This window comes from Eschrichtius robustus, chromosome 14 (genome assembly GCF_028021215.1).
Source record: "Eschrichtius robustus isolate mEscRob2 chromosome 14, mEscRob2.pri, whole genome shotgun sequence".
Taxonomy (NCBI): Eukaryota; Metazoa; Chordata; class Mammalia; order Artiodactyla; family Eschrichtiidae; genus Eschrichtius; species Eschrichtius robustus.
The window spans coordinates 7,955,598-8,019,439 of NC_090837.1; the positions used below are offsets into that span (position 1 = coordinate 7,955,598).

The 63,842-nt window shown below is 51.0% G+C and overlaps 2 protein-coding genes and 1 pseudogene across 4 annotated transcripts in view; all 3 read right to left on the bottom strand.

Annotated features, from left to right (window-relative positions):
* Nucleotides 1–17,362, bottom strand: part of MLXIP (MLX interacting protein) — a 61,454-nt gene extending 44,092 nt beyond the window's left edge. For both annotated transcript variants that reach the window (XM_068562768.1, XM_068562767.1), the window contains exon 1: nt 16,869–17,362. In XM_068562768.1, the coding sequence (XP_068418869.1) occupies nt 16,869–17,281 (413 nt within the window). In that variant the 5' untranslated portion in view covers nt 17,282–17,362. The remainder of the gene's footprint in view (nt 1–16,868) is intronic.
* A 13,458-nt stretch (nt 17,363–30,820) lies between these two features.
* Nucleotides 30,821–60,543, bottom strand: BCL7A (BAF chromatin remodeling complex subunit BCL7A). Of its 2 annotated transcripts, none has more exons than XM_068563567.1 (7): nt 60,431–60,543; nt 59,902–59,997; nt 52,883–52,964; nt 49,061–49,157; nt 44,215–44,382; nt 36,909–37,030; nt 30,821–33,746 (listed from the first exon to the last, which is right to left on the bottom strand). In XM_068563567.1, the coding sequence occupies exons 1-7, from the start codon at nt 60,490–60,492 to the stop codon at nt 33,675–33,677; spliced, it is 699 nt and encodes a 232-aa protein (XP_068419668.1). In that variant the 5' UTR covers nt 60,493–60,543; the 3' UTR covers nt 30,821–33,674. The 2 variants fall into 2 exon arrangements, with proteins under 2 accessions (XP_068419668.1, XP_068419667.1); XM_068563566.1 differs by having other exon boundaries at nt 36,846–37,030.
* On the bottom strand, nt 45,929–46,131 carry LOC137777088 (U2 spliceosomal RNA; annotated as a pseudogene).
* Nucleotides 60,544–63,842: the final 3,299 nt, after the last annotated feature.

The window sequence follows — 63,842 nt, forward strand, 5'->3', positions numbered from 1 at the left end:
GGTTGAGGCCATGAGCAGGCAGCCTGATTCCTAAAAGCTCCACTCCTCCAAGAGGCCACGATGGCTGCGGCCCAGCTGGGGTCCAGGAGTGGCCTGGGATGCCCGCTGACCAGGAGGAAGGCTGTCTGCTCTGGATGGTTAACTGATCTGCTGCTGAGCAGGGAGGGCAAAGGAGAGCAGTTTCTCCGCTCTGGATCGGGCAGTCCTCCTTCCACCTCCCCCCAGGAACGCCGCTGTGGTGGAAGAATAACAGCCGTTTCAGAGCACTGAAGCGATGGAGCCATTCAAACCGAACCAACTGGTACTTTAATCCAAACAATGATGGTTTTGTCAGAAGACTGCAACAGCCCACCAAATCCTGCCCTCCTCTCCTCACTTCTACCCCTGACTTTGAGACACCATGCTAAAAAGAGGGAAAAAAGTTACACACATAAACCAACATCGGCCAACGCACGTGACTCAACACAGGCAGGCCAGCTGCCATTCAGTGATGACACAACACCGGAGCTGACCGTTGTACAGCCGTGGAGCTCCTACTCCAGGGACATATTTGAGTCTCACATACTGATACATCTCCAGCAATCCCAGACAACAAAGAACACAGGGCTGAAAGGTCAAGTTGTTCTACGGTGCTGCTGGGTCACTGTTCCAGTCGATCCGGGCGGGCAGCACACCCAAGACCTCAGCTGGAGCTACTGAGCCGAGGCGGCTGCTCCCAGCTTCATGGGAGCCTGAAAGCTGTTACCCTCTAGGACAGGAAGCAGAAAAAATTTTCTCTGCAGGGAAGAACTGAGGGATGAGAGGCACCAGAAGTTTACAATATTTCTCATACCACACCCCGCCCTGCTCACTTCATCCATACTTTACCAATCAGTGGCAATCACCTCAAACACTACCACAGACACACCCATCACTCCAAGGAGCCAGCAATCGGCATAAAAACAGAGATAAGCAAACAAAGTTATCTGGCAAAAAGCAGCTGGCCACATACAGGCTGAGCCAGCTCAACGGCAATCAGTAGGTCCTCCGGTAGGCTGGTCTACCGGAGAAGCATCTGGAGGAGGCCGTGCCCACCACAGGTAAGTTTCCCCAGCACCACCTGCCTGTTGGCTCTCAGGTACTGTGCAAGGACATCACCAAGGACAAGCCAGGGGCGGAGCTCATAAGTGGGTTCCTTGCTTTTCTGAGAAGGCTTTTTCCCCATGGAACAAAGTCTTCTGCCAAGGTTTCTCGTGGGGGAAAAAAATCGTGAATTTCAAAGCCAGAAGGAAATAGAGGCTGGTCCAATAAATAGGGAACCAGCCTGGGAGAGCGCTAGGAGGCTGGGGCCAGGCTCTGCTGGGGTAGGAGGTGGAGGCCGCAGTAAGGAGCTCTGGGCCAGAATGTAGCCGGTGGACCCGGAGGTCACAGGGGCAGCCTAACCTTGCCACTGGGCCTAGGGAGTCGTAATGACCTGATCCAGCGTTTAAAACGTCACCAAAGTCCTCTTGTCTCGGCTCAGCCCCTCTGCCACCACTCTGTCACCAGTGTGGGTGGTCGGATAGACGGAACCATAGAAACCCCACCAGTGATCACGCTGACAAGTAAGGCTGCCGAAAAGCCAGAAATCAGCATCTCTGGACTCGATGTGACAGAAAGCATTTAAATTGTTTTCCAGAGAGCTGAGTCAGCTTTCCCTTCCGTACACCAAGTCATCCCAGCGTCTGGTTTGTGGCTCGCAGGAACACGCCTCCACTCGGCTCCCCATCTCAGGTGGGCTCACCACAGCTGGGCAGACTCACAGCTGGAATCACCGCCTTTCGTGAAGCTCAACGCTCTCCCTGCCTCTGGAACCACAAAAAGCCGAGGGACGGCACCCACCTGCTGGCATGAGTGCGGAGCCCTGGCCTCGGGGGGGTGAACATGCAAGCTCAGCCTGGGTCCAGGCATGCTGCTGAGGGGTGTGTCAGACGCCTTCCGCTGTGTCCCCTGCCCTTCTGCAGGCTCAGAATGCAGCCAGCCTTTCCCTCTGTAGCCTGAGGCGCAGACAAAGGCTGCTGCTGAGCTGCATACCTGCTCACCACCACCTCCACACACACCTTATCCATGCGGGCAGGAGGGTGGGACAGGCCAGGCCAGGTGCCTTTTTTCCAGAGTCCTGCTGAAAGGTTCTCAGGTAAATGGTTCTTTCCGTCAGGAAGGAGGAAGAGGCAGAGGGACATTTTCATAGAAAGTAGGGATATGGTAAGATAAATAGAACAGGGGCTCAGAAACACAAAAATATCATGAAATATTCTCAATGACCACCCGAGAGGGATTCAATAAATAATAGTACATTTCATTGTGTGGACAATGAAATACTATTCAGCCACTAAAAAATACTGCAGATGAGTATTTGGAGACTTGGAAAGGTGTTCATAATTAAATAGAAAAACAAAATACACTTACCCTGCCAAAAAAACAAAAACCCCACAAGGTCTGGAAGGATAAACACCAGGGAATTGACAATGGTTATCTGTGGGTGTTGGGATTTTTTTTTTTTTCTTCCCCTGGAAGGAGACCTAGAAATACAGTCAAATTCCAAAAAGTAAGGTGCTAAGCTCTGAAGAGTACTTCCCCAATTTCTCAGTACGCGTGCTTAACTGCACCCCTGAGAAGTACAAATTCTATTTCAATCTGGCTTAGAAGCAAAGTCATGGCCTTTAAGAACCATAAAGCTATTTGCCAACACCTTTATAGATCAGATCAAACATAGACAGAAAATCCAAGAGCTGGAAAGGCTCAGAACGTGTGCAGGGTGGCTGCATGGGAACGTGTGTGAGTGTGTGTGTTGGGGGGAGGGTTCAAAGCAAGCATGTCCATTCCTTTCTTAACCACCTCAAGTACACGTACACACACACACACACACACACACGCACACACACAAGTGCACATGCACACATACACACTTAGCTGGGGAAGCACACACACAAGTACACACGCGCACGTACACACTTAGCTGGGGAGGCACAGCCAGAGGCACGTCACGTAACGTCAAATGCGTAGGTTAGAAACGTTAAACAAGAGCCAAGTGAGAGGCCTCTGCAGGCTAACTTCAAGTTATGATTTTGTTTCAACTACAACCAAATCAACTGTCTGGAGTTAAGTCAAATGATTACCCCTTTCTTTCACCCCAGAATCACCCTATGAAAACAGCCCCACCCCAGGCAGCTACGGTGGTGAAGTTAAGGGGTAACAGTCAGAAATGGAATGTAAAGCTATGAGTAACCTACCGTCCAATAACTTCACAAAATGGAGAGTCAACCCTCCACCTCCAAGTCAAGATTATTTAAAATAATTGCCCTAGTTCCTCATAACTCAGAGTAACTGTCTACCAGGAGCATGCATACCTCTGGGGTTTACCAGAAGGATAGTCTTAGATTTTGTATTCAGAAGATGATGGTCCTGTGATCATATTTACTTAAACACAGCATGAAGGGACACTAAGGGTAAGAACACCTAACAGGACTTTCCCCGTGCCAGGGCTGACCTGCGGCAAACAGCACCACACACCCCTTCATCTCTTAGGCCAAGACTCACTTCTAAACTAGATGCAACCGAGATTAAACTCATTTCCCCAGAATTCCTAATACCTGAACTCAGACATTAGGTAGAAACTGAAATGTAGAGTTCACATACAAATTCAGATTTCTTCCGATTTTCAGATATGCCAGACCGCGTAACACTGAGCTCACATTCCCAAATAGCAAAAGTCACCTGGCGCTGAGCGCTGACTGCCCCCTTTAGACCAGGCACATATCCTCCAGTTCACCACAGACCCCTACACTCCCTGTTGCCCTTCCATCACGGAGGCCCAGTCAATTGCAGTTTATGCTTGCATGGTTTTCATAATAAAGAAATGTTTCTGTGTAACCATGACTATACCAAAGCCAGAAAATAAAAGACAGCAAATGTCCTCTTTGCCTTACCGATGACCACTTTATTTCCTGGTCCTTGTGGGCATTTGACTTTGTGACCCCTGACCCAGACAATGTTAAAAGAAAAAAAGGTCTTATCAGGATAACCTTAGGGTGATTTGCCAAGCTATGAGGTAACTTGGAGAGCCGAATTCCTGAGTCGATTTTAATCTAGGGGAAATGCCCAGGACAGGTCACCTTCCCAAACAGTCTCTCATTTACTGTACACAGAAGAGATGGAAGATAGAGAGTCATGGAATTTCTAGACACTGACATATTTAGGATCTTCAAGATCATATCGTCCAGTGCTTCCCAAGTAAGACTCCCTAAAGATAATGCTGAAAACCTAAACTGTTTGGATTTTTTTTTAAATGACAGCTTTACTGAGACATAATTTACACATCATGAAATTCACCTTTTAAAATTGTTCACTGGTTTCTAGTATATTCACAATGTTGTGTAACCATCACCGTTCCCTAATTTTAGAACATTTTCATCACTCCTTCAAAATACCCCATACTTGGGCTTCCCTGGTGACGCAGTGGTTAAGAATCCGCCTGCCAATGCAGGGGACACGGGTTCGATCCCTGGTCCGGGAAGATCCCACATGTCGCAGAGCAACTAAGCCCGTGTGCACAACTACTGAGCCTGCGCTCTAGAGCCCGTGAGCCACAACTACTGAGCACACGTGCCACAACTACTGAACCCCGTGTGCCTAGAGCCCGTGCTCCGCAACAAGAGAAGCCACCGCAGTGAGAAGCCTGGGCACTGCAACGAAGAGTAGCCCCCGCTCACTACAACTAGAGAAAGCCCACGCACAGCAACGAAGGCCCAACAAACACAGCCAAAAATAAATTAATTAATTAATTTTAAAAAAAAAACCCATACCCATTAGCAGTGACCATCCACCCTTGCCTCCCCCAGCAACCACTCCCCCACTTCCTGCTTTATGGGTTTGCCTAATCTGGACATTTCATACAAATGGAATCACAGCACGTGGTCCATTGTGACTAGCTTCTTTCATTCAGCAAAATGTTTCCAAGGCTCATCCATGTTGTAGCACGTGTCAGTACTTCATTCCAAAAGTTGTTTTCAATATTTTCAAACATATTTATTTGTCCATGATAAAGCCAGGTGGCCACTGTTTAAATAATGTGATTTTCTCATTTTTCTAACATTATGAACATTTTCAAACAGACAGAAAAATTGAAAGAATTAGATGGTGAACGCCCATGTACCCACCACCTGAATGCTACGATTGCCACTTTGATGTATTTACTTTATCAAAATTCATCTACCCACCCAAAAACCCATCTTATTTTGCTTAAGCAGTGGTTCTCAAAGTGTGATTTGGAGACCCCTGAGGGCCCCTGAGACCCCTTCTGGGTCCAGGATATCAAAACTATTTTCAAAATAATACTAAGAGGTTATTTTCCTTTTTCACTCTCATTCTCTCAAGAATGGTGAGGTTTTCCAGACATTCGCTATCGCAGCAGACGAATGCAAAAGCAGATATGAGGATCCAGCTGTCTTCAAACTAAGCATTAACTAAGAGATTTGCAAATGCGGAAAACAATGTCATTCTTCTCATTATTTTTTTTGAAAATAGTTGTTCTATATAAAGATATGTTATTTATGTTAACATGGTAAATGGGGTTTATTATTTTTTAAAATACTTTAACAAATAGTTTTACTTTTCCTCAGTTTTCATTTCTAATACAGTAAACATCAATATAATCCACAAACAAAAGCTCTCTGGGGTTCTCAACATTCAAGAGCACAAAGAGGTCCTGAGACCAAAAAGTTTGAGAGCCACTGTTTTAAAGCATTTCAAAGATAAGATGCTGACATCAGTACACTTCGTCCCTGAGTTCAACATTTGTCAATGGCTCTTTTTGTTTTGGGTGAGATTTACACATAATAAAATGCACAAATCTTGAGTGTACCATTCAGAGAGTTCTGACAAATGTATACACAACCCCCTTCATGATATAAAACGTGACCATCATTCTAAAAGGTTCTCTCCTGCTTCTCACCAGCCGGTCCCCTCTTCAACCCCCCCTCACAGGCAGGGACTGGTCTGATTTTTTTTCACCGTAGATTAGCTTCGCCTATTCTAGAACTTCATATAAATGGAATCAGTATATAATCTTTTGGGTAAGGCTTGTGTCACTTGACGTAATGTTTCTGAGATTCATCTGTGTTGCTGCACATACCAGTAGTTTGTTCCTTTTTATTGCTGAAAACAATTTGTTTCTAAGGCTACATCTCTCAAAAACATAAGGTCCATGGAAGAAAAATAAGATTGGTAACCATGATTCTAGTCTAACCCCTCCCACTTTTTTTCTTTCTTTACGGTTAAAGACACCCAGACTTATGAGGCTAAGGGATATGCTGCCAGTCAGTGGCACCACTATCCAGTGGTGTTGAATCCATCATCTTTCCACCATACTCACTGCCATTTCCTGTTCTCACCTTGTAAGGAAGTTCCTAGCTGAATCTGCAAGAGACCTTTACTACAGGAAATGGAAAGTCAACATCCAAATAATGAAGCTACTAGGCTTCCCTCAGAAACTTGCCTGTCAATGAATGGATAAACAAAATGTAGTATATTGACACAGTGGAATACTGTCCAGGAATAAAAAGGAACAAAATATGGATATGTGTTATAAACATGGATGAACCCTGCACACATTACACCAAGTGAAAAAAGCCAGACACAAAAGACCACATACAGTATGATTCCATTTATATGAAATGTCCAGAAAAGGCACAGACAAGCAGATTATAGACATAGAAAGCAGATTAATGGTTGTCTGGGGCTAAAGTGGGAACCGGGATTAAACGTAAAAGGGTAGGAGGGATCTTAGTGGGGTGATGGAATGTTCTAAAACTGGATTGCGATAATGACCGCACAACAAAAAAATAAATCAATGAACTGCACACTTACAATGACTGCATCTTATGGTACATGAATATATCTTGATAAAGCTGTTAACAACAACAACAAAAACTTGTCTGTACAAGTGGAAGAAAGAGTCTTGCTCCAAGGCAGAGAATGATCCGTTTAATAATTTAAAGAACAAAGGAGGCAATGTAAAAGGCCCCGCTACTCAACTGGAAAATAGTTGTTTAAAACAGCAAGCTAATATAATCATATACTGTTTTAAGAATTCGCTGAAAGTGTTTCATTTTATAAATTTATTTATTTATTTATTTATTTATTTTTGGCTGCGCTGGGTCTCCGCTGCTGCGCGCAGGCTTTTCTCTAGTTGCGGCGAGCGGGGGCTACTCTTCGTTGTGGTGCACGGGCTTCTCATTGCGGTGGCTTCTCTTGTTGCAGAGCACCGGCTCAGCACATGGGCTTCAGTAGTTGTGGCACTTGGGATCAGTAGTTACACTCGGGCTTAGCGGCTCCGCGGCATGTGGGATCTTCACGGACCAGGGCTCGAACCCGTGTCCCCTGCATTGGCAGGCGGATTCTTAACTACTGCGCCACCAGGGAAGTCCGAAAGTGTTTCATTTTAATAAATAAGAGGAATTTATAAATTCACTTTCTCTAGAAAGCGTAGTATCCAGCTATCTGGGCAGGTCCCATAAGATGAGGTAGTCCATTTGCAAATGGGTCAGTTACCACCTGAGCATATGAGGGGGTTCTTCAGGTTGTTTTTTGTTGTTGTTTTGTTTTTTAATAAATTTATTTATTTTATTTATTTATTTTTGGCTGCATTGGGTCTTCGTTGCTGGGCACGGGCTTCTCATTGTGGTGGCTTCTGTTGTTGCGGAGCACAGGCTCTAGGCACGCGGGCTTCAGGAGTTGTGGCGCGTGGGCTCAGGAGTTGCGGCTCACGGGCTCTAGAGCGCAGGCTCAGTAGTTGTGGCGCACGGGCTTAGTTGCTTCGCGGCATGTGGCATCTCCCCAGACCAGGGCTCGAACCCGTGTCCCCTGCATTGGTAGGTGGATTCCTAACCACTGAGCTGCCAGGAAAGCCCTTGGTTGTTTTTTAAAAAGCCAGAATATTGGGTAAGTATCTGGAAGCTAGGTTAATTCTCCTACTTTCTACATAAGAAGCTGTTTTTTGTTTTGATGACTGTTCCATGGTGACAGAGCAAGAGAGGCTGCCTTCTTCCCTATGCCCACAAGCCACAGAGGGAAGAAGTGGTAACTAGCGTTCAAAACAGACCCTCCTATGCACAGAATATTCCTCAACAGTGTAACTGTGCTAACAACACCCCCACGGGGTCCCCTCCGCACTGCTGCTCCTACCTGCAGCCTGGTTCTCCCTGCTGTCCCTTTATGAGCTCTTTTCTCCCTGGCCTCACTGTTCACTGTTCCGCAACCGGATTCTTTACGTTCACTTCTGAGACTCAAAAGCTATCGACAAGGAATTCAGTTTCTGGAATTATTTTTCCAGATCTTGTACGTCCTTCTGGAGCTACCAAATAACCTCTTCTACACTGCCTCCTTCTAGAAGGTTTGTCTGATGGTGCAGTTTGACCCCAAACACATTAGGAATGCTAGATCTGGAGAAGTTTCCTCGTAGGGCATTCAAGACCAGGCGGTACTCCTCTACCACAACCAGACCCAAGTGAGTAAAAAATATCATTCGGGATATGATAGTATATATTTCACAGCAAAAGACAAAAAACAAAAAAAACTGCCATCCCAAATACAAGCTCAAAACGCCAAAACCTCCCATGGCCAACTGGCCCCTCATGAGGCACAACAGGGGTTAGGGAGGCAAGACAGAGCAGCTGGGACAGAAGAAAGAAGCCCGGCGCCTGGACTGGTCTAGACTGGTCGGGGCTAAGTGGAGAACTGCTCTGGCGACAGTGAGGACCTCCCTGGACACCACGGTGTCCCCCGACGCTGACAGCCCCTCGCACCCCTTCCCGGGGAGCTGCTCCGCCCACGGCCCACGTGGCCAAGTTCAGTGCACAGCGCAACACAGCAGCGTCCCCAGCACCACTCACACCAGCCACGCGGCTGCCGGGGCTCCCTCGGCTTCCTCATTGCAACCCTGGCCCCCACGGCTCAGGCCAAAACCCTCAGGGTCCCTACTGATTCTTTTCTTACATCCCCTAGGTCCGATCCACCGGCAAGCCCAAACCCGCCCTGAATCCACGCACTTCTCACCACCTCCACTGCCCCCACTCTGGGACCCACATGCGCTCCCCTTGCCCTCCATCCCCTAGTCCCCACCGAGCAGCCTCAACAAGCCAACTCCCAGAGCAATGAGCAAATATCCTAACCTCTTACCACCCAGCAAGGCCCCTTCCCTCCTCTTCTCCTACCACTCACCCTGCCCTCAATGTTCTAGCCACGCTGGCCTTGTTCCTAGCCCCAGAATGTGCCAAATTCATTCCACCTTGGGCCTCTGCCTCGGGCTCTTCCACCGCCTGGAATGACTACCCACGTCTGGTTCCCACTCGCCACTCAGGTTTCAGTTCAACCTGAAATGTCACCTCATCAGAACACTTCTCCGACCCGCCGAGATACGGTGTCCCCCACCCTGCCCACCCCCATCACTTTCCATCTCCCAGCGTGTTTTATGTTCTTTATTGCAGTAACGATACAGACCTGATTTGCACACTGAATCCCCCGACAACAAACTCCATAATTTTACAATACCTGTAAGTCAGGTCATTGTGCCGTACACCTTAAATGTGTACAGGGCTGTATGTCACCTATATCTCAATAAAACTGAAAGAAAAAAAAGAATATAAATGCCATGAAGGCAGATGACTAATCGGTCCTGTTTACCACTGTACCCTGAAGGGCTAGAACAGTGCCTGGCACACAACAGAGGCCTGACTAATACTTCTGGAAGGAAAGGGCATCCTGTCCAAAGGCCATGGCTCGACTCATGCTCTGGGGTCCCTGAGGTTCTGCTCAGAGAGGGAGGGCGCTGCTGGTCTCCTTCTCAAGTACCTGAATTGGAGACGATGGACTAATTTAATTAGACAATTGGCAAAGAGCACTGACAGTAATGGGAAGCTCTAAGCAGGTCTGTGTGCGAAACACAGGCCATGGGCGAGCTCTAGTCAGGCAGACGCAGAAGCTCCCATAAGCAAGAGCTTTGAAGCAGAGAAGAGCAGGGCAGCAGGTGAGAGCGCCAGCTGGAAGCAGAAGATCCCAAAGAAAAGCAGAGCCTGAGAGCGGAGCTGAGTCACTTGATGGGGGTGAACCTTAAGGAAAGGGCAAGCTCCCCCTGCCGAGGGCCCACAGTGCCCTGGGACCCAACTCCAGTGTCCACTGAAGTCCGGCAGTCCTGGTAACCCTGGAGGATCACGGGAGTACCAGCACCCTTCCTGATCCCTGCAATAAACCCCCATTACATGCGCTAGCACCAGAGGGTCCCTGATCCACGCGGCCAAAAGAGCTCTGCCTAAAACTCAAGCCCTGTGGCCTGGAATTCTAACCACAGACAGAATTCCAACAAGATACAAAATACCTAAGATATTTGCTGTCTGAACTGCACATTTCATACCCAAGAAGTAACTCAATTCTGGGGAACAGGAGCTCACACTCTGAATTTTTCATCAGCCATATAAGAATCCTTAAAGATAAGTACTATTAACTTTCTACAATACCCTACTCTGGAAACTGTGCAAGGGAACCAGGATAAGACCACTTTACAGACTTTCTTTTATATCGCAGGCCCTCCTATCACTAGATCCCCTGAAGTGGTGCCTAATACACTCAGCACAGCTTGACATAACTGCAGGGTGGGCTGCTATGCTCTCCTGTGGGGGAAGACGCCTTCAGAAAGACTTTTATACATGTGTTATGTGCTTAAAAACATCACCTCAAGAAACTTTTGAAACCAGTCTGCATTAGTTTCCTATTGCTGCTGTAACAAATGACCACAAAATTAGTGGCTTAGAACAACACAAATTTACTGTCTTACAGTTCTGGAGCTCAGAAGTCTGAAATGGGTCTCTGGGGCTAAAATCAAGATGTCAGCAGCGCTGGGTTCCTTCCGAGGACTCCAGGGGAGAATCTGTTTCCTTGCCTTTTCAAGCTTCTAAAGGTCGCCCATATCCCTTAGCTCATGGCCCCTTCCTCCATCTTCCAAGTCAGCAACATCAGGCCAAGTCTCTCTCCTGCTGCTCCCTCTCTGGTCCTCTCTTCTGCTTTCCTCATTTACGTTCAAGGACCCTTGTGATTGATCACACTGGGCCCACCCACATAATCCAAAATAATCTCCCCATTTTAAAGGCAGCTGATTAGCAACCCTAATGCCTCTCTGCCATGTAACCTAACATATTCACAGGTCCCGGGAATTAGGACGTGGACGTCTTGAGGGGCCACTCATCTGCCTACAACCCCAGTCCGTGTGGGTCACAACACAAACACCACCCAGCAAAACACCACCAGGCTGTCCCACTCCACACCAACACCCCTGAAGCAGTGCTCCACAGAGGGTGTGTTTGTCTTTGCAGAGCTGAAGATAAACAAGGTTCACCAGAGGCAAGTTCCTGACGTTGGCCGCTAGGCCCCTGAGCTTCCCTTTTCAATTCCATGTGTAGTTCTCAGCCACCCAGTATGTGCCAGGCAACTGTTAGGCTCCGTGGGAAAGTCAAAGGTGAAGAGAGCAGGAATCTTGGGAAGTCAGGTCTATGGAAGAATACCACGCAGAACCAATAAGGTCGTGGATTTGCAGAGGATCGTGGCGTTCACTCCCTTTGAGAAGGACGGCAGGGCCACAGTCTTGAAGGAAGGGCAGGATTTTACCAGTGGGGAAGGGCAGCCCGAGGAAGGGCATGGAGCTGCCTAAGGGCATTTGTTTTCCCCATCTTGGTTTCTCCCGCCTTACATTCCTAGAGGAACTGGCGCTTTCACCTCCTCTCTTACGGAACTGCAGGCTTCTGTGAGAAGATGAGGGAGGTGACTTTTCAACTCCTTTTCAGCTCCCAGAGACACCGCCTTGGACAAGCTGCCTCACCTCCCAGCAACAGGGCAAATTAACTTCTGTGCTCAGGTCTTCTTTCCTTTTTTTTTTTTTTTTTTTTAAGTTTTAAAAATAGGAATTCCACCATCACCTGCCTGAGAGGGTTATTGTGACTTAGGATAACATAGAGACTCCAGGAGGGCGGTAGTTGCTCAGTTGGTGCGAATTTTCTTCCCTCCTCCCACCCTAGCAAATGAACTCCCTCCACGCTCCCCTCCAACCCCTTTCCCCGGGCTCTTCCCAATTTGATCACCCTTCTTCGCCCTTCCATCAGGACGGCAATCAGCCATTCGGCCTCTACAGAAAAAGGAAATTTGGTCCTGGACTACCAACAAGGAGAAGATAGGCAAAAGGAACTCTGGGGCTTCCTGCATAATTTTTGACAGTTAACACGGGGAAGGGGAGATAGGTATGAAACCCCAATGTCAGGGGAAACTGTCCACACTGATCCCGATTATGCAAACACACACACACACACACACACACTGGCTTCACCACCCTGCTTGGTGCTGCCGTTGGACCTGGTTCACGTTGTTTATCACAGCCCTTGCTAACTGTTTTACAACTGTCTGTTTACCCCCACCCCAGGTTTGTGAGTTCCTGGAGGACAGAGATGGTCTTTTCTCATCTCTGCAGCCCACACTCCCATCTCCGTGCGGCCCTTTAATGGACACCATATTATGATTAAAGACCAAGGAAAGCGCAAGAGAAGAGAAACTGCTTCTCTTCAGCATGGTTGCAGAAGAATAAAACTAATTTAGTCATTTGTGTGAATGGTTCCCATTTACAGCTAGTTATCGCACCTAGGATTAGAAAGTTCCTCTATGGAAAACTTAAAACTTGGAGGACAAGATGCTCTAAACCTTTAATCCTTGGGGATCAGGAACAGAGGGTAACTATACATATGTATACAGGGTTACATTCTAGAAACTTGTATCCCAAGGTTATCTTACAGGTCCAAATTAAAAGGTCTCCTCAAATATCCACTGGAGCAGAAATCCACTGTCCAGAAAGCTACTGCTTATCTTTAAATACATAAAAGGACTGTCTCTACCCCCGCCCCCCAGACATTCCCACCAAGGTTCCCTAATAAAGAGTTACATAAAAAGAGAAGCGATGGGCTTCCCTCATGGTGCAGTGGTTGGGAGTCCACCTGACATTGCAGGGGACATGGGTTCGAGTCCTGGTCCGGGAGGATCCCACGTGCTGCGGAACAACTGGGCCTGTGCACCACGGCTACTGAGCCTGCACTCTAGAGCTCGTGGGCCACAACTGCTGAGCCTGCGTGCCACAACTGGTGAGGCCCGTGTGCCTAGACTCCGTGCTCCGCAGCAGAAGAGGCCACCGCAATGAGAGGCCCGCGCACCACAATGAAGAGTGGGCCCCACTGGCCGCAACTAGAGAAAGCCCGCACACAGCAACGAAGACCCAATGCAGCCAAAAATAACATAAATTAAAAAAAAACGAGAGAGAGAGAGACAAGTGAAACCAAAACCAACCACAAAAAGCTATCTACTAGATGTGTTCAGAATCCGCGTGGGTGATTTACATGTGTGACATTCCTCACAGTGTTAAGAGGGCAAGAACCATGAACTATGTTCTAGAGTACATAGCTCCTTTGTGGGGCCTTAGAAAGTATGGACAAACCAAGAATGCATCCATCTAGCATTTGTCAGGCAGGCACTGGAAAGCCACCCTGAAGACCCCAGTCAGACACGTTATTTCCCTCAGTTTACAGATGAGAAACTTGGGCTCCTAATAAATGTCAGCTGAATGAGGACGCAGAATGGATTCAGCCCATTAAACCTCCTCTTGCCTCTTATTTGCCGGGTACTAGACACATTCACAGACATTTTCTCAGTTAATCCTCACTTCCACCCTGCAGGGGATCTTCATCCTGCCCATTTTACAGTGGCAGACAGGAAGCCTTAGAGAAGGTAAGCCATGAACTTCTAAGCTCTGCCTTGGGGAGAGGCGACTTCTTCCCCTCCCAAACGTCCCAGTAATTGAACGCACACTGCGGGACCAAAGCAAGATGTTTCACTACAGGGCTTCTCAGCATCACAGCGTGGGAGGGACGTGGATGCCAGCTGCATGAAGCTGGCATCCATCCGCACTGTCACTTGCCCAGGTGGACCACGGGGCACATTCACACCCAGTCCCAACTCCTCAAAGACCCTATTCCCCCACCCGAAGTCAGTCTTGCCAAAGACCCTTCAGGAGTTCAAGACTTTGCATGTTCAGGAACAGATCACATTCAGAGCCCCTAGGCCACTTCACGCGGCTGGGGAAAAAACAACCACAACTTCCCCTGCACTTAGTTCCTCCCCCAAAGAGCTGTTGAGCCTCATCTGGAAACAGCTGGGAGGCAGCAGTTAACAGGAAACCAAACCAAAAAAAAAAGCACAGAGTGTACCAGGGAGAGTTAGGCGGCTAGAACGAAGAGGCCAGGGGACAGACAGGAAGTTGAAGTTAGAAAGAGCCTAGGCCACAAACAGTCAGACAGAAGAGGAGGCCCAGCTGGCCTTCCCCTCAGCCCCAGGAGCAGAAAACCTGGAAAACAGTGATGAAGGCTCACACCGCACTGAAAGGGAAGTTAGGCCACCTCTGGGGTTAACTCTTCTTTCCTCCCTGCCCCCCATATCTCAACCCCCCTTCTCTGAAAGCCAGCTAGTGGTCGTGACAGGACAGCTGAGGTCAGAAACTCACTTCTGTTCTCATGCTGCTTTCTGGGCCAGAGGCTACAGCCCAGACAACTGGTTTTGAGTCACTCCTCTGTCAATCTGTAGCCGGGTTCCACACTGCCAACTCAACTCTGGGGCCATCCAAACGAGCCTCACGCGGAGACACAAAGAGCATCTTCATGAGAAAATACTAGGTGGACACATATCGGGGACCTGCGGTGGCAGGACTCTGCCTGGGGAATAACAGCAAAGCAGGAGAGCCAAAGGGGCTGGAGGTCCTGAAGAACAAGGTAAACCTCAGACCAAACTAAGGGTGCATTTTGCAACCAAGAAAGTTAAATGAGCAATGGACAGTTGCCAAAATATTTTTGAAAGAAGTGAAAAAAAAAATACCATTACTAAAATTCTTTGGTGTTATTTAATAATAAGCCTTTAGGTTATCCAAACTGAGGGCAAAGCGGGGAGACGGGTTTATTTTTCCTTCAGCAGAGCTTAGGTGAGTGCTTTCGAGCCCATGCCTCCCGCTACTCAATCAACCATTCTCTCTTTGTACGCGGAGAAGTTTATATTAAAATAAAGAAGAGGATTAAGTTCGCTTAATAAAGCACATTCCTGTCTTTCACCTCCAATTTTGTTTGAAAGGGCTCTCTCACACTGTAGCATATGCTACAATCTAGTTGCGTTTGATTCCAGTGAAGTGCTCAAAATTTGAGACTGGGTAAGCAGGGCTAAACGAGGGCAGAGGGCTGCAATCTCAATGCCGTTTGGTTTTTTTCTTAAAAAAAAAACAGAACATCTTCACAGGCTAAGTGCCAGCTCAAGCTGGCAAGACCAGAGAATCAGAGCAGAGCCTAACCAATGTGCCACGCAAGGGGGGTTGGAGGAGAGCTCTGGGTAATGTAATGCAGCCATGTGGCAAACAAACCATCAGGGAAGCCTTCAAGAGAGGAAATGGGGGCAGGAAGAGTGGGGTGCGTTTCAGGAACATAACAAAGGAACAAGTTGACCAATCATTTATTCCAGAGGGGAAAATGCCACCCGGAGCCATGTATATCTAGTGTTTCAACTTCAGGTAAATGTGTACCTTGGATATATCTGGGGCTCCCTACTCTCCAAAAAAAAGGGGGGGGGGTGGTGAGGGTAACGTTCCTACTCTTCTTTACACTGTTTCTGGAGTCTCCAAGGAAACTTCCCCTGCGCTGCCTGCAGACTAGACCTGAGACAACCCCAGGCAGCCCAGTTACGACTGCAGTCACCTCCACTCTGCGGAGATGCTATCATGAGCTTTGGGCAGGGCTGGGCTGCTCTGTACTGCAGCTGGTCCGCAGAGGTTCTGCTGCTGAGGCAGAAATTATCTGAAGCAAATACCTAACAAACACACCGAGAAAGGGAGAGTGGAAGGACACGTTATCCCGTGAGGACCACGCATTTCTGTGACTTAGAAAAAAGGGATCTCCGCCTAGAGCCGGAGATCTGTGGGTCAGGATGACCTGTGGGTCAGGATGGTGCCTGGGATGCCTGCCCTAAACACTGACATCTCCATATAATGTTTCAGAGCCAGCCCAAGAACCCTCCAACTTGCCAGGAGGACAGCCTGCACCTCCAAGAGCTGTGGCTCCAAGTCTTCCTAGGAGGCACCCAGGGCCCCTCCGAAGTTGGGGGAGGGCTTCCCAATAAAAGGGGATGTGAGAGGACCCAGCATCCCTCTGCTGGGGCAATAAGAAAAGTAGCTCACACTTCTGGAGCAACTAATTATGTGCCAGGCACTGGAATAAGCACTTTACCTATCTCGTTCCATCCCCACAGCAGCCAATGGAGGCAGACACTACCGTCATCCCCTCTTTATAAAGGAGGAAACAGGCTCGGAAATTTGACTCAACCATTAAGTACTGGAACCAGCGACTTTAAGCCACCCCGGACAGGTGGTCCTAACCACTACTGGCAATTGCTGGAAACACACAAAGCTTTTGGGGGAAGGGTGGATAAAGTCGCGTAACACAAGGTACAACCTGTATTTACAGCTTTTTCTTATCCGAAATCGGTGGCCTCGGAATTGGAGGTGAGGGCCTGGATGGGGAACGTGAAGCCGGAAGAACCCAAGCCCTGCTGACAGCGAAGAGGCCAGGACCCCCGCCCCTCTCGCTTCCACTAGGGACCCCAGACCCATAAACCCTCCCGAAGACGGAAGACCCAAAGGGAATGCCTGAAGCCAAGAGGTCCCCAGGCGGCCCAGCCCTCCACGCTTGTTTTGTCAAAGGGAGCCCCGCTCGAGAGGTGGGGCCGGCCGGTCCTACCTGTAGGCCAGGGTCATGCACTCGAAGAGCTTGGTGAGCGAGGCGTCGATGGACAGGTGGCAGGAGCTGGTCTTGCCGAAGCTGTAGGTCTGGCACGTCTGCTTGTTGACCGTGTCGAAATCGTAGCCCTTCTTGGGCGGGTGCTCGCGGTGCGGCGACGACACCATGAAGTGGCCGCTGTGGATGATCTGCTGGCGGCGCGGAGGCTCTTCGCTGCCCGACCCGGCCTTGGGCGGCAGTGGCGCGGCGCTCGCGTGGCCCCGGGCCGGGGTGGCCGCGCCGGAGGCGGGCGGCGGAGACGGCTCATCCGTGTCCGAGTCGTCGTCGTCCTCGGGCACCTGGGGCTTGAGCAGCACCGCGCGGCCCCGGCTGCGGGGCCGGCGCAGAGAGCACATGAAGACGTCGGCGGCCATGGGGGGGCCCGGCCGGGGGCATCCCCCGGAGCCCGGGGCGACGCGGGCGAGCAAAGGTGACGGGGCGCCGGCCCGGCCCGGCCCGCGCGCCGACTGTCCGCGAGCGCGCGGCGGGGCGGGAGGGGGAGGGCACGGGCCGTCAGGGCCGCCTCGGCGCCGGCCCCGGCGTGACGTCACCGGCGCGTCTCGGCCAATCGGGTGCCCGCTTCGGCCTCTTAAAGGCGCAGGGGAACCTTTCCGTGTCTGGGCGGACAAAAAAGGGGGGCAGGGGTAGGCACAGGCCACGCCTCCCGGCCCCGCCCCTCGCCACCCCCTTCCCTCCGGGGTGCTGCGGGGCTTGGTAACCGGGCGGTGCCACTCTCCAGTGTCTTGGCCTAGGAGAGGCGTTGGCCGAGCGGGCCGTGCCGATCCCGCCCCACGCTCCGGGGAATCGTTCTGCGACCTCGCCGCAGGCCGGGCGGGCGCTCCACGTGGTGGGTGGGGGTGGCGCTCCTTCCGTCTCCCAGGCCCTGCAGGGCCCGGAACTGTGGCTCTTCACAGATGTTGCTGGGCGCTGTGGGTTTTGTCCGCATTTTATTGATAAAACTGAGTCGCTGAATACCAAAGGGGTTTTTCTAATGCGAAAGCAAACTTCACTGGACTTCCTTGGTGGCGCAGTGGTTAAGAACCCGCCTGCCAATGCAGGGAACACGGGTTCGAGCCCTGGTCTGGGAAGATCCCGTATGACGCGGAGCGACCAAGCCCGCGAGCTACAACTACCGAACCCACGTGCCACAACTACTGAAGCCTGAGCGCCTAGAGCCTGTGCTCTGCGACAAGAGAAGCCCCTGCTCGCCGCAACTAGAGAAAGCCCGTGCTCAGCAACGAAGACCCAACGAACGCAGCCAAAAATTAATTAATTAATTAATTAATTAAAAAAAGAAAGATCGCTAACGCTTCTCACCTCCACAAAGGTGGAACCTGCCTTTTTAGTCAACGTTAGTTAAGGCACTTTCCCAGGGCATCGCAACTAGTACGTGACAGAGCCACTAAAACTCAAAATACTGTCATTATTGCTAAGATCTTAAATTTGGAGGGCGAACCAGCCCCTAAACAATTCCAATTCTGAGCCACAGTTTTCTTCTCTGTCAAGTGGGGAATGATTCCTATGTCTCAGAAAGTTGTGACAGTTAAAAAATGACTATAAAGCACTTAGCACAGTGCCTAGCAGAGAATGAGCACTGAGTGTTAAATGGACTACAGACTGAAGAAACTGAAGCAGCCAGACCAGAGGCACCTAGAAATTGCCAATACTCAACCACTTTTGACTATAGAAACAGCAATTTCCTATGGTCCAACCTAAGAGATGACATTTATAGAAAGCTGTCAAGGGGCTCAAAGCCAGCCTGGGGTGGGGGCCACGTAGGGACGGTAGGGGATGACAGGCCAGCAAGAGGGCCAGTGACGTCCCTGGGGCAGGAGCTCACACTCTAGTCTCAGCAGGGCCTCCAGTGTCCTCTGCTGCTGCTCCTGTGCTCTGCTTTGAAGCCAGTTTCACTTCCAGATTCGGGTGGACGCTGAGCTCCCTCCCCTGCCTTCCTCCTGACAAGGGCCTCCTAAAGGGGAGCGTGTTGGGACAAATGTCTCTTACCAAAGTGGCGGCACTAACTCCTTCCCTGGATGTCTCCAAGCAGGGATAGGCCAGACGGACTGGCAGCTGGTGTGAGTGTGAGGGTCTCCCCACTTGCCCAAACCACTGCTCCCAACTCTGGCTGCAAACGTCTGAAAGTCCACCCTTTGAGTTGCCTTCCTTTATTCGAAGACTCTTCTCCTTGGTAAACGCTTAAATGCCCAGCCACATTTGATACAGTGATCCCACCTCTATGATTTTATCCTAGGGCTGTGGGTACAAGGATGGTGAATACAGCATCATGTGTAAAGAGTGGGCATTAGAAACAACGTAATGTCTAACAAGAGGGAATTCATTGAATATATTATAGTCCCCAATATAACGAAACACTGCATTTTAAATGATGCAAATGTATATTTACTGACATGGAAAGATGTCCATAATATGTTGTTGGGTGGAAAAACAACTTTTAAAAAGTTAGCCGTGGGGATTCTCCGGCAGTCCAGTGGTTAGGACTCTGCACTTCCACCGCAGGGGGCACGGGTTGGATCCCTGGTTGGGGAACTAGGATCCTGCAAGCCATATGGCACAGCCAAAAAAAAATAAAAAGTTATCAGTAGCTTGATATCAATTTTTTAAAACTATTTATTTATTTATTTATTTGGCTGAGCCAGGTCTTAGTTGCGGCACAAGGGATATTCGTTGTGGCACAGGGGATCTTTAGTTGTGCATGCGGGACCTAGTTCCCTGACCGGGGATCGAACCCCGGCCCCCTGCATTGGGAGTGCGGAGCCTTAGCCACTGGACCACCAGGGAAGTCCCCAATTTTTTAAAATTCATATATATATGTGTGTATGTCAGAAGTGCACCATAATGTTAACACTGGTTATCTCTGGGGCGGGGGGGTGGGTGACTATTTTCTAATTCCCAAAAGAGACAATTATTACTTGTATACCTTTTTTCTTTGCAGGGTACTCTTTATTTCTCTTTGGTTTCTTAACACAAAAGGTATCTATGTGGAAGGATACATACTTTTATTTAAAAAAAATTTTTTTTAAGGCCACACTGCTCGGCATGTGGGATCTTAGTTCCCTGACCAGGGATCGAACCCGCGCCCCCTGCGGTGGAAGCGTGGAGTCTTAACCACTGGATCACCAGGGAAGTCGCAAGGATATATATTAATACTTTAAAATATATATATAAATAAATATCAATTTCCTGGGAGGAAATAAACTCTTAAGGCTGAAGTTGCAAACTGGCAACGTATAGGCCATATTCCGTGCACAAACATGCTTTGTTTAATCCTCACCATAAATTCCTAAAGATTGTATTAGACGAGAAGCAAGACTTGAGGAAAAGCAGTTAAAAATTCAGTTAAAAGCAGAGGACCACCAAGAGTGAGATCTGAAGGTTGCTCCAGGCTCACAAATCAATGGCTAGAAAGAGGTCTCAAGGGCAGTTTTCTGGAAAATATAGAAGACTTTGCAGATGACTGCCCTCCCCCCCTCCTACTGAGTAGTGGGCAGCAACAGCAAGTGCCCGGGGGGACACACAGGGCAGTGCCCCAGGGGAGCCAACAACTCCCATGAAGGACAAAGAGCTTCCACACCTGACAAACCATAAGAACAGAGAATCTCATAGGATAACCATCCTCTCCCCAAAAATCAGAAGCAGCACTACATGGTAATCAAATCAGCAAACAGGCAAATAAGAATTCCCAAATACAGGGAATTCCCTGACGGTCCAGTGGTTAGGACTCCGCATTTTCACTGTCGAGGAGGCGGGTTCAATCCCTGGTCAGGGAACCGAGATCTCGCGAGCTGCATGGTGCAGAAAAAAAAAAAAAAAAAAAAATCCCCAATACAAAGTATTACAGACCAGCAAAAGTCGGCAAACAATTAAGGAAAGCCAACACTCTGGAAGAAAGCTACCTGAGAACTAACAAGTGAAAGGATAAAGTTAACAGAACAAACAGAAGACTTTAAAAATAATTAATAGCCCAAGAAAGAATGTAGAAGATTCTGCACACATTAAGCAACAACCCATTATGAAAAAGAAGCAGATAGAGGTCCTGGAAAACAATGAATACAAAATTATGATTTTTAAAAAACGCCAGGTTGACTAGCAAAATGAATAAGTCTGGAAAACACAGTCATAAACTGAAAGATTAATCTGAGAATTTCTCCCAGAAAACTGCCGAAAGGACAAAGGGAAGTTAAGTGACGTGGAGGATTCTTCCAACAAAAGTTCCAGCACCTGCCTAATAGTTCCAGAAAGGAAGAAGAAAGTAAAAGTGAGAGGAAAAATTGGAGAAAGGAAATAATTAAAGCAGCAATAAAAGAAAATTTCCCAGTGCTGAAAAAAGCAAACCTTCTGCATGGGTCAGCATAGGCTGATTGTGCCCTGATAACAAACTACACCCAAATCTCAAAGGCTTAAAACCACTCAGGCATGCTTCTGATTTAAGCTACCTGTCTATGGACTACGTGTCCATCACAGGGTGGCAGTGCTCTCTGCCGGTCAGAGTCACTCCCAGACTCTGTTGCCCATCACTGTGGCAAGGGGAGAGAGAGCTCAACAGGGTCGATTAAATGGTCTGAGCCAGAAGTGATGAGTACTCGCAACTCACCAGCCAGAACTAATCACATGGCCCCACCCAAGCACAAGGGAGGCAGGAAGTACAACCCCATCATAAGACCAGAAAACAGACAGCCAGAAATATCTGGTGAACAGCACTGATGACCGATGATGACTATACTTTTGGATTTCAAACGTTTCCATAAATACAATACTCTAGATGACTCTCAAAAGCATTATGCCAAGTAGAAGAAGCCAGACCTAAAAAGCCATTTATTGTTTGGTTTGATTTATATGACATCTGGAAAAGGCAAAATGGTAGGAACAGAAACCAGATTAGTGCCTGCCAGGAGCTGGAGGGGCAGGAACTAGCTACAAAGAAGAACAAGGGAAATATTTGGGGTGATGAAAATATCTCTTGATTATGGTGGTGGTTATAAGACTGTGTAAGTTTCTCAAAATCCATGGAAATTTATACCTGAAAAGGGTGAAGTTTACTTATGTAAATTATACCTCAATAAATCTTGGAGGATACAGGTTAAATCGCCTTTTCATGTGTAGTCCACGTTTGAAAGAATTACTGGAGGTTGTTCTCCAGCAAAACAAAAATTCAAGTAAGAGAAAGATATGGGACACAAGAAACAGCTCAGAGCAAAAAAATAAAGTAAAACTTAAAACTGAATTTTTTTAATTATAATTTTTTAAAATTAATTAATTAATTAATTACTTTTGGCTGTGTTGGGTCTTCGTTTCTGTGCGAGGGCTTTCTCTAGTTGTGGCGAGCGGGGGCCACTCTTCATCGCGGTGCACGGGCCTCTCACTGTCGCGGCCTCTCTTGTTGCAGAGCACAGGCTCCAGACGCGCAGGCTCAGTAGTTGTGGCGCACGGGCCTAGTTGCTCCGCGGCATGTGGGATCTTCCTAGACCAGGGCTCGAACCCGTGTCCCCTGCATTGGCAGGCAGATTCTCAACCACTGCGCCACCAGGGAAGCCCTAAATTATGATTTTTAAAGATTTTTTTTTTTTAAATAAAATAAAGTTTTAAAAAATTAAATCATGTTAGGTGGCTTATTAAAAAACTCCCTGCATGCCTCTGTGCCTACTGCCTCTGATTCTGGAGCTTCTCTGATTGAATTTCTCCAGATGCTAAACCTCTTGTCTGCAGAAGGGAGAGAGGGGCAGTCAGCAGAGACTGTGCAAGATGGGGGTGTGTGCAGGATGCGGAGGGTTTGGGGGTGGAGGTCTGACTGTCTCATATACAGATTTTCAACCAAACCCCATTTTCAGTCCCTTGCTCTCTGCAGTCCTGGGGCTTTCTGGGATTCTCGGCGAGGACTGGCCTGCTTCTCACTGAGATCTACTTCTGCAGCACTTGGGTCTGGTCTTCCTCCGCCTCGCAGAGTTCATTTCCATCCCTCCACCCTCCTGTCCATGCATCTGGGTTTCTTGTACTTTGTGGGTGATTTTGGAGGCAAAGAAAGGGATGAACATGCCTTTACAAGAGTAAAAACTAATATCCAAACAAGTTTTTTATTTGCTAACATTTAAAAAACCATGGGACTTCCCTGGTGGTCCAATGGATAAGACTCTGCGCTCCCAGTGCAGGGGACATGGGTTTGATCCCTGGTCAGGGAACTAAGATGCCACATGCCGCATGCCACATGACGCGGCCAAAAAAAAAAAAAAAAATCATGACACTTCATATAAATGTGAGGGTGTTAGGATTTTCTTGAACTATCAGAAGATCTGACAACACTGGGCTCTTACTATTTCCACGTGGTAGAAGCTGGAGTTAAGGAGGGACTAACCCCTTTAGACACAGCATAGCTCTCCAGTTTTCCACAGTCCCCACCACTCCCTGTCGTCCCAGTGAGTTTTGCTATTTACATTACCTGCCTGGTTCCTATAGGCGTTTGAGTTTGAAATCTCTGCTAAACCTTATTATTAGCTCTGTGCCCCTCAGTGGAAAAAAGTTAAGGGAAACCTTTCCTGCTGTGTCTGTGGGAGAGAGAAGACAGCCACAGGAGAAGGTGAAGGTTACAGAAGGAAGAGGGCACTAGGGATCAGACCAAAGGCGAGGAAATTAAGAAGGTGAGACAGCTCTGGGGACAAAACTTTCACAAACTGGGAATAATTAATACCTACTTCTCTGGGTTATCGTGAGGATTGAGTGAGTTAATATATGTATATGTAAAGAGCTTCAAGAGTGCCTGGCACATAGTAGGTGGTGCTATGTTGGCTATTATTATTTTTGTCTTATTTTGTTGGGGTATAATTTACATAAATTTCTCTCTTTTTTTTGTACAGTTCCACAAATTTTGACAAACATATACCGTCGTGTAATCACCACCACAATCAAGATGTGGAATAAAAAAGAATAATAATAATAATAATAATGGGACTTCCCTGGCACAAGTTCGATCCCTGGTCAGGGAACTAAGATCCTGAATGCCATGCGGTGTGACCAAAAAAAAAAAAGATAGTTCCCAACACTGTCTCACACACAAATTCCGTCTCACCCCTTTGCAGTCAACCCCTCTCCCCACCCCAGCCACTGGCAACCACTGCTCTGCTTCTTCTCCCTATTGTTTTGCCCTTTCCAGAATGTCATATAAATGGAATCACTCAGTAAGCAGCCTTGAGTCTGGTTTCTTTCACTTAGCATAATGCATCTGAGATGCTTCCCTGTTGCCAAGGGTGTCTGTACTTCATTCCTTTTTGTTGCTGAGTTTATCTTATGACTGTATCACAATTTGTTTATCCACTCACCAGTGGAAGGCCAATTTAGTCGTTTCCAGTTTTTGGTGATTACGAAAAGAGGCTTTTGTACATTTTAATTTCTCTTAGGTAAGTACCTAGGCGTAGGATGGCCAGGTTGTAGGGTAAGTTTAGGCTTCACTTTATAAGGATCTGCCAAATGATTTTCCAGATGGCTGTACCATTTTACCGTCCCACCAGCAGTGGAGGAGAGTTTTCATTGCTCTGCATGGTCACCAGCACTTGGTATTCTGGTCTTTTCAGCTATTCTAGTGGGAGTATAATGGTATCTTGCTGTGGTTTTAATTTGCATTTCCCTAATAATTAATGATGTTCAACATCTTTCATGTGCTCATTTGCCTTCCGTATATTTTCTTTTTTTTTTCTTTAATTTTATTTATGTTTGGCTGCGTTGGGTCTTCGTTGCAGCACGCGGGCTTTTTCTAGTTGCATCGAGCGGGGGCTGCTCTTTCTTGCAGTGCACATGCTTCTCATCACAGCGGCTTCCCTTGTTGCGGAGCACAGGCTCTAGGTGCACAGGCTTCAGTAGTTGTGGCATGTGGGTTCAGTAGTTGTGGCTCGCAGGCTTTAGAACGCAGGCTCAGTAGTTGTGGTGCACGGGCTTAGTTGCTCTGTGGCATGTGGGATCTTCCTGGACCAGGGATTGAACCCACGTCCCATGCATTGGCAGGCAGATTCTTAACCACTGTGCCACCAGGGAAGTCCCCGTATATTTTCTGTGATGAAATGTCTATGCAAATATTTTGCTAGTTTTTTTGGCGCGGGGGTGGGAGCAGGGGGTTTGCTTTTTTATTACTGAGTTTTGAGAGTTCTTTATATATTCTAGATATAAGTCCTTTATCAGATAAGTGTTTTGCAAAGATTACCTGCCTGTCCGTGGTTTTTTTTTTCATTCTCTTAACAGTGTCTTTAGCAGAGCATAAGTTTTAAATTTTGATGAAATCCAATTTATCAATTCTTTCTTTTATAGTTAGTCCTTTGATGTCATGTGTAAAAAAGCTTTGCCTAACCCAAGGTCACAAAGATCCTCTTATGTGTTTTCCTCTAGAATTTTTAGAGTGACATTTTGGTCTATGAGCCATTTGGAGTGAATTTTGCAATAAGATGTAAGGAATGGGCTGAGGGTCATTCCTTTTGCACATGCATGTCGAACTATTCCAGTGTCCATTGTTGAATATTTGCAATGATTTCTTTTTTCTTCTTTTCTTTTCTTTCTTTTTTTCTTTTTCTTTTTATGGCTGTGCAGCATGTGGGATCTTAGTTCCCCAACCAGGGATGGAACCCGTGCCCCCTGCAGTGGAAGCGTGGAGCCCTAACCACTGGACCACCAGGGAATTCCTTGCAATGATTATTAACACTATCAGGATTCCTGTTCTGGGGGCTGGGGGCAACAAGGGAGCATTCTGACCCCACACATCCCTCAAACCTATCAGCTGGGGTCTGCTGCCGTTCTCTGCCGGCAGAATAATTGGTCTCAGGTCACTTTACCTCCTCTCTTTCTTCCTGAAATCTCTTGCATAAAACAAACCATGAAAGGGCAGGGGGGGCCTAGCGGTCTGGCAACGTCCCTTTGAAAATAAACAAGTGCAGAAACTGAAAGGCAGAGGCCATCTCTGGGGACTACTTGGAGAAACAGTTTGGGGCCGGTGCATCCGCTGCGCGTGGCTCTCTGACCCCCGCCGGGCGCAGGTCGGATATAGCAAAGCCAAACAGGATCCCCATTGCTTCAGATGAAACCTCTGGGAGGGAGACCCCCGTGCCTTTGCAGGGAGAGGCCAGGCTGGTGGGGAGCGACAAGAGATCCACGGCTCAACAGCTGTGGACAGTTTGCACAGCCATCCTCACACCTCTAAGGAAAATTCAGGCACGGGGGTGGGGGGGGGCGTGAAGAAATAGATGCCTGCGGGTTTGGGATTTTTTTTTTTTTTTGAGCTTTATTGAGGTGTAATTTACATCCCATAAAATTCACCAATTTTAAGTGTACAATTCAACGAGCTTTAATAAGTTGATACAGTTGTGTAATTATTCTCACAATTCAGTTGCCCCAAATCATTCCCTCCTGCCTCTTTGTGGTCAGTCTTTTGCTCCCAGCCCCAAACAACTCAGCCCCTACCTTCTGTTTCCATAGTTTTGCTTTTTCTAGAAATTTCATATAAATGGGATCTAACAGTCTGTAGTCACAGCGGGATTCCAAGCCAGAATCTAATGAGGAAGCCAGAGAGCCAGGACGGCAGGGACTCCTGCGCCGAGGGCTTTTCCTACCTGCTGTGTCACCTCACGGGCACCATGGTCTCTAACCTCAGTCTTCACATCTGTACAATGAGGCTAATTGGTCCCCCTCTCATGTTGAATCCGGGGTGAAATGAGGTCCAATATCTTGCGTATTCATAATACTCCATGGAGACTGGAAACAGGCCAAACGCCCATCAGCAGGAGTGTCATGACTCCAATGACATGCAACAATATGGATGAATCTCACAAACACCTTGCTGAGTGAAAGAAGCCAGACGCAAAAGAGCACATTCTGTACGATTCCATGAATAGAAAGTTCAGAAAATGTTAAAGTTTAGAAAACATCTGTGCAGAGAGACGTCGGGGTAGTGATTACCCTTCAAGGGGCAGTGACTAGAAGGGGGGTTCATCCAGGGGGTTGTTTCTTGATCCAGTTGCTGGTTTTGCAGGTGTACTCAGTGAAAATTCATTGAGCTATGCCCTTTCATATCAATAAAAAATTCAGGAAAAGTCTTGCATGGTGTCTGGCACATAGTAGGTAATTATTATTGTCATTATTATTATCATTAATATCATTATTATTATCATATTCTTTCAACCACACAGTGTTTCAACAGGAAAGTGTGGTCAAGTGCAGGGGTTGGCAGACTTTTTCTGCAAAGGGCCAGGTGGTAAATAGTTTCGACTCTGCAAGCCAGTCTCTGTAGCAACTACTCAATTCTGCTGTTGTATCATGAAACCAGTCAGGGACAATATGTAAGTGAATGAGCATGGCTGTGTGCCAATAAAACTTTATTTACAAAAACAGCTGGCAGGCCAGACCTGCTGACCCCTGGTCTAGTGGAAGACAGGCTGGGTTCCAAAGTCTTCTTCACTGAGTCCCTGCAGGACCTTTGTTCAGTCACTTCCCTGGCCTCAGTTTTCTTATCTGTATAATGGGGAGGCTGATCCCTGCTCTAAACTACTATCCAGGGTGACAAGGAGGTCAAATGAGCTCATAACTGAGAGAGCCCTGAGGGAGAAAAGCAGGATTTAAGAGTCTCTTGAGATTCTTTGATGCAAAGCAGATTGTTATCTCTGGCCAAGTCTAAAGAGATAAAGCCATTGACTCCAAGTCATCCAGTGCATCCACGGGCACCAGTGTACCCAGGGGTGGTACCCCAGAGGGAGACAGGACCCACAGGCCTGGCACCACATTCTGGTCCTTGCCTCCCAGAGGCCTTTCCCCCGCAGAGCCTGTGGAGGGAGAGCAATGGTAAAGGAGAGAGGCTGGAAAAATGAGTCCCCAGTGAGCTGTTCCTCTGAGACCCGGGCCTGAAGCTCCCTGCTTGGGCGTGTCTTATAGAGCAGCCAGTGCCTGCAGCGGGGATGTGTTGTCAAATCTCCAGCCCTTTGCTCAAGCCCTTCCCTCGACCAGGAATGTCTTCCCTTCTGCCTGTTTCCTGGTGGGCTTCTAGTCATCCCACAAGGCACCACTCAGGCTCTGGATCACGTTGGGCGAGCTTGGTGGATAACTCCAGTGTCAGTCATTTGGGGGAGAGGTGAGTCTTTAGGGAGCCAAGTGTAACTCAGAGGACAAGCCCAAAGCAGCTGGGAGTGGGCGATTATGGCTTTCCCTGTGCTTCATTTTCTAGCAGCTGGATTTCTGGAGTCTAGATGTGCCTGAGGGTAATAACTACAATGGTAGTAACAATAGCAGCTAACATTATTGAGGTTTACTATGTGCCAGGGCTTGTCCCGAGCACTTTACATGTACTTATTAATTTACATGTATTAATCCTCACAGCAACCTGAGTAGGCACAATTATTCTTTCCATTTTACAGATGAGGAAGCTGGGGCCCAGATAGGTTAAGATACTTACCTGAGGTCACACAGCTCTGAAGTGCTGGAGTTCTGAGGATTCTAGAAGGGGCTGCTTCAGAAGTCCAAAACAGGTCCATGTTAGTCTCTGTTTATTTCCTTGTTTGTCATCAGCTGTGAAACTTCCGAGTCCTTCTCATACAGGAGCATTGAAAGGGCAAAGTTCGGAGGAAAGAGACACTCCCTCCAAGAAAATGACACCCAGTCAGGAGTCAGAGCTACCATCTTAGCAACCATCCCTCTTTCTGGATTTGTCCAAGAGACTCTCCAAGCCCTTGGGCGGAGGGGTGGGGGCTCAGGTGGGGAAAGGCCCAGTGAAAACTGACCTAAACTATCATGGGCATTTATTGGCTCACAAAATGGAAAAGTTCAGGAGGAGGGCTGGCTTCAGGGCTGGCTGGGTCCCAGTGCTCAAATGCTGCTCTCAGGAGGCTCACACTCACCATCTTTCAACACTCTCCTGTGTTGGCTTCATTCTCAGGCAGGCTTCTCCCCACCTTGGAGCGAAGGTGGCCCCAGCGGCTCCATTTAACAACTCCAGCCAACACTCTAGCAGAACTCTTTCCCAACAGTTCCCACAAAAATCCCAGGGCTGACTCTCACTGGGCCACTTTAGGTCATGTGATCCTTGACCCAATTGCTGTTGCCAGGGGGAGGGACCTGGGTCACGTGGCCAGACTGGGGACTGAGAGTGGGTGAGGGGGACCCCTACTGGAAGAAGGGAATGCAACTGGCAAAGGCAGCCAGTGTCTACTATGAGCCTCTGGAGGAAAATATGCATTCCTCACCAGGCAGGTGGGGGGGTGGACTTGGTCTTTAGGGATTGCAATCCCTCTTCAGCCCAACCATGGACTTCTATGACACTTATCTTGGTCCAGTCTTGGATCTGGACTAGAGCTTTCTCTGCCTGCCTCCTTCCCAACCTGTCCCCACCCTACCTGGCTGCAGTGCTGACTGCCTTCACACCACCTGCAGGCACACGGGCCCTCTTGCCAACTCCTGACCTCCTGCTTGACCTACTGTCCTGTTCCATAGCTGCCCTGCCCCCACCTCCAGTCTGGCTTTTTCCAATCCACGCCATTCACTAGCAACACTGCCCCCAGTCCAGCAGAGCCCTGGCTCAGAAACCTCCAACCACTCTTTAGCGTCCACAAGGAAAAATGAGCTTCTTAGCTCCATGCCTGGACTTCCTCACCATCCTAGGAGCCTCCCTGATCCCTGCCATCAAAACGCACCTCCCCCCCAATTCCAAACTGTGCTGGGCATCCTAATGCACCAGCTTATCTGCCTAGAGAGAAAGGGTCAAGTTTGAGTCACTGCTGCCCAGGGCCCAGTACACAGATGGCGCTCAACAAATGCCTGTAAAGCCTAAATTTCCAGCCCTTGGGCACAACTGCTCCTTGAGGGAAATGAGAAGTCAGACACCTCCACAGACAGGGAACTGAGACAGAGAAGGTAAAGCAGAATGCCTGAGACAGAGACCCAGGGGGGTGGAGACAAGAGTGGCAGAGAGAAGGGGGGAGATCCAGAGAGACAAGTCTGGAAGGAAGGGACCTTCATCCAGAGACTGAGACCCAGGGAACAGACCACAGGGAGCATGGGAGAGAGTGAAAGTGTGCCCGCTAAGGCACTTTTTTTTTTTGTCAAGCAAACAAGGCCCCTATGATTTGTGTTTTGTCAGGCTGAACTTTCCGTATCAGTTTATTTTGCTGAGCAACCAACCCCGGTAAAAACACTGGAACATGTTAAAAAGGAATGGGGTGGGGAAGAGAGTCAGACAAAACAAAAAGGAGAGAACATTTGCCTGCAGGTCGGTCAATGGTCAACGTGGGTGACTTAGCACAGGCCTCGCTAGAACAATCGTCCCACCCCCATCGGCAGCTCACCCAGGGCCCGGTTTCAGGTGCCAGAGTTGGAAAAGGAGGGACTGCACAGAGAAGAAAGGAAAAAGTCCACTGGGGCAGGGAGTCTGAGCTGAGCGAGAGAAAGGGCCTGAGTTGCTGGGGGTGGGCGGTGGGGTGTGGGAGAAGGGCCCTGGGGCGGTTCTGCCTCCAGCCTAACCGAGAGTTAAGACAAGTGAAGACAAAGCTGATAGTGAACTGACACCTCAGAGTCCCTGCCATGGGCCAGAGCCTCCCAAAGTCAGGGACGCAGCAAACTTGTGTCCTGGGCCAGGACCCAGGCTGGGGGGCCGGGCGTAGCTGTAATTTACACCGGGGCTCTGACTCGGCAAGAGGCTGTCTGCATAAGGTGGCAAATAACACCCGCCCACAGCATCCAGCAGGTGCTTAATGATGGCAGCTATGATGACCGACCGACCGTGGGAGGCGGAGGCCACAGTGCCTGCGTGCAAGTTGTGTACAAAGTCAGGGCCACGTGGCCGTGCAGGAGACGCCAGAGCAGCCGGTGGGGGACCTTCTCACCATCCACCGGATTTTACTCTGTATCATGATGCTACGAAAATCGCATGGTGTTCATGATTTGAGTTTTTATTTTCTGAAATGGAACCATTGTACATTGTACAAACCGTATCTACTGATGGAATAAATAAGTGAAAAATTATACTGCTGTACAACACACCAAGAACGAAAAATCGTAAGGAAAAGAAAAAATTAGGTAACAGTGAAAAAAGGTCTTTATACCTCTAAGCAGGTCCTTGGCTGATAACGAACATTCCGAACCATGACATCGTTGGTAATGGGAGGTCACCACCCTATGAGCCGGTCTACCGCCTTCGGGTTACGGGGTAAGTGCCAGCACTTTGTGGAATGTCTATGCAGCATCCCCAACTTCAAGTTCTTCGGGGAGTTAAGTTTGCCCTGGGAGCCCTTGAGGCCGCGGGGCCTGGTGTCCGCGGAAGGCATTAGCTTAGGACCCCCCGCCTCTGGCTCGCCGGCTGAAAGGTCTTAGATTCTGTGGTGGGACTGGGGGCGAGGGGTGGGGAAGGGCGGCTCTGAGGAGCGAGCCGCGTCGGGGAAGGAAGCACGTCTGGATTTTTGCAGTCTCATCATCCCGCGTGGAAGGCCTTCCCGGCCGGCGTGGATGGAGTGCAGGGCCGCTGGCGCTCTGCCTGGCATGGCCGTGGCGGGGCCCCGTCGGTCCCCGACCCCCGGCCCATTCCTACCTTCAGGCACTTCAGAGAAAAACTAATGACAGCCTCGTATCCTGGGTGTCCTCTTACGTTCATCCTCAACCGTGTCCACTCCCCCTTGCCTGTCGAGAGGACCCTGCTGTTGCCACGGATGTGTGTGTGCGATTCTCCTTCAGCTGTCTTGCTTGTAACCTCTCGTTTCCCAAAAAAGAAGAGGAAATAAATATCCAAATTCATCTTTCATCCAAATGGAGTTTTGCTGCAAAGGAAAAAGTTAACTCTAACTCTATAGGGTCTGGAGGTAAAGCCGCCTTGAGATACGCGGAGAGGTAACGCAGGACCCAGTTCTCCACAGAACTGCCTGCCTGAGGGGCGAAATTGATAAGGATTTTTTTTTTTTTTAAGACAGAAACCTTTCGGCATCGCTAACTTCAACATTAAGATTTTCGAAGTTCGTGTTTTTTTTTTTTCTTCCCTTGTTTCAGGAGACATTTTTGCATGAGGTATTTGAAATTCAGGAACATTTTGATTCTTCTTGAAGTGCAGGAAATAGATTGGCTCCCTTAAAAAACAAATAAGAGCCTCACCCTCAGACACTCTTAGAAAATGGAATCTGGCAGACACTCCCCATGGTGGTCAGGAGAGAGATCCACATGTGAAAAAGGTGGTACCTGAATATGCACCAATTAGCCAAAACAAAAACAAACAAACAGAAAAAAAGAATAAAACAACCAACGAAACCCGGAACCCTCCCTCCCCGCCATACAACTCAAAGGGAGTTGGAACTCCAGTGCAGTAAAGAAAGCTCAGGAAAAGGGTTAAGGTCTGAGGAGTCCGTATAGGAATTAAGAGCAAACCAGGCCTCAGAACCAAACAATTAGGCAGTTTGTCCAAGGTGGGGGGGGGGGGGCGGCATCTCCATTTTAGTGAGAGAAAGCTGTCCCAGTGCAGGCAGGGGATGGAGGCGGAGGAGGGACCCGGCTGCCCCTTTCTGGAGGAGTGCAAAGCTCTCCAGTTCCTCGGTGCCTCGTTTCTGGCCTTCGAGGTCCAACCCTCAAGGCCCGCTCCCCCGTGGCAGCGTCTGGGAGCGTCGGCGCACCCGGGAATGAGACACGATCCAACTGTTGGCTCTGGGAGTCGGAACGGTATGTAGAAGCAAGTGGAGTTTGGATTTTGGCCGACTGCAACCTCGCCTCCTCTGCAGGTGGGGACGCCTCCTCTGCAGGTGGGGACGGGTGGAGCTGGGGGGAGGGCGGCGAACAGAGGGCAGCAGGTGACAGTGGATTTGAAATCCAAGCGACGTCCTATGAGAGAAAGTTCAGCACCAGCTATTCCTGCCGTCTGCTCCCAGCCTCCTCCGCCCCTTTATCGTCTTAAGGAGACAATCCTGCAGTCAGCGGCAGAAGCCAGTCCGTCTTCGGAGGTGTGGGAGAACGCGGTGTGGTGGCGGCAGAGTAGGAAGTGCCAGGACAATCGAAGGGCTCTGTGGAAGCCCTTGGGGACAGTGCCCAGACATCGGAGACTCCTCGGACCCTGGAGGCTGGTGCTGTCCCCACCTGGGGCTCAGGGTGTGTCCCTCAGCCCCCTGGACCAGGAAGTCAGGCTGCCGGGGAGGTCCTGCTCTTCTGCAGCCTCGGGCTCTCCTTCTCCCTGCCTGGTCCGCTCCAGCTGAAGTCCTGGGGCAGGGAGGAGAGAGATGTGAGGACCGGGGCAATGGCTGCCTGAACTGAACCAAGAGGGCACTTGCAAGGGGAGATGCAAAACAACCAGGAAAACATGCCAGAGGTCACCTCAAGGGCACAAGGCACAAAAAAAGAAAGTGGAAGGAATCAGTTGAACAGTGAAAAGCCCCGATGAAAAAGCGAATTCCTGATCGGTACCACCCTCAAATAGCTTACATCGTTAAATAGAGAAGTGGAAAAAAAAAAAAACAAAAAAAACAATACAGCAGCAACACAAATGTAATCTTGGCTTCAGAGACAGTGTGCAGACGCTCCTGAGCTGTCGACCCCGCCTTCCCCAGGACAGTCACTTCAAGATTCGAGTGTTTTGCTTCACAGCAGAAAGTTCTTCAGTGTCTGAGAAGTTACGCCGTTCTAGGTTTTCTTGGATTTGCACTTGGTAAACTTGAAAAGTTAGTAGTTCCCTTCGCACCCAACAGGGATCCGCTCGGGTGAGGTTGTTCTAGAATTAAGCCTGCTGATGCATCTCCCGTGAGAAGTGGATCAGAGGACTGAACTCGGTGTCTACATCTCCTCGGAGTTTTGTTGCGACGCCTCCAGTTTCATCTTTTTGGAGGGTGGCACTCCTTCCAGATCCTTGGGGGAAGGAGAAGAAAAGAGAAACACAGGTTGAGACCACAGGAAAGCGACTCAGGTCAGCTGGGAGGTTGCAGATCAGCCCAGGAAGGACCCAAGGGTGGGCGTCCGCGGTTCTGACCCTGTGACCCTTTCGTGGACTCAAAAAGGTTCATGGACCCATGGGGAGCCTCACACCCAAGCTGCTCCTGTGTCCACCAAGCCCATGTCACTCATGTCTTCCAATCTCTCATTAGCTGCAGGGTAATTATATACGCAGTTTCGGGTTTACCTCTGCAAGCTCGAGGGCTAGACCAACCTGGCCGTGTTAACAACTGCTCATCCAGGGCTCAGCACAGGTGCCTGGCCCGGGGCAGACACTCAGCACTGTGGAATGTACACAAGTCTGTTATTCTGGGGGAAGGGTCGACAGTTGCCACCAAATTCCCAAGAAGTCCCAGGACTCAAAAAAAAAAGAAAGTTCAATGCTCACTCGTCTGCTTCTCCCTCGACTTTCTCACGCCACCATCCCAGGCAGCTCCAACCTGACCCACCACCCGAATCCAGCTCCTGACTTCGCCCGTCCTAACTGGTGCTCCCACAGCTGGCGACAGCACCACCGTCTGCCCGGGGTACAGTGGACCCTGGAGCCCTCCCTCCTCTCCGTGCCCCCACGCCCTCGGCCCACCCCCTCTGCCCTCCGCCTGCCACCCCGTCCACACCTGAGCCTCCAACCCTCATCTGGCTGGTGCAGCAGCCGCTCCACGGCCGCCCTACCCGGCCTTGAGCGGAGCCCGAGAGATCTTCTCAAAGTAGCGATCACACGTAGAATACTGTCCCACTGGCCTCAGAAGAGAATCCCAGCTCCTCGCCAGGCAGAGAAGGCCTCCCTCTCTCCCCTTCGTCCCGCCATCCTCTTCCTCGCCCTCCTGCTTCGGCCTCCCCTTGTCCTCAGGGCGGCTCCTGTCTCCGGGCCTGTGCACCCTCGGTTCCCTCTGCCTAGAAAGCCTGCCCTCGCCACCCTAACTTCTCACCCCTCCCACTCCTCCCCGCTTACGCCATCCAGGAGGGCACTCTGCTCCTGTTACGCATCTTCTCACTGCCCCGCTCCCGTTCTCCTGCGGCATGAACCGTGGCCCGCTTGCGTCTGCTGTCTCCCAGCTGTGTCTCTGCGCCCCCGCCCCGCCCCGCCGACCCCATCATGAGCCCCGCAAGGGCCGGGGGACCATGTCTGCTGGCTCACCCTGGCTACCTCGTATCTGGCTTACTGCCCGACACACAGTGGGTACCCAATAAATGTGAAACAGAGAGCCCCGGGCCTTGATGTAGGATGTGTATGAGTTTCTTGAGGAAAACCCCGAGAGCAGGTACGGCAGGAAGGCACCCCTCCCTTTTCCTTATGAAAGTGATAAAAGCTCAGTCTAAACGTAACGGGAGAAAGCGGGCCGCCGTGCCTTCCGCGGAAGGTGGATCCCATTCAGGTGAAGTGTCTGCAGAGCACTTGCATGGGGGGCGCGGTGGGGGACAGTATGTGAGCTTGGGAGCGGACTCTGGAGACAGGAGGACTGTCCTGCATAAGGGAGAGAGCAGGAGGGAGGGGGTGAGAAAGGGGACGGGGAGCCTTTTTTCTTTTTTAAACAGGAATGGCTGAACATCAATGTCAAGCTGTTTGCTTTAGTGCGGCGTACCCTTCGCCTTGCTCACAAACCTAGCAGCTCTGGAGAAAGGTGGCGTGTCTATGTGAGCATGAAAACGGCAGAAGAGGTCCCATTTCAGGTCTGGGTCCCCGGAAATGGGAGTGGGGGTGGCGTGTTAGAATGGAAGACCCCTGGACTTTTCAGATGTCAGTGGAGAGCATTACATGCCCCCAGGGTGTGGATCAAGGTTTCAAGCTGATCTTTCCTCCGCTGAGTTCAAGAGGCCAGGAGACCCCAGCTGCTTCTTGGTTTTACCAGCTCTATCTACATGAGGCTTTGATTTGTATCGTAGTATTAATCAAATGGGCTCGTGCTATGCTCGAGGCTCTGCCTTGTGTTTTTCATTTCACATTGTGAGAATATTTCTTTGTTCTCTATCTGTACCTGGGTCAACACACTCTTTTTAACAGCTGCATAGCAGGCTGTTTTATCCATGACCCCAGGTTTATTTAATCCTTCTGATACACTTAGGTTGTGGTTGATTTTCCGCCACTGCAAACACATCTTTCATCAACACCACCTCTGTGTCTTTGGGCCTTTGGAAGGGTGTTCTATAGGCTGAAAGGGGGCTGCAGATACAAGGGTATGGAGATGTGAAAATCTGAGAGGCACTTTCCCTTGCGGAAGGCCTGGTTGAAGGCTCCCCAGAGTACAGACAGACAGAAGTACAGACTTCTTTCTGCTCCTTGTCAATTTCTCCCTAGGTGTGAAAATACTCAGCAAAGTGGAAACAGTTTTATTAGTTGAAGTTTTGATACCTGAGTCCTCAGACCTCTTAGGTAAGCACAGAGGGCTGACGGTAAAAAATCACCATGGAGGCCGAGGCAACACTGGGGCATCTCGTGCGCGTACCTCTGTGTTAAGTGTGCTACCCACATTCTCTCCTCTCGCCCGCACCCTGGCCCCAAGACAGTTCCGTGATCCCATTTTAGCAGCCGGAGATACTGACGCTCGTGTGTGTCAAGTGAAGGATCTGGGATTCGAACCCGGGACCTTGCCTCCTGTCCACAAAGCCACCCGAGCCTGCACTGTCTGATTCAGACCAGATTCTGGCAAACAGTAATGACCCAGAAAGGGGTCCGAGCAGGGCGAGTGTTGTCAGTTGTGAAATTCCAAAGCATGATTCATCCGGCATTTAGGATTTTGAAGTCTTATCTTCCCAGCTCTGAGGGAAGTTGACTTTGGGTCACTGAGACCGGGCAGCGCTTCTGTGGACCCGAATAAACAAAGTGGTGAGGCTGAGGCTGGGATAAAGGACCCACCCCAAGGGCCAGACCCGTGTGTCTCCTCCTTCACCATGGGCCCCAGTGACCAGCTCAGACACAGAAGGATGCCCACGAATCCCGCTCAATGAATACCAGACAGTTCCAATCGTCCAAAGAGCAAACAACGAAACAAAACAGCAGAACACCTTTTGACGTACCCCCGACACCCCAACGGGCTCCTGGCCGATCTGGCTGCCCCTCTGAGACCTCGACCGAGGTACCTGAGAGATTGTGGAGGTCTCTGCAGCCAGACCCACATCTCCAGATGGCTGCCGTTCTACTTGCTCTGAACTGTTCATCGAGTTTTCCATTGAAGACTGTGAATTCTGCTCGTCAGAAGCATCTGAGGGAAAAAGCAAGACGACAGAAGCTGTTTTCAGACACGGGAGATGCGGAGCCAGATGGACCAACTACTAAAAATACCTGGAATTGGGTAGTTTTGTGGCCAGGCGGTCTGTCAGGACTGCAAGGAGCTGGGAAGCCTCTTGCTTATTCTTAGGGTTCTCATTTTAAGCAGCCAGGCCCCACTCTGGCCCTGCGGCCTCTGACCCTTCCCCTTGCACACCTATTACCTACCAAGTGCCCTGAGAGCCCACCTAAAGGATGCTACAGGATGCTTTGTGCTGCGTACACATGGCGCCCTCTGGTGGACACAGCCCGCTCCAACCATCATGGCTGCTGACTCCTCCCTCTTCCTTTAGGGAGCCTGTCTTCTCCAGCTGGGGAATCCACAGAGGTAACTGCCCCTTTGTAAACATTTCTCTTAATAATATGGATATTTTTCTGATTGTCATTGTAAGAAACAGAAAATACAGAAAAAAAAAATTTAAAAAATTAAAAAAAAAAAAATTAAATCACCAACTATCTCGCCATCCCCAGCTACCACGCCACTAACATTTTAGAGGATTTAGTCCCATCTTTCTGGATGTTTTCTCCCTACATGCATACAGTTCTACACTCTCCCCAAATAGGGATCTCATAGTATTTTGGAAGACTTTCTCCAAAATACATGTCCTCAAAAATTCTGTAAATACAAGAGCCTACAAGATGGCTGCATAGCATTCTATCAAGCAATCACTTATTTAATGAGTCCTGTTTTGCCAGTCATTTGAGCTGTTTCTCATGCATCGGTCTCCCTGCTCCCCCCCCCCCCCCCCGCCATGTTCCTTTAGCAGAAGGAAGGTGCAGGCCTCAGCAGGTTGTGTGAGGTGATGCGGCTTTGGAAGAAGGGGGAACGGCTGCTGTACCTGAAGCTTATTTTGGGCACAGAGCGCATGGAGGGAGCAGCCGCATCGCGCCCAGGGCCCAGCTCTGCTTGCATTCAAGACACCAACAACATATGTCACCCTAATTTGTAAAAAGCGCACTACAATACTCAAGAATGCCTTACTTTCTGGGGTTTCTGAGGCAGAGGCATAACAAAGGGGAAAAAAATTCCAGGCTTAAGTTTTAAAGCAGGCAAGCAACATGGGGAAATGGGGGAAAAGTAGGCAGCACTCCAGGGCTTGAGGACAGCGGGGCACACAGGGCTGGGGACAGGGCAGGAAGGAGCTGCAGCCCTCCTCCCAAGGAGGCTGACCCTCAGCCCGTCCGTCCCAAGGGAGCTTCGGTTAACACACGCTCTTACTTCCTCTAAATCAGCAGTCCTGATTGCTCAGGGCAGTGCCAGGAAACCCGACACGCCGCCAGGGTCTGAGCTGGGTTCTCCTGCCGCCACGGGGAGGGTCAGGGGTCCACCTCACTGAGGCCCCTGGGCTGCGCCTACCAGCTGGTGTCTGGGGCGGGGGACACAGGGTCTAGAAACCAGCCTGGGTTCTAATACTGCCTCTGCCACTTGTTCCTGGGTCTCAGATCCCTCACCCTCCGTAAAGTCAAGGTTGACAGTAGCCGCCCTGTTGAGCCGCTGTGAGGATTAAATGGAAAGACAGAAGTATCCAAGCAGCAAAATAATCCCAGGTGGGAGTAAATGAGGGATTATCTAGGGCAGAGAAACAAACTCCCCATAAACCTGACATATCTTTGATATTTTTAGTTTTACCTTTAAAATCCATGTAACAGCAGTTCCTCAAAAAGTTAAACATAGAATTCCTGTACGACTCAGCAATTCCACTTGTAGGATAGACCCACAAGAACTGAAAACAGGTCCTCAAACTGACACCTGTACACAAATATTCACAGCAGCACTATTCACGACGGCCGAAAGATGGAAATGGCCCAGATGTCAATTAACAGATGAACGGATAAACAAAATGTGGTCCATCCACACAATGGAATATTATTCAGCCATAAAGAGGAATGAAGCACTGACACAGGCTACAATGTGGATGAACCTTGAAAACATGATGCTGAGTGAAAGAAGTCAGCCAAAAGCCACATATTACACGACTCCCTTTATATATATGAAATGTCCAGAAAATGTTTCTGTCTTTGTCCACAGAGACAGAAACCAGGCTGGTGGTTGCCAGGGACTGGGGGGAATGGGGAGTGACAGCCAAAGGATACAGAGTTTCCTTTTAGAGTGATGAGAACAGTTTGGAACTAGACAGAGGTGATGACTGCACAACATTATGAATGTGCTAAATGGTACTGAACTGTTCACTTTAAAATGCTTCCTTTTATGCTACGGGAATTTCATCTCAATTTAAAGAAAAGAAAATATCCATGTTAACCTTATATTCCAGTTCATAATACATGTTTGCTTTAACAAACCTTTGCAATTGTTATCGTCCTCCTTCTCTGTGACTACAGATCCTTTTCTGCCCTACCTGGTGGGCTTTGCAGAGTGGAGAGGAAGGTAAGGGCCCGGTTGCAGGCTTAGAAATCATGAAGGTGGCCGGTCACCCAGAGAGTCACACTAACCCCTTGACCGGCCCAAGAGCGCGGTGGGAACTGGCCTTTGAGCTGGCAGAGCGTTCCAGGCCTCGCTGCAGCGGCCTGATTCTCTTAACCCAACAGCACTGGAACGCGCTCAGGGGAAATTATTTTCCGAGGGCCTAAATTTAGTCCAGGGAGTTTGGACATTATGTCATTCCCTGAACTCACTCAGCAGTAAACAAGTTCAAAGCAAGGTCAACAGCTGGCGACCAACCAGCCCTGTCCCGCAGGCAGTAGGCCCCAACCTGGGAAGGCCCGAGGGTCCGCCTCTTGCCCTTCCCACAGGAGCTCGGCAGCCCCGGGCCGTGGGCAGGCGGGCCTGGCCGCCAGCGCGGTCCCGCCGGGTCAAAGCTGGGCAACTGTGCCGGCCCAGAGGCCAGGCCCGGCCAGGAGGGACCCCGGTGTGGTTCCCACCTGGACCTGTGATGGGGCGTGGGGTTGTGGATGGTAGGGTAGGTTGTGGAAGCACCGACGCCAGACATAATCCCGCAGCAGAGCTCTACCGGACCCTTTAGGGCAAAGGAGCCGCAGACCCCAAACATGGGAGAAACGAGGCCATGGCCATAAAGTAAGAAGCCACTGGGACTTCCTGGCGGTCCCAATGCAAAAAAAAAACCCAAAAAAAACAGCAGGCAAGAAGCCAGGAGTGGTCCGCACCGGGCCCCGCAGGCCCCGCCCCCAGCTCCCCCAGGATCGCTCCGCCCTCCCGCTGCCCCACCCCCACGAGCCCCGCCTCCTGAGGAGAGGCAACTTTTATTGGTCTCAGCTTATGAACGAGGAAGCAGGAAGGCACACAGGAGGTGATGCCGCTGGCCTGAGGCCACTCGGCCAGCAAGGGTCGGCTCGGATGTGACTAGCTCGTCCTGTGTCCACGGGGCCCCGTCCCAGCACCTCCCCCCGCCAGGCCTGGGCGGGGGGCCCCATGGGGACGAGAGGGGATGCCCACGTGCTGTACACGGGAGAAGGCGGCGCCAAAGTCCCTGGGACAGAGTTCTCAACTGGGGACGATTCTGTCCCCTGCTCCCCCAGGGGACATTTGGCCCCATCTAGAAACATTTTTGGTGTCACGACTGGGGGTGGGGCATGCTACTGGCATCTAGTGACAGGGGTGCTTCTTAACACCCCGCCACGCACAGGACACCCCACAGCAAAGACTCATCCGGCCTCACATGCCCACAGTGCCCAGGCTGAAAGGCCCTGCTCTGCCGTTCCGCCCACCGGCTCGCTGGAGGAAGACCCCGCAGGGCCTACGGAGGGCGTGCCCTTCGTCTCCACAGCCCCCTTCCAGGGCCGCGTCGTACACACCCACTCACACCTGAGCAAAGAGGCAAAGAGGCGTGCACACAAGACTCCCCTCCAGCACTGTCGGTGTAGGAAAAAGACAGAAACAACCCAAATGACCACCAACGCGGGGACTATTTAAATAAATCATGGCACATTCACGTCATTGAATGATAGGCTGGTAAGGAAAATAAGACAAATCCGTGTGTCCTAACGTGGAATTATCTCCATGGTGATGGCTAAGTGAAAGCGTTCTAAAGAGAAAGGTTATCATCTCATACAGATGCTTCTAGGTGCAGACTACCTCTGGAAGGCTTCAGAACAGACTCAGCAGTGGTCCGCCCTGAGGAGGGGGAGGACCCTGGAGAGCTGGGGGCGCACTTCAGTCTGCGTCCTAATTCATGGTTGTTTCCCCTGTGTAGGGTTACCTGCACCCCCTGCACAGAGGTGCTCCTGGCACATGGGCATCTTCCCCCGCAGGTCCCCAGGCACTGCCCTGCAGTCCCTTCTGCCTGGGTTGCTCAGTTCCCTCCTACCTCTGCTCATCCTTTAAGACTAAGTCAGACAGCACCTCCTCTGGAAAGCCTTCCAGGCTCCCTTTCCTTACTGCATCTCACCGTGAGCTCAAAAGCCCCCTTAGGGGCCGGGCAGTGCCATGAATGAGTCAAATATTTAATTCAGACACAAATAAGCTTTGTAAAGAAAATCTAAAGGAATATTCTCTTCTTCCTCAAAGAAATGTGCATTCCCCCAACCTCTCAGCCTTTTACTTTTCCACTCTTACTAGAGGAAAAAGGTTCAAGAAACATATTAACTTTCCTTTTAAATCAACAATGAGAAAAACAGGGAATTCCCTGGCGGTCCAGTGGTTAGGACTCTGCGCTTTCACTGCCAAGTGCCCGGGTTCAATCCCTGGTCGGGGAACTAAGATCCCACGAGCCACGCAGCCAAAAAACAAACAAACAAAAACGGAAAACAACAGTGATCTCCCGTTGTAATACATGGCAACTGCCTTTGGCCTCAGCGTCAGGGAGACAATAGGGCGTGGTGGGGAGTGTGGTAACTGGTGAATGTAGGTCCTCTTGGCCCTCTCTGGAGAGGCAGCCACATCTCTGCTCTAGCTGGTTGCTGCTCAATGGAAATGCAGGTCCAGTATCGCCAGATCTTCCCACTTTTCAAGAGAGGCTGGAAATCGATCTTATTTTAAGTGAAACTGCTCAACTTTTAAATTTCGGCATCGACAACCTGCTGTAAAGCACAGGGAGCTCAGCTCAGTGCTCTGTGATGACCTAGATGCGGGGAGAAGGAGGTCCAAGAAGGAGGGGATATAGGTATACATAGAGCTGATTCACTTCATTGTACAGCAGAAACTAACACAACATTGTAAAGCAATTTTACTCCAATAAAAAAAAAAAATTTCGGCATCGAGTTCCAATTAAAAATAAAAACACCACTGGGCTCCATGGTCACACCCGCACACCACATGCTTGATCTAGTCTGTCTGCGACCTCTGTAGACTGTAATTCTCAGCTTCAATGCTTGTCTTGCCCATGAGTTCTTGGGAGTCAGGAGTGGGACTCAGCTGACTGTCGCCCAGGACTGGCATGGAGCTTTGCATGGGGCTGACGTGGGTGAAGTGTGTGGAACGGAACGGAAGGGGATGTGAATGAACTCCACAACACAGGACGGTCTTCTCCCAAGGAGATGCACGCCCTCCCCAAGCATCTGGAAGCCTGGACTCCAGGCCAGCTGCCTTGCCCCACTAGGTAAGAGCATATCAGCCCGGACCTCTCCCTGGAACCCCAAACTCTGCACTCGGGCATCTGCAGGCACTCCAGATGGCCCTGGCCCTGCCCCTCCACACTCCGCTGGCCCCGCCCCTCCACACTCTGTTGGCCCCGCCCCTCCACACTCCACCGGCCCCGCCCCTCCACCTCTCCCATCACAGGTGGCGGCAAGGCCGTCCCTCCAGGTGCTGAGAGTCACTCTGCACTCCCCTCTCTCACAGCCCACACACCACCCATCGAACACACTCTCACCTCTGCCCCCGAAACACACCTCGATATTAGACAATCAGGAACTACTGTTCAGTTTCTTAGATGCAATAATGGTCATCGTGACTACATAAGAGAATGTCCTTATTTTTAAAAGATGCATGCTGAAGTGTTTAGAGACAGAACGTCATAAGGTCTACGACTCAATATCAAATGGCCTCAGAAAAAAATACTTTTAAGCAAAGCAAAAACAAAAAAACAAAAAACAAAACCAAACCACAACCCCCCTCCAACAAAAACCAAAAACCCCAAAACATTAAACGTTAACAACTGACGAGTTTGGCTGGTGGGTATACAGGAGAGTATTATACTATTCGTTCAATTTTTCTGTATACTGGAAAATTTTTCATTTAAAGAGAATCCAGAGGGACTTCCCTGGTGGTCCAGTGGCTAAGACTCTGTGCTCCCAATGTAGGGGGCCCGGGTTCGATCCCTGGTTGAGGAACTAGATCCCACATGCCACAACTAAGTGTTTGTGCGCTGCAACCAAGACCCAGTGCAGTCAAATAAATAAACATTAAAATAAATAAATAAATAAAAGACTCAAGATTAAAAAAATAAATACATAAAGAGAATCCAGAAACCTCAAAATAAACAAACCTATACATACACATATACATGTATACACACGTCCTCCACAATCAGACCCCTTCTTACCACCTCATCAGCCACCATCCTCTCCCATCTGGACAACTACAGTAGCCCCCTCGCTGGTCTCCCTGCCTCCGCCCTGGCCTCCCCATTATCTGATCTCAATCACGGCAAAGGTGATCCTTCATATCACGGCATTCAAACTCCCAAAGGCTCCTGTCTCACTCAGCAATAAAGACCCGGGTCTGTGAAGTGGCCTATGAGCCCTGACACTCGAGGTCCTGCCTCCTCTCTGACCTCATCTCGCTTGTTGAGACCCTCATGCCTTCTCCTCCAGCCATGCTGAGCACGCTTCTGCCACAGGGCCTTTGCACTGCCCCCAATGTTCTTCTCCCACCTGGCTTGCTCCCTCCCCTAACCTGAGCCTCATTTGCTCTCATGTCAACTTCTCAGTGAGGCCTTCCCTGACCATCCTATTTAAAATGCAACCCTACCCCACTCCCCTTTCTTACTTTACAATTCTCCAAAGCACTTATTTTCCAAATATTACATTGTATGATTTTTTTAATTGCTCCTCAAGAATACGAGCTCCAGGCATTACCTTTCTTCTACCGTCACCTTCTGGGGGCTGGCACTTGGCAGGACCTCCTTAAAGACCCTTCCAACTGCCTGGCTGAAGGCTGGCTGGAGAGAGGCCCCTCCGAGCCCGGCCCCTGAGGGCACATACCTTCGGCCCCGGGGAGCTCCTTCCCATCGGCCTGGGCCTCGTCCGCCTTGGCGTCGGTGCCATCACCGGGCGCGGCCGAGTTGGGCTCGGGAGCAGGGCTGGAGTTGCTGCTGTTCTCCTGCTTGATGGGGGAGGCGTCTGCAATGGAGCTCTGGTTGCTGTTATCGTCTGCACGGGGGGAACAGAACCACAGCGTGAAATGCCGCGGGTGCTGACTCAAGGCATGGGGGTGGGGGGGCGGCTCAGTCCCCCTGGCCTTGCTGCCCGCAGCCCTACAGGATGCTCTCCCGGGGGAGGAGACCCCTCTTCCCCCTGAGGTCCCTGAGCTGCCCACCCAGGGCCGCCCCACATGTCCTGCGCGGGGTGGAGGCTGATCTGAGCTCCCCCTCCCCAACTCACTGAGGGGACTCCTGTGTTAGCGGCAGCCGACCGCAGACGGTGGCCCAGCACATTAAAAATCTTTGGGCCAAAAAAAAAAAAAGGGGACTTCCCTGGCAGTCCAGTGGTTAAGAATGCGAGCTCCCACTGCAGGCAACACGGGTTCGGGTCTGATCCCTGGTCGGGGAACTAAGATCCTACATGCCACGCAGTGCGGCCAAAAATAAATAAATAAAACAAGATCTTTGGGGGTCACGTGAGGTCTCGTTCTGGGTGAAGAAACCAGCCATCCTGTGGGCCTGGCTCTGAAGCACTGCAAAGGCCAAAGCGTGGTCCCACAAGGCAGCACTGTCAAACCGTTTCATCGGATCTGATCCAGCTCTGGACCAATTCCACTCGATACAAAATAAAAGAGAGAGGGAGAGCAACAAGTTCACAACAGAAAGTGGATATTCTATAGGACAACCGACCCAGGCTTTCCAACACGTCAATGCAACTAAAGAAAAAAAAATAAAAGGAGGAGCAGGGAAGATTATTGTCGTATTACAGATTAAAGAAATTTAAGAGACCTAACAACTAGGCATGACGTGTGGAGTTCATCTGCACCCTGTTGTGAATGTGCCAGCTCTGAGAGACATTTGGGGACAAATGGGGCATCTGAATACAGTCTGGAGTTTAAAAGTAAGGAATTAATTTTGTTAGCAGTGATAATGGTACAGTGGGTAGACAGAAATGTCATTTATCAGTGATGCGTGCTGAAGTGTTTAGGTACAGACTTAAGTATCATGATGTGGGGAAATGTACTTTAAAATCTTCTAGCATGGGTTGCATACAATTGTCAGAATTCCCTGAATTTTACACTCGAGAGCTGTGCATTTTTTTACTTGTAAATTGTAGTTCAATTAAAAAACTTAACACATTAAAAAAAATAGATGAGGCAAACGTGGCATAACATTATGAAAACCTAGGTGGGTAGGCATATGGGTTTCATCATACTATTCTCTCTACTATTCTCTATTATGACATTTTTTTCATAATAAAAAGGAAAAGGGGAAGAAAGTTAGCTGGGCAAGGGCATTAGGGGTTGAGCTGGGGAGCCAAGCTGGGGATCCTGGGCCACATCCCCCCCTTGCCCTGGACACCCTTTCTTGGGCACAAAGAGTCATCTTATTTTATTATTATTATTATTATTATTTTTGGCCGCACGACAAGGCTTGTGGGATCTTAGTTCCCTGACCAGGGATCAAACCCGGGCCCTCAGCAGTGAAAGTGCCGAGTCCTAACCACTGCCAGGGAAGGCCCCACAGTTTGCCTTTTGATACTGAGTTATTCCCCAAGGGGGTGCACCATTCCTGGGGGTACTGCAATACCAGGTCGACGTGTGGAGGGGACACACATCCACACATAGCAAGCTCCTATTCCAACTGCCTGCTCCAAAAATCCGTTCCATATATTGTCCTTGGATAGAGGACGTATCAGATATTAAACTGATAAGAACAGATACTACACTTGATCTTAGCCGAAAGGCCGAGAAGCGAGCAAAGAGTCATTTTAAACTATGGATACCCACGTGGTGTTACCCTGCTTTTCTGGGCCATGCTGCGCACCTGGGACCAAGGCCATTTTTGTAAAAATGAGAGAGAGAGAAAGAAAGAAACAGAGACAGGGAAGGAAGGAGAGGAGAGAAAACGAGAAGCACATCGACACATCCAGGGCACCCACTACATGCTGGGCACCAGGCCAGGGCATTTACAGTCACCTCGTTTAATCTCAACAACCTCCCAGATGGGGAAACTGAGTCCCAGCAGCAGAGCCCATGGCTCGGGCTGGTCTGCCCAGCCCCAAACCCCGAGTCTTTCCTCTACCTCAACCTGGTGAGGAAGCGGCAGGCAGCCCTGCAGCCCTGACTTGGTAAATTGCATCTTATTTTAAGTGTACTCTGGGGCGCTCATTACACAAAAGCATCAGCTCGTGAATTCTGGGACTTAAAAAAAAAAAAAAAAGATATAAACTCCCTCGATTTACCTTTCGAGAAAATCTCAGCCTCCTTCCTATGCCAAGATACATGGCCGTGTGTGTTGGAAACACAGAAGGCAGAGGCTCAACCTATGGGTCCCAGCATTAGGTCATGCTAATTAAGGACAGTAAGCGCTAATGTTTAACAAGTCAGCTGCCCTGAGCCTTGCCTGGTAACCTGGTAACGGCGTGACCCTGATGCTTGGGCTGACCTCAGGTGGATCCTGGAGACTAAACAGCTGGATGCAGACGCCCTGTCCCTTCATGTCCTCCTGTGCCCGTCCTCCCGCCTGTAGCCTTCCAGATAACTCTAACCAGGCCCATAGCTTTCCCTGAGCTTTCACTCCCTGCAGTCGGACTTGGTCTTTCTTGGCTGCACATGTACTAAAATGGAAGGTGAGCATGGTGCCTGAGACGGGGACCTGGGTTGCTCAGTGTTCTAGATTTTTCTGGGGTGTTAGGTCTGGGCTAGCGGCCATGAACTTGAATTCTGCCTCCTCCAAAGGACCGCAGATGCCAGCACTGGCATTTATGAACTTCCTAACTCTGGACGAGTTACTTCGCCTCCTTGAGCCTTAGTTTCATCACCTGTACAAAGCTGGCTCGTCACCAGGATTAAATGAGGCAGTGCCCAAAACGGGCTTAGCAAGATGCTTGGCACACTGTGACGGCTTCTTAAATGTTAGCGACTGACACGCCAAGGCCTTTAAGGGATTATCTTATTCAATATTCATAACGACCTTGTGAAGTAGGCATTACCACCCCAAGGCTACGTGTTCAATACCTAGCCCAGGATCGCGCCATGACGGGTAGATCCTAGGAGAGTCACATTAGAATCCAGGTGGGATCCTGCCCTCTGCTCGAGAAGGTTCTCACCTGTAATTCTATGAATTAACTGAAACTGAGCCAGGCCAGGGGCCTCCTCGGTCCCCAGAGAGTGGGGCTGCTGACCAGTGACAGAGGGACAGGGTACGTCCCAACTCAAATACCTATTTCTGAAAATGAAATGCATCCCGACTACAATTATATGGCCAGTTGTTGGTGTGTGTGTGTGTGTGTGTGTGTGTGTGTGTGTGTGTGTGTGTGTGTGTGTGTGTGTGTGTGTGTGCGTGAGACACTTTCTTGACACGTTAACTGTCAGCGAACACCCCCCCTGTGCTCGCTCCTCTGAAGCCAATTCAGCAACAGGCAAGACTCCTTGCCCTTGGAGCTTGTGACTGTTTTCCAGACTAGTCAGTTTGGGCAAATGTGGAAGTTTGCTGGCCTCCCTTCCCCCAGAGTAAGACAGCCCCGGACCTGGAGGGTTAGGAACTAGATCCAACCAATATCCCCTCTTGAGTTACTTGTTTATTTATCTAACATCACCTTGTTGTGCAAAAAGGCTTGGGGGGTCAGAAGTACAAAGACACTGAAACTGTGATCAAGACAGAGAAAGGCAAGTGCTGGGAGCTCTTAGACCGGCAGGGCCAGGCAGGGGACAAAACAGGAGGTGAGCCTGGTGGGCCTGCAGAGGCCATGCTCTCCCCGCAGGGACAGCTGCTTCTGCTCCAGCGGGCTGCGGCCTCGAGGACGAACATGCCCAAGGGCTGGCGGATCTGATTTCTCAAAGGATGGGAGAACTGCAGATTTTCTGATTTATAAATATCAGAAACTCAATTTTTTAGAAACTTCTGGTTCAAGTCTCTGAGGTGAGAAGTCAGGTAGTGGTTTTCCATGGCGGGGAGGGGAATGACCGGGAGGGGACGCCACGGGGATTGCCAGGAACATTCTGTCCTGATTCGGGCTGGTGACAAAGGTGCGTGCAGTTTGTGAACATCTCATGGAGCCACACACTTACGATTTGTGCCTTTCCTCAGATAAAAAGGTAAAAAAAGAACCCGCCAGCAGCATCAAAACAACTGTAGACTGGCTAAAGCATGTCACCAGTCTGGATCTGATCAGTGGGACACTGGTTACAACTTTTGAAATAAGACAGCAAAGGAAGTTAGGCAGTCGATGTAGAAGGGCAGGTCCCAGGGTCGCAGACTGATTCACATGAAGTCAGAAATCCAGTTAGAGCTTCCCAGTAGCCCAAGCGAAATAGGAAATAGGAAGTAAGAGTCATTGATATGCTAAGTCAGGCCCAGGAGGGAAAAAGATAAGATTCCCCCCAAAAACTTCCTGGGCACATGGGACTAACAGAACATGTCCTGTGACATTTGTGTCACTGGGTGAGAAGGAGGTCTTATTCAATGTCTCTGGCTCATTTTATGCTTCTTGGCTTTGCTGCTCTGGGAAAAGCAGCTTCTTCTCCTCTGCTGAGCCTCCTCCTTGGCACAGAAGCCTCCCAGTCCTGCCCAGCCCTCCTACCCCTCGACTGGAATGTGAACAAACCTGCTGGTAAAACAAAAACACAACCAAGTGCTGCGGGCAGGAGAGGGGCCCGGCTGGCCGCTGGCAGCGGGGAGCTCACCGTGCATGTCCATCATTCCCGGGGAGGAGCTATTCTCCGGCGTGGTCACCTCTGAGCCACACTTCTCATCTTTGCCCTTTTTCTTGTTCTTGTTTTTCTGGAGGAGAAAAAGGATGCAGAAACCGAGTCACCAACTGTGTGTGTGTGCACACGCACGAGTGAGACCCTGGGGAGCGGGGTGAATATTTTATTCCGCTGACTCATCCTGGAGCCCCCAGGGCTCTGGAGGGCTCCACTGGCCCGCATGTGAACACGTCCCATGAGGAGCCTCACCTGCTTTGGAATCAAGGAGCCCTGTGGAGGGGAGGCTTCCGGGGCTGGGGGCAAGGCTGCCTTGCTTCTGCGGCCAGCCCCGCAGGCATGCAAACACCCTGGCTGGCGGGAATTTCCTCTGGGGAAAAGGCCATGGTCACCCTGCCCGAAGCAGGTACAGTACAGGGCTGCCAGGTGAGGGATGGAAAAGACAGCTCACACATTTCCACTATCTTCAGGCCCCTGGGACTGCCTTCCTCAAAGGCAGTCAGCTGACTTCCGGCCCGACACTGGGGACCAGGTGAGGAGGGAAAGCCCAGGGGAGGAGGGCAAGGTCAAGGGGATGTTTTTTGTACGTGCTTCCATTTTTGGAATTGTGTGGAAACAACCTGTGTCCATTGGTAAAAGCCTTGTTAAACACATTACAGTACATTCACTCAACGCAGTGGGATGCAACAATTACAGAGTCCAAGTACAAGCTCTTCCTGTACTAATATGGAAGGATCCGCAGAAATATCCACATATTAAAATATTTCAGTATCTCCAAGATGTATAAAAGAAAGGTGCAGAACATGTGAACAGGATGCTTCCACTGGTGGTAAAGGAAGAGCATAAATGAGCGTGTGTTTGTATTTTTGCGTGCACAAGCTCTCTGGAGGGATAAACAAATACTGGTTGTCTCCAAGGAAAAGAGCTGGATGGGGTTGGAGGTGTTCAGCGGGGATGGGAAGCAGATGTATAAAAAGATAAGACTGTAAAAAAAAGTAACACTTGAAGAATATGCCAACCTATAGAAACAGAAAATAGACTGGTGGTTTCCAGGATCTTGGGGAGGGTATACATTTTGTTTTCAGGGTAATGAAAATGTTCTGGAATTACAGCGGTGATGGTTGCACAACTGTAAATATACCAACACTGACTGGCACACTTTAAAAGAGTGAATTTTATGGCATGTGAATCGTTTTAGTTTTAAAAAAGAGTTTTAAAGTAACAGTTGAATTTTGTAACATGTTCTACCTATTTAAGAGAAGACAATTTTCAAGAGTTCTGAAGAAAAAAAAAAAAGATGTAACTACGTCATTATTGGGTGTTTGAAAACAAGAAAAGAGGGAGTTCTGTTGGCGGTCAGGTAGTTAAGTCTCCACGCTTCCAATGCAGGGGGCGTGGGTTTGATCCCTGGTCAGGTAACTAAGATCCCACATGCCGCGCGGCCAAAAAAAAACCAACCAAAAACAAGAACATGAAAAGCTATCCCTTCCCACTGCAGATTACCGGCCACAACCATCAGAGATTCGGATTCAGCTATCCAGGGTGAGGCCCAGGAACCTGCATTTTGTTGAGACTCCCAGGGGATCTAATGCTCAGCCAGGCGTGGGACCCACCACCCTAGAGAAAGGGGGGAGGAGTATTGTACATCTTGGCTCAGAGATGACAGCGAATTAGCATCCGAGCACTGTCTGCACAGCTGTGCTGAGCTAAGTTCTTCCCATATGATATACTGCCTTTGCTCTGTTGCAGAAACCCCAGGAGCTGGATGTTACTGTTCCACCGCACAAAAGAGGGAACTAACCCAGCAAGGTGGGGTCACCTGTCTGGCATCACAGGTTAATTGGGGGTAGTCTGTCCAAATCCAAATCTTGAGGTCTTCGCCCAGCCCCAGGCTGCCCTGTCTTTCCTGACAGCCCATATATTACATTCTCTCCTTCATCACAATCCATTTGGCACTTCCCTGATGTCTGTTTCATGCTATTCTATAATTATCTTCCCCCAACAAGATTATAAATTCCTTGAGAGCAGGGACCACGTCTTCTCAAATGCAACCGGCGTTTATACAACACCTAATGATGTGCAAGGCGCAGACGTGGGCAAGAGCCAGGAGCTGCCTTCGAGGAGGCTGGCTGCACTCTGCTCTCCCTCCGGAATGGCCGGCACCAAAGGCCAGGACAGTCTATGTCGGTGCCTCTGGGGAAAGCAGCCCTGGTGGCTCCACGAACCAGCCCAGGCAAGGACCAGAAGGGATGAAAAGCCCCCACGTTCTCAGCCCAGCACCGACCCACCCAGGGGCCGCATGTGATCAAAGGGTCAAGAATGGAGCCTCAGCCCTGCCAGGAGACCCAAGACTTGTGGGGCAGGTCACTGGAGACTGTGGAGGGAGGCTTTATCCCGCGGTTTTTTGTTTTTTTTTTTTTTGGCCACGTCGCACAGCATGCAGGATCTTAGTTCCCCGACCAGGGATCGAACCCGTGCCCTCTGCAGTGGTAGTGTGGAATCCTAACCACTGGACCGCCAGGGAAGTCTCTGCCCCGCCTTATGGCCCCTAGAAACCTACCAATCATGCCCACTGTCACGACTGGAGGCATGTGGTCAGTGTGAGCTGAGCCATCCTTGCATAGTAGGGAAGGCACTCAGGCAGGAGGAACAGCCCATGCAAAGGCCTGTCAGTGGGACCATTCTGGATTTTGACTGGAAATGAGAGCAGCTGACCTGGGGGTCTTTGAGGGTAACTGGCCTGGGAGCCACCAAGCTGAAAAACTATCCGTGATGCGGGGCAGGCCTGTCATCAATGCCTCCCTGAGATCGAGCACAGCCACCAGGGCTCCCCCTAGTGGTCACAGTCACCGCCCCTCCCGGAACCCTCCCGTCAATGGCCCCTGCTTCTCCGCACCAAACTTGCAGCTCCAACCACCAGAAGGCTCTCCAAGAGTGGAGAGAGTATGTGCTTTGGAGTCAGAAGACCTGACATTTGCTGTGTGACTCTGGGGAAACGGCTTCGCCTCTCTGAGCCCGTGTCCTCCCTTGTCCAGAGTGGATAAAGAGCTCAACTCCAGGGCCTCCCTGGTGGCGCAGTGGTTGAGAATCTGCCTGCTAACGCAGGGGACACGGGTTCGAGCCCTGGTCTGGGAAGATCCCACATGCCGCGGAGCAACTGGGCCCGTGAGCCACAGCTACTGTGCCTGCGCGTCTGGAGCCTGTGCCCTGCAACGGGAGGGGCCGCGATAGTGAGAGGCCCGCGCACCGAGATGAAGAGTGGCCCCCGCTTGCCGCAACTAGAGAAAGCCCTCGCACAAAACGAAGACCCAACACAGCTAAAAATAAATAAATAAAAATAAATAAATTTAAAAAAATAATAATAACAACATAAATAAATGTAAAAAAAAAGAGCTCAACTCCACAAAGTAATGCCTGGCAGATGGTCAGGTGCCAAGAACGTCTGCAGGTACCGCCACGCCCACCGCAAAGCCATGGTGCCCAGGGCCTCAGGGAGGGGATACCTCTGCACTAAGCAGTGTGCCCACTGGCAAACCATGGGGCTGTCAGCCCCCAAGAGGTGACTTACAGGGGACATTTCCCACCTCTCTGAGGGCCAAACTCTGGGGCTGGATGATGGGGGGAGGGGTAGACACAGGTCCAGCAGCCTCTCCAGCCCTAAGCTGGGTCCTTCTGCTGCCCAAGTGGCCTTGGCCCCAGGGTCCCCGCATGGTGGGTGGCCGTGGACAGCCCCCTCTCCCTGTGATGGGAGGGAGTGTGGATGGACAGCCCCACCCCAGGGGACCGGCCCCACATACTCACATCGTCAACCTTTGGCTCCGTCACAGGGACCCACTTGTAGATTCGCAGGGATGTGTCACCCACAGTCACCCACTTCTTCTCCCTGCAGAGGACGAGGAAGAACCCATTACCAGGGGGCTTCGGGGGCAGGCCCCTGCTCACGCCGGTGGGGGGCACAGGCCGCACTCCCTTGGAGCAGCTGTGACACGGTGACAGCTCCGGGCAGGGCTGAGAGAACATCTCCGCATCACACAGACGAGGGCTTGAATCCCAGCTCTGCCGCTCGCTCGCCGGGGGCCCCTGGGCAAGTCACTTCACCAGCCTGAGCCTCAGTTTCCCCATCCGCTAGACCACATGGGGTCGTCAATCTCTCCAGGCTGCCGCGAGTGAGACAAAGTGTGTCGACAGCTTCCTCGTGCCTGGAAGAGAGCGCCTGGTAAGACTGGAGGGGAGGGCGGGGCTGCCACTGGGATGATTCCTCTGGATGGAGGGAATCAGCCCCGGTTCCTCCAGCCTTCACCCCACAGAGCCGGCGAACTGGGCCACCCGAGCCCCTCTGGGCAGCAGAGAGGGCTTCAGACCAACAGGGCATTTCCTCCGTGGGGGTGGGAGGGTCTTCCCTAAGGGCACCCAGGGGCTCACCCTGCCCCCTGTCAATGCCTCCGAGGTCGTGGGAAGGGAAGCAGGAGCCGACAGCATGAGTAACCACCCCAGGCTCTTCCGGGCAAACGCCAGTTAGATCAGCCCCGGGGAATGGAGAGTAGGGGGGAACCTGGATGCCCAGTGGCCTCGGCCCCAAGGGCAGTCCCCAGATGCTGAAACCGAGGGGCTGCGACAGGGAAGCACAGCCCCGTCTGCGGGCAGCCGCGGCCGGGAGGTTGCCTGCCCCGAGACCCTATGCCTCGGTTCGGAGACAGGCTTCAGTTCCAGGGTCTCAGCTCCTAACGTCTGCACAGCTGCCCCCGATCCACCCCCAGCCGCATCCTAAACTCCTGGGGCACAGTGCCCAGGGCCCCGCAACGGCCAAAGGCAGGTTGATGGTGAGAAGCAGATCACAAGCCACAAGAAGGAAAGGGGGTGACTGCTTTCCACTAAGGGTAATGATGATGCTAATTACCACTCTCTCCCCCTACCTCTCTGCTTCGAGCATCGTCCTTCTCTAGCTATATCACCACAGCCTCCCAACTTCGGTCCTCGACCTCTGGCAGCCTACGAGTCAGGTCCTGTCACCTCCTGCCCCTCACACTAGGAGTGACAGCCAGAGGCCATGTGCCTGAGGACACCACGGCTAAGGGAGAGCCCCCCCCAGAAGGAAAGCTGGGGTTTCAACCAGGGAGCTGGGCTCTGGAGTCCACGATTTGACGGGACAGCCAGACGTACACCTGCTGCAGGTGGCATAGCAGCCGGGAGTCCTCAGCAATGTTAGCGACACGGGGTCCACCAGAGCTGAGAATTACGTGTGGCTGTGGGCGCCTCGTCCAGCCTCCCCACCAAGACCTTGGCCTTGGGTCCTCTCCTCCATGGGCAAGTAGCCCTCCCAAGCTGGTGGGACACGTTACCGCCACCTGGCACCCCTTCACCACCGGGGGTTCCGGGTGCCCAAGCACACTCAAAACCAGCTGACCCAAATCACGGACACTTCCACTCCCCAGACTGTGCCTGCTCGGGTCCCAAAGTCCGAAGCTAGGGCCTGGCTTTTCCTTATTCTACTATGACCATTTCTAGTGCCTTCTGTGTTCTAAGCACTGTACACACTCTATCTTCCCATAACCTCTTGTGGCGGTAACTGTCACCTTTCCTGTTTGACAGATAAAGAAACTGAGGCAGGGGGAGGTGGAGTCATTCTCCCCAGAGCCAGTGTTCCAATCTCCAGGCCACACTGCTTCTTGCAGCAGCCTCCCCTGCCCCATCCCTGCCCCGTTTAGCCCTGAGAGAATTAAATAAAGTCAGGCGCCTAAGTCACCACCACCTGTCCCCAGCCTCTCAGAGGCAGGATGGACGATCCACAACCCCAGTCTTTCCCCACCCCCATGCGGAATAATCAGCAGGTGCCTGGAAGGGACAGAGACATTCCAAGAAACAACCTTGGTGACAAAGTAACAATCATAATGGCCATTGTGCGCTGAGGGCTTCCGTGCCAAGCACTTTACTTACATGCTCTCTCTCTCCCGACAATTGCCAGCAGGCCTATGAGGGGGAGACTACTGTCACCCCACTTTATAGATGGGGAAATGGGAGGCCCAGAGAAGTTATACCAGCAGCTCATGGTCACACAGCTCGTCAACGGCAGAACCAGGACCGGACACGGGCTCTGACCCCTGCTCTTCTGTCTCCCGTGAAAAACTAAGAAATGACTCCACAGAGCACATCGGTGACAGAAGCTGGACAAAGAAGCACAAATCGCCCAAATCCCAAGCAAATGGCCAAAGGCACTCACTACTCACAAGCCCCTCAACTGGCTTCCTTGGCCCGGGCCCCACTAGGTCAGCAAATCCAAGGCTTGATTGTGTTAAAAAAAAAAAAAAAAAAAAGTAATTGATTTGCAATACACAGGACACCTCTCGGGACAGAAAGTGTGCCAGATCTGGGCTTCGCAGGCCACACCTGAGCCAAGATGAAATGTGTCAAGTGGCAGTTGCTTCCCAGAGAGGTTACAGGCCCTGCAGGTTCTGAGCTGAACACAGCTAGGTTCTGGTGCCTCCCTTGGCCCGAGTTCCCAACTCACCCCAGGGATTAGAAACCATTCTCCAGTTGCATTTCTAGGTGTGGGCATTGAGGGGCCATGGGACAGAGGGAAGAGCCTTGAGAACCCGACCTCAGCCTGGTGTCCGGCCAACAGCCACCCAGGGAGACACAGGCCCCAGAGCTCAGGGGCGAGTCACTGAATGAGTAGCCGGTACTTCGGACACACGACCAGGGAGCGCCGGGTGTGTCACCAAGCCAGCGGCCCGGCAGCGCCTCGGGAAATGGCACAGGTACTCCAGAGAGCAGCTGAGAGTTCCCAACACCACCTCCAAACCCATCACCCTAGAACACACAGCCCCCCAACCCCAAAGGAAGGTATTAAGCTGTACTTAATTACATCTGCAGTGGCAAACAAGTGGCCAACAGGCGTGTTTTGCTTGGCCTGCATGGTACTTTTAAAAATTTGAATCAATTGCCAGACTTAAAAAAAAAAAGAAGTCAGACCCCACATTAAAATTCAGATTCCTGGCCACTCTCAAAAACACGTTCTGGCCACGAGGGGCCCACATGCCCCGAGGAGCACTGACTCTCTCCAGATGGGGCCCTGTGGCTCCCTCGGATCCCCCAGGTCTCACCACCTGTAGGCACTGGGCTCGGATTCACCACAACCACCAGGCTGCAGCCCAACCTTGCCACGAAGCTGCCCTGGCACGGCCTGAGCCCTCCTGCCTCGCTGGCCCCTGGTAACCAGCCAGGCTTAAGTGCCTCCCTCTTCCCCACCAGGCTTGGGCTCCTGGACAAAAGGAGCAAATGAGGTCCCAGCTGTAGGAACAGAGCCCCAGACGTTCCTCCCCAGCACAGGCTCCTGTGTAAACCATGAGCACCCTTCTCCCCAGATTCTCTAGGCCGAGGGCAATTTCTAGTGTTCCCCCAAGGTCAGGTCCAAGGAAGGGCTAGCCAGCCAGGGTGACCTGATTCCCTCAAAGAGGGCTCCGAACCCCTCACTTCCGATCCGCTTCCCAGGGCTAGTCCTTGATGCCGTAGGAGGCCTGGCTACGGCTGGCCTCATCCTAACTAGGCCCAGGTCCGCTTGACCTGCCCTGTGCCTGGTAGAAGGGTGCCCCTGGAAGTACCAAGGTGAGGGTCTAGGCACAGTCAAACCTCCCCCCGCCCCCAGAGATGGGCGGGAAGTCTCGGGGAACAGGCCTCTCTCTGTCTTCACAAGCCACCGAGGGACCCTTCAGACCACGGATCCAGGGGTCCCAGGCCTAAGCCTACATTGAGGCTCAAGCCTTTGCCTCCCGCCCAGGGACTCCCCCTGCCCTGCTTTTCTCTGCCCACACCGGGCCTCCTAACCCTGCCCCAGCTTCCCCAAAAGGAGCCCACCATTTTGTTCTTCCTTCGTGTTCTGGCTGCCTCTCACTCCACCAACCTGCCTTGCTGGGCCACAGAAAGGAGAGGAGAAACAGCCGGCAGCTACCGACAGGGTGGCCACGACTGGCTGCTGGCTTTTTCCAGGGCAGGGGAAGGGTAGGGCTGGCAGAAGGGGGAATTTTTAGGGGTCCCTGGGACTGAGAAGAAATACCACCCTAGGCTTACAGGCTAAGTGGTATGCCAGGCACCTCCATTCTGGATTTAAAAAAACAAAACAAAACAAAACAAAACAGGATGCAGAGTTCAACTGGAATTTCAGATAAATGACGAATAATTTTTTTAGTATAAGTATGTCTCAATTAGTGCACGGCACATACTTGGACTAAAAAAGAAAAAAGAAGTATTTAAAAATATTATTTCTTTGTTTATCTGAAATTCAAATTTAACTGGGTGTCCCATAATTTTATTTGCTAAATCTGGCAACCCAGTGTCCCAGCTAGTGGTGAAATGCACGGTTGGTGGCCACACAGTTAATAAACAACCCCAAACCACAAGGGCTGACTGGAAGACGCATTCTGAAGGCACAGTGAGGGTGAGATTTGGCTTCTCAAGGCTGGGGAAACCCAGGAAACAAGGCGAAGTCTTTTTTTACTTAGAATGGGCAGGAGAAAAAGAAAAAGAAAGAAAGAAAAAAAAATCAGCAAAATGCAAGTTTCTACCTCACAGTAAGGACCGCATTTAATGACTGCTCCTGTGTGCAGGATAAGTGCTTTTCGAGACATGATGTTATTCCAGAAGGGGAGAAGGTAGCACAGAAGCCTCTTGCCGTGGTTAGAGAAGTTATGCGGTTAGCCCAAGGTCACACTGGAAGCCCAGCCATGAGATCCCAAAGCCTGAGGTCTTTAGAGGACTTGACTCGTAGTTTCCCAAGACACAAAAAAGGGAGGGAGACACGTTCTCCTCTCGTCCCCCCAACCACAGGCCTGGCCGGCAGCGTGCTGAGCAGCACTGAGGGCCACCAGGCCGGCTGCTCTGGGGCCGGCAGGGTGGAAAACCCCACACAGCTCCATCTGCCCTCCCAGCAGAGCAGCTGTCAGGGTGCAGGAGCCTCCGCCAGGCTGGAACCTGGAGCGCAAGGCCCCACCAAGCCTCCCGCAGCAGCAGGGAAAGGCAGCTGGCCCCCACCCCTTTCTCACCTCCAGGCTGGTGACAGAAGGGACTCAGGCCCAGACAAACAGCTCTTTCTTTGCACAGGCGTTCAGGCAGGGGACAACTCCAGCCTTCCCTCTGGGAATCCCGTAGGAGAGGGGGTGGTGGGCTTGTTTTCCGGTGTGCATTTTGGCCTGCAGCTGTTTCTGCCATTTTTAAATGGCTCCAGTCCGGGCACTGGGCGCCCTGCGCACCAGGGGAGCTCCCACAGCAGGGAAGACTTGGATCTCAACTTTGGAAGGCCTTCCCTTCTCACGGTTCTGAAAATTCTTTGTCCCACTAGAGCCAAACCCAGCCCTCGGCCGGGCATCCGGCCATCTGCAGACAGCCCTTTCCATAGGAGGCCCGGGAGCACGTGGACTTTATTGATTTTCCTCTTGCCTTTTTTGTTGGGTTTGACTCAGAAAGGACAGCTAACTTGTGACACGGCTGGACTGGAGGCTCGCCCCCAGTGGTTTTGAGGGACCGAGGCGAGGCGTTACTCAAGGAATGACACCCCTAAACATAAACAGAGCCCGCCACGGGGCCTGCGGGGTTTGCAGGCTTTAAATAAAGAGTCAGGACGAGGCTGCGGGCGCTGACACTCGAACGGCGCTGCGGCTCCTCTCCCTCCCTGACCCTGGTGAGGCCGTGGGAAAAAAAATAATAAAGTTGAAATCCGGGAGCTGGGAGTTTTCAACAAGTCCGCCCCAACCTGGCGATCGGCTCGCGCGCCTCGGGCCTGGCCCTCGGGCCGATTCCGAGACAGACCCGGACGAGGCCGGGGAAACGTTCAGTCGTATTAATTACAACCAGGCCACGCCGGACGGAATCTAACGTGAGCTGGAGAAACGGCACAGCCGACACCGAGTCCCCCTCGCCCCCCGCGCAGAGAACAAAAACAACGGCTCTCTCCGCAAAACAAACGCGAGCTGCCGGGTTCGGACAGGCAGACGCGGCCCAGGACCGGGGTCTGGCCCCCAACATTCGCTCGCCCGGACCCCCGCGCCCGGGTCTGGGCACAGCGGGGCGGGAAGGGGGCGCCCGGAGACCCGGGCCCCGCGGCCGCCGCCGGCGTTTCCTCCTCGCGCTCGCCCCCATCTTTCTTCCTCGCCAAGAGCCCTCGCTCCAGGCAGCCCAAAGCGCTAAATTTAAACGGCTCGCGCTCTGCAAACTCCGCAGACTCGAGGGCGCCGGGCCTGGGAGGCGGGGAGCGAGCGAGCCAGCCAGCCAGCCGGCCGGGGAGGGAGGGAGGGAGGGAGAGAGGGAGGCCCGGCGCGGGCAAGGGCGCGGGGGCCGGCGCTGCGCCGCCCGGGGCGCGCGGGTAGGAGACGGAGACGGCGGCTGCGGCCCGCTCGGTGCCTGCACAATGGAGCTCGCGCTCTCCCCTCTGCCGCCGGCATCGCGGCCCCGGCGCGCGGGAAGCCGCTTTCATGTGACTTGCACAAACGAAATGGCTTCTGGGGCCGGCCCCGAGCCCCCCTCCCGGGAGCCGAGCGCCGCGCCGGGGACTGCCCGCCGCTCCACCGCCCGGCCCGGGGCGCCCGTCGCCTCCAGGCTGCCGCCGCCGCGCCAAGTGGGCGACAGGCGCGAGCGCACCTGGGCAGCGGCCGCGGCCCCCGCCGCGCGCAGGTGACCCGGCTCGCGCGCCGCCCGCCCTCTCCAACTCCCGGGCCCGCGGGCGGCCCGGGGCGCTGCGCCCCGCCGGCTTTTTGTATCTGGTCTCGGGGTTCGGGGCGGCCGCGGCGCGAGCCTGCAAACGAACGAGAGAACAAGCCGGCGCCTCCGCTTACCATTTGCGCACTTTCTCGATAGCCGCCATGACCCTCTTGATATCATCTTTGGCCCGGCTCCTGGTCTCGGCTCGAACCGACCTGCCCGACATGGTTCTGGCGGGGAGAGAGAGGCTGGGGGAGCGCGCCCGCCGGGTCCTGCTCGCGCTCCGCGGCGGCCACACTCGCGCCCGCCCGCCCGCTCACTCACACACAGACACACACACACACACACACACACACACACACACTCGCACACATACACACACACACACACAAAGCCTAGTGCCGCCGCGCGCCCAGGGCCCAGTGCGCAAGCGCCGGGCGGCAGCTGCACCGAGCAGGGGGAGCAGCGCCGCCGCGGCCGCCGGTAGTGCGGCCTCCGGGCGCCGCTGCCGCCGCGGCGCAGCGACGCGAGCCTCTCCGTCCACCCGGGGGAGGCGCCCGCGACCCCCCGCTCCCCGGGGAGGCGGCGAGGGGCACCCGGCGACCCCCGGCTCCGGGCACGCGGAGGGGAGGCGGGCCGGGGGACGTGCGCGCGGACACTTACTCGGAGGCCGCAGGTGCCGGGGGGTCCCCGGGAGAGGGCGGGCCGGCGGGGCGGCCGGCCATGGAGGGAGCGCATTCCTGGGGAGCCAGCGCGGCAGCCCATCCGCTGCCCGGGGTGTGTGGCAGCGTCTGCAGTAATGGAAGTTTCCTGTGGGCTCCCGACTTCTCCGAGTTGAAGGCGCCGATTCGGGACGCGAGGTGCTCTTGGAAAGTGTTGAGAAACGCGGACCTGTGCTGACCCTCTGCCCGGTTTAAATACGCGAGCTAGGACGTCGCTTCCCTATCCTTCGTCCCTCTGGAAAACGAGGGTGGGAGGAAAGGTGCCTGGGGTGACCACTAGAGACGTTCGACCTTGCTTATGAAACAGCTTTCGGCGCAGGAAAAGCTCGATGATTATTTATCAGCATTTCAACAGGGGCTCTTAGACCTTTCCTCCTAGTGATAAGTTGCCCTCGCCATAAATAAGGTGAGGGGGCCCACGCTGGGGTTTCTGTTCGAGAACTACGAGTTGAGTTTAAGCCACTCCTGATGTAAGTCCCAGGCTCAGCCCAGGTGCTGCCACCTCACAAATGACCCTGGCAGGTAAAATGGACTGGCCAGCGACAAGGAGGACTTCCGGGCTGGTTTCTTCCCCGCGGTGCCTTAGGACAACTCCGCACGAATCTACAATTACCAGGATAAGCCAGGGGCCTCAACCTTGTGTTCAGCTGCAGCTAAACTATATTGACCAGAGCCAATTCGTGCCCAGGGGGATGCTGGGGGGAAAGAATGACCCCGTTAGCAAGCCCAGTGCCTTGGAGATCAACTAACCCAACATCAGTCATTTTACATGGAGGGAAACTGAGTCCCAGGGAAGTTCAAGGACACAGCCATAAGCTAGATGTTTGTCTTCCGCTCATTCTAAAACCAAGCCCTTTCTCCTGAGGTTTTGGTTTGGGGGAGAAAAGCTTCTGGCGATACGGAGTAGAAGCTGCACTGCAGGCCTTTTCCTATGCATGTCCTTTTACCATCCCAAACCCCAAGTTCCTGATGTGAGGTTTATATGGGAAAACATGTAACAGTGGGTCATAAAACAGCAGTCTCATACCATTGGCCCTCTGACTTACCTGGCCAGCAGATACATGCTTAAGGTTACACAGAACTTTTTAAAGCATATATTTGAATTAAAAATGGGAAGATATATTTAAAAATCCAAGTATTGAATGATGAATGGACAAATGGGCATATCTATACAATGGAATATTATTCAGCCATTAAAAAGGAATAAAGTACTGATACATGCCACAGCATGGATGAACTTTGAAAACATCCTAAGTAAAAGAAGCCAGTCACAAAAGGACACATATTGTATGATTCCACTTATATGAGTTATCTAGACTAGGCAAATCCCTAGAGACAGAAACCGGAGGGACTGCGGGGAGGGGGGGAATGGGGAGTGACTTCAGATGGGTACAGGTTTTCCTTTTGGGGTGATAAAAAAGTTCTGAAAGTAGGTAGTGGTGATGGTTGCACAACATTGTGAATGTGCTTTCTGTCGCTGAATTGTACCCTTTAAAATTGTTACAGTGGTCAATTTTACATTATGTGTATTTTGCCACAATAAAAAGAAATCCAAATATCCAGCTTCTCTAGAGATAGCAGAAGACCTGCAAACTGGGCCCCAAGTGCCACATGGCAACAATCAGCTGGAGCTGAGGAGCCCTGTGCCCCTCAGATAAAGCTCACTAGGTCACCAACGTGTCACTCAGTCACTGTACTCATTTGTGTTACCACGTGGCCCCTGAAGGTGTTTGTGTTTTTGATCTCTGATTAAACTATAAAGCTCTCTACAAATGTTCTTTATAAATCTAGTGTGGCACTTTTTATAGTTTCCTGTCCCCTGCGGATATTTTTACACTTCTTTCTTTCAACAAAGCACACTTGTTTTATAGTCTGTGTCTGATCATTCTGATATTTGAAGTATCTGAGAGTCTGTTTCTGCTGGTTCTTACTCATGGTGTCCTATTTCTTTGTGATCTGTCCGGTTCTCCTTGACCTTGCTGGACATTGTATTTTAAAATTTATTTATAGGGATGATTTGAGGCCTAGAATGGAGTTACCTTCCTCTCGAGTTGCTTTACATTGCTCTGCCAGACTCCTGAGGGCACTGCGAGTGCAGAATGACTAACATCCAAGTTCGGGGCTCGTGGGTCCCTGGACCCCCAGGTGATGCCAATGTAGGTTGCCTAAGTGAGTGAGACTGATTTGCTTACTGTCCCCAGGGTGGGGTGAGTGATGTGCTGCAGCTGACTGGCAAGCCTGCGCTTCCCAACTCTGTTCAGTGACCTCCTATCAGTAGTTCTAAATCAGCCATGGCGGAGCATTTACACTATGGAAATTGGCCAATGCTATAATACATCAAGACCCTTTCCCAACCCCACCAAGAGCTGGTGATAAGCATTTGCCAGCACACCACTGGGCAAGGTCTCATCTCCCACCCAGTGTGGACCCTGGACTTTGATTTCCGACCTCTTGCCTCAAAAAAACCATTCACACTGAAGTTCAAATATGCCAGACTTGCCAAATATCTACAGGGTTCAAGTGGCTTCCTTGCTGGATTAGCTTTCAGGGTTCTCTTTTTCCTTCAGTTTCGCCTATTCCTTACAATCTTGTCAGCATGTGGTGGCTTTTAGGATTTTTTAAGATATGTTTTCTAGCATATGTTCTAGCATTTTTAGTTGCTTTCAGCTTGAGCGTTAGTCTGTATAACTAGTTACCAGAGACTGGAAGTCAAGCTCTCTCTGAATGTTTGTGATTATCTTAGACATGTTAAAAGAGTGATCGTGGGGTTCCAGAGGTGAGTTACTTAGTTATGGCTTGTGTCTTGACCTAACTGTGCCTCATCTGTAAAATGGGGATGAAAATAAGACCTGCCTCACAGAGTTATGTGAATTAAAAGCAGTATTTGTCAGGGAAAGTGGGGGGAGGGATAAATTAGGAGTTTGGGATTAACATATACACACTACTATATATAAAATAGATAACCAACAAGTACCTACTGTATAGCACAGGGAGCTATACTCAATATTTTGTAATAACCTATAAGGGAAAAGAATCTGAAAAAGAATACATATATATGTATAACTGAATCACTTTGCTGTACACCTGAAACTAATGCAACATTGTCAATCAACTATACTTCAATTAAAAACAACAACAATAACAAAAAACAAAACAGTATTTGTCAAGAATTTAGAACAGCGCTTGGCACACAGTAAGTGCTAGATACCAGAAAGCATTTGTTAAATAACAGACCTGGATGATATTTGCATCAGTATGCCCCACACTGGGGTTTGAAGTCAAACTACTCTTCCTAGGCTGGTAAATTCAACCCTTACGTCACTCCTCCTCCTCCGGGGATGAAGGCTCATTCA

Bases quoted from the DNA above. Each gene is read 5' to 3' on its own strand.
- BCL7A (XM_068563566.1), bottom strand. From the start codon at position 60,492: ATGGCCGGCCGCCCCGCCGGCCCGCCCTCTCCCGGGGACCCCCCGGCA. The intron at 37,031-44,214 runs GTATGTGCCCTC...TTTTTCCCTCAG, and splicing joins GGAGCTCCCCGGGGCCGAAG to ATGCTTCTGACGAGCAGAAT. The intron at 33,747-36,845 runs GTACGTCAAAAG...CCTTCCCCCAAG, and splicing joins AGCCCGTTGGGGTGTCGGGG to GATCTGGAAGGAGTGCCACC.